This window comes from Poecilia reticulata, chromosome 1 (genome assembly GCF_904066995.2).
Source record: "Poecilia reticulata chromosome 1, P_reticulata-male-v2, whole genome shotgun sequence".
In the NCBI taxonomy this organism is placed as follows: Eukaryota; Metazoa; Chordata; class Actinopteri; order Cyprinodontiformes; family Poeciliidae; genus Poecilia; species Poecilia reticulata.
In genome coordinates, this window is record NC_088830.1 from 29,521,643 (window position 1) to 29,593,731 (window position 72,089).

General features: G+C 38.1%; 3 protein-coding genes across 3 annotated transcripts; all 3 read right to left on the minus strand.

The window, feature by feature from the left end:
• Positions 1–7,974: 7,974 nt before the first annotated feature.
• On the minus strand, positions 7,975–26,824 carry LOC103471480 (perforin-1-like). The gene is made up of 10 exons (XM_081610917.1): positions 26,718–26,824; positions 24,651–24,910; positions 24,436–24,515; positions 18,603–18,648; positions 18,198–18,343; positions 17,974–18,112; positions 17,779–17,859; positions 13,918–14,414; positions 13,740–13,833; positions 7,975–9,999 (listed from the first exon to the last, which is right to left on the minus strand). Exons 2-10 carry the CDS (start codon positions 24,906–24,908, stop codon positions 9,772–9,774), a joined length of 1,569 nt encoding a protein of 522 aa, XP_081467043.1. The 5' UTR covers positions 24,909–24,910; positions 26,718–26,824; the 3' UTR covers positions 7,975–9,771.
• A 12,272-nt stretch (positions 26,825–39,096) lies between these two features.
• On the minus strand, positions 39,097–50,056 carry LOC103471490 (perforin-1-like). Its single transcript, XM_008420522.3, has 10 exons — positions 49,969–50,056; positions 47,858–48,117; positions 47,700–47,779; positions 44,934–44,979; positions 44,527–44,672; positions 44,303–44,441; positions 44,134–44,214; positions 40,860–41,356; positions 40,686–40,779; positions 39,097–39,571 (listed from the first exon to the last, which is right to left on the minus strand). The coding sequence occupies exons 2-10, from the start codon at positions 48,113–48,115 to the stop codon at positions 39,344–39,346; spliced, it is 1,569 nt and encodes a 522-aa protein (XP_008418744.1). The 5' UTR covers positions 48,116–48,117; positions 49,969–50,056; the 3' UTR covers positions 39,097–39,343.
• An 8,791-nt stretch (positions 50,057–58,847) lies between these two features.
• LOC103471441 (perforin-1-like) lies at positions 58,848–71,742 on the minus strand. Its single transcript, XM_008420451.3, has 10 exons — positions 71,641–71,742; positions 67,964–68,226; positions 67,743–67,822; positions 63,390–63,435; positions 62,981–63,123; positions 62,757–62,895; positions 62,586–62,666; positions 61,810–62,300; positions 61,633–61,726; positions 58,848–59,316 (listed from the first exon to the last, which is right to left on the minus strand). The coding sequence occupies exons 2-10, from the start codon at positions 68,222–68,224 to the stop codon at positions 59,089–59,091; spliced, it is 1,563 nt and encodes a 520-aa protein (XP_008418673.2). The 5' UTR covers positions 68,225–68,226; positions 71,641–71,742; the 3' UTR covers positions 58,848–59,088.
• Positions 71,743–72,089: the final 347 nt, after the last annotated feature.

Below are 72,089 nucleotides of genomic sequence, written 5' to 3' on the forward strand. Positions count from 1 at the left end.
GAAATTTATTTATGCCGATTTATGTTTTCGCATCCACCTGAATAATATGTAGTTGCGACCCTGGCCATGTGCATTAGTCTGATGCCCACTATCCTTGCTTGGTCATCCATCTGTATATAGCCCCCAAGATCCATCTTCTCTTGATAGGGAGCACACAACACACAAGCAGGAGAACAATTAGTATTGTTACTAGAGTTAACCCTATCTTGATTACAAAAGATTGGGTCAAGGTAGAGACCTTTCCATGAAGGTCATGGAATGGCCTCCAGGCTTTCCAGGACCTCCATGCATGTTCTGTCCTGCATTATCTTTACTTCCACTTTCAGTTTACTAAGCCTGGTCATTACTATTTTAAATGTGTGTTTTAGTGGGGTATGCATAGGAATATATGTGCAGCATTGATTTGCGAACATATGGCAAAATCCTCCCACATTAGCCAAAATTCAATTGGCTAGACTTCTGTTTTGTCTTGCCATTCTGCTCGTTTCAAGGAGTTGCTCTCCTGGGGACATAAATCCTTCAGCAGTAAAATGTATCATTTTCTGTTGGATATAATAAACATAGTTAATCCATTCAACATTTTGCTAATTGTAACCCGAGGTAAGATGGATTCAAATTCTACAATAATTTTGTGTTGTGCTTTAAATGCGTCTGGAATTCCTCTTGCTTAACCTGTAAGATTCAGATATATTCCTTCATTTGACCCATAATCCTCCAGGCTTCCATGAAGCCCTGTTTTATTGTCATGCATTCCTACTAAATCGTTAACTCCTTCATAAACTAGGGTTGCTGGTACTTTCATTCTAACCAGAGCACAAAGGCCCACCCATTTTAGGAGTAAGGTATTGATTAAAATGTTATCACAACACATTGTCATAATGGCAGCTATTAGCTTGATGACATGCAGAACATATACAGGAGACCATCAAATCAGATAAATAAACTTTATTTTGAACAGAACAATGAGTGTAGTGTGTGATTCTTGTCCTGGAGCAACTTGATCAGGATCGTCTGAGTTCTAATGAATGAAGCTTACTGAGTTAATTGAGGTTTATCTGCCACAAGGAGAGGTTGGGTCACTGGAGTTTGGGTTGCTTGTGGGGGGAAAAAGATGTCCGGTCTGTGATTCTGTGAATTGAGGTTACAACCACTGGGGTGTGGTTGTAATATGTCCCCTGGTTCTCCGCTTTGCTGCATACTGAAGGTCTTGACCAAATAGTTTTGTGACACGTCCTGTAACGTAACTACGTCTCTCTCTCTTTATAGTAACACATATAAGACATAATTCATACAACTAATACAAGATTTGTCAAAAATATACAAAGTCAACAACTTGTAGAAATTTCACCAATTTTATTGTTATTAAAGGAAACACAATTTCTGGTTGCATATATTAAAGCATAGTTATTTCTTGTGATTAAATGTTACACAGAATCTTGAATGTTTTTTCATTGCATGATAAATACACATTTAGCTAGGTCTTTAACAAAACTAAACGATTAAGAATAAATTGTGAGTTTCTACCAGATTTAGTGAGTTAATGTTATGTGATGAAATTAAATGCTTACATTCCCAAAACTCACCAATCTCCTGTCACTAAGGAGATGGTGTATATTGGCTGCACTTTTCTCCAGTCAGATACGGGTCACAGGTCAGCGTGTATTTAATCTCAAAGCTTCCTGGAGTTGCGTTGCACGTGAAAGTGTGAGTTCCAGGGCTTAGGTACTTCTCGCACTTTCCGAGAAGGTCATCATACTTCCAATCTTCATCCCAAACCTCAATCGTCAGAGCCAGTCTTGTGTCAACCTTCATGAGAAAAGTTGAATGGAGGATCATTCAGATGCATATTTTGACGTTCATAGTCAAATTATTTAGGTGATATAGAAAATAAAACTGTTTTCCATGCATCTCAACAGTTGATAAATGCAGTGTAATGTTAGCCAAAACACAACAGCACAAGATATGGAATACATCAGCTAGGCTGTTTGTTTACCCCATTGTTTTAAAAGGGGTGGGGGCTGGTGTGTGTGTGTCGTCCTCCCCCACCCTCATGTTTTTTTTGCCAATTTGAAGGGTAGAACTTCAACTCAGTGGGAACTTTAATGTTTTTGGTTGTTTATTCAATGCTCAACTCTGTGTTTTTGTGTTTAATAATGTAAAGCACCATGAAATGCCTTGCTGCTGAAATGTGCTAAACAAATAAAATTTTATTTGATTTTGATTTGAATATATGTGTAAAGTGGTTTCTGTTGAAATATTTTCAGATTTTTTTCTATTTTCACTTTATTTGTACTCGATCATAAACACCATGATTAGCATGGTCTAATCAAGTAAAACCAAATTCTTTTTCATGCAGGTGCTGACCCAGTATCCCAAAACATAAAGAGTCTACAGCCTGGCTTGGATCTACAAATGGAATTGATTGTATACTTTGATTTGTCTTGCTTGATTTGATTTATTTATTTCAACAAGGTTTTTTAAAAAGAAAAAACAAGCAATCAATAGGACAGAGAAAACAACTGGACAAAACGTTTTTACTTTGACATTCAAGATTAATTTTGTACATTTGTTGTTTGATCAGCCAAGTTTCTATGTTTGTGATTAATTTGTAAAAGCAATAAGAGAGGATCAGCACTTCCTGACTCATCAACAGGTTAAGCAGAGTAGTGAGTGTGGGAGCCGCATGTCCACAGACACCCAGGTTGGTTCTGAGAGAACCGAAACAAGAACGAGTCGGGCCTAAAGGCAGGAGCTCTTTTCTTGTTATTGTGGTTGCTGTCTGATGCGAGCAACAAGTTGAAGGGCAAATTAGTTCATGATCAATAATCAATAATCATCTAGTTGCAATGGATGCATTTCTGATATCAAATTATATTTGACCCAATATGAAATGTTTGCCAACAAATAATTTTGGTGGCACCAAAGAATAGATCAGCTTTCTTTCTAGACTGATGCATAAAAATCCAATTCTCCTCACTGCTGGTAATTGAATGCTTATTTTTTTGCAAAAATAGATGCTGGTATTAACTCTATAAGTTCTGCTGCATCAGCAGCGTAAATGGATCAGTTTGTCTGTTGTTGAGTTTTTCAGCTAATCTGTAATAACTTTTACTGACCTCGCCCAAATTAAACTCAGCGTCCCACCTCAGATTATCGGATTCGATCATTTTGGTTCTGCGTTGTATGGAACCATAGTACATCTTGGCATAGCTGTGAACAATAAGAGGAACTTGGTGTGCTCATCAAGTTCCATAAAGTCTTTGCATCAACCCACCGATCAGTTGGTCCAAATACATTACCCACAAAGTAAAAAAAGGTTGCCTAATAACATTTAAAGATTTTTAGCAACACAGAACAACAATATCCACAAGAACTAGGATTAAATATATTTTAACAGGTCAGTATATTAACAAATATTACAATATTGCAAAGTTTGTGTCATCTTTATGAATTGTTGTCATCTTGCTTCTTATCTTCCATACTGCATGTGTGTCTTACAGAACTGTCTACAGTCCATTAGTACTAAAGGGCTGATAGTCCATAGAAATATTGATGGGCCCCACAAAATCTTCACCAAAGAACAAGAAAATTACCCAACATTCCCAGATTTGTCACACATTTCAATAACATGCCATAAAGTTTCTTAATTTAACAACTTGTTTGAACTAACTTTTATTCTCATATAATTACTCTCTATGGTGTTTATACATGTCTAAATAAATGTCTAAACTCTGTCCATATAAACATAAATCTGTTCTCACCACTGACAGAATTAACACAAATCTCAATGGATTATAATCTTTACTAGATTAAACTGCAATAAAAACTAGCCTGTTAAACTAAGGAAATGAGTATGAACATGAACTGCTTTCTTTTAAAGTGCTTCCATAAAAAGATACATGGATGTGGATCGACTTCAATAGTTTGGGTTGTTGTCCGAGAGTCTCTATATTCTGGAGGAGCAGATCTTGAGGACTTTAAAGGTCAGGTGACACAACCGGTCATAAATGTAGATTCTCCTGGGCTACCTCCTCCTTCTTGGGCGTTCTCCAGGTGCTCCTTCTTCTCTTTGACCATCATTAGATTCAGCAGCATCTGAATCAACTTCCTCTTCTTGAGGATGTACCTCCTACACTCATTCCTCCAAGACCTCATTTGGCTCAGTTAGATCTTTAGGTCTAACTCAGCCACTGCATTTAGAGTTGAATCAGCTGGTCTTACTGCAGTCCATACGTAGTAGTCATCCTCATTGGAACTTTGCATATCTGCAGGTTGGACATCTTGTTCGTTTGTGTGGTTTCTTGTTCTTCTTATTTTGTTTTATTGTTTTTAGATTTCTCTTTAGGATTTGAACTGCTTACAGGTCCTTCTCAAAAAATTTGCATATTGTGATAAAAATTTAACTGTTATATATTTTAGATTCATTGCACACCAACTGAAATATTTCAGGTCTTTTATTGTTTTCATACTGATGATTTTGGCATACAGCTCATGAAAACCCAAAATCCCTGTCTCAAAAAATTAGCATATTTCATCCGACCAATTAAATAAATGTGTTTTAATACCAAAAAAGTCAACCTTTAGACTTTAGATTTTTAGACTGTGGGAGGAAGCCAGAGGACCTGGAGAAATTGTTTTATCATCCAGCCCTTGTCATGATGACTCTGCTGTAAGCACGCAACAACTACGGATAACAGCACGTTTTCTGTTTTATTCAACAGAAAAAAAGTTTCTGCAGGAGGTCAACATCAACATCAAGTCTGGCCCAGATCCTCACTGGAAGACAGGGAGATGATTAATGGGCATGATAAAAATAACTGGTTAGGTGTAGGAAGGAGTCTGGGTCTTAAAATATGAAGCGGGGAAGACAAACGGAGCATCCACAGTTCCGGGGGTTGGCTGCTTGCTGGTGGACTATGTGAGTAGTAATTTGTCTTTTTTTCTAGGTTCCTCGGCCAGAGGAGATGGACAGTTGGAGGGTGGACAGGCAGGTGAGGACTCACTGGAGGTGAGCTACAGATGTTCTGAATGGGAGCAGCGAGGAGGACAAGAGAGAGATGCCGAGGGAGGACATCCACTGACCGGAGAATCAGCATGGAAGGTGAGCACTGAGAACCTACGAGGAAGGAGGAGATCGAAGGTTAGAGTGAGGGAAATGCATGTCACCTTGAAGCTCCACCTGCCCGGCACACTCTGAAGAGGACGAGAAAGACGAGGAAGAGGAGGAGAATGAGGAGGAGGAGGGAGCAGACATCCAACAAGCAGCACACCGGTCTGCGGATATGACAGCCATATTCTAAAGTATTATAAAGTTTTTCAGTTGAAACATGTATTATGCTGTTTATGTTCTGCTGTGAATAGAAATATCGGTTCATGTGTTTGGAGCATCTTTTAATTTAAGTTTTCTGGAGGTCAGGTTGTAGAAACAGTTGACTTGATGATATCTCAATTTTTTTTGTCTATTCAGTGTAAAAAGTTTTCCTTTAGTGCCAACTTAATCAGCTTTCTGTTGCATGTTGCTTCAGGGTCTGGGCACGGCTCTAAAGATCCATTTCTCTGAAAAGGAGATCCAGAACTTATCAGAACACAGCCCATCGAAGGGCTTCCAGTTCTGTCAGCAAGAAATAGTGGCTGAACGTCTTTGGTAAGTTCCCATAACAACAGTGGTCCCCAAAGTCTGTCCTCGAGGGTCGGCATCCTGCATGTTTTAGGTCTCTCCCTGGTTTAGCGCACCTGGATCAAATGATGGCTCATTAGAAGGTCTAAGAAGAACATTGACATGCTGAAAACGTTGTTACTACCACCAGGGAGAGAACTAAAAGATGCAGGATGCCGGCCCTCCAGGACCGACTTTGGGGACCACTGCTTTGCTGTGTAGCTGAACGGTCCAGTTGGAGCATGCTCAGTGTAATCTTTCTCTGCAGTTACAGAATGTCCAGTATATATCAGCTACACAACTGAAATGTTTTTCTAGCAAAAGTTTGCTAGAAAAATATCTGAAAATTTGAGAATAATCAAAAAAAAAATTTCTTTTAATTTTCTACATTAATTTTCAACTTTTAGATCTCAGAAACTTCTGTTTTGATGAGAAAATATTTGCGATTATTCTTAAAATTTCTGAGTTTTTGCTAGAACTGTACTCCTTTTTTCTAGTGATGGGTAGATGAGGCATCATGTCGCATTTCGACCCATAGCAAAAACTGTGTTGATACCGTGCTGATACTGTGTCACTGAATACTGACACCTGCTGGACATAAAAAATCCCTACAGGCAACGTTGGCATAGTTGCCTACCCTACGTTGCCTGATGACGTTTGATGATGTCTAGGCCAGTGGTTCCCAACCCCCGGGTACCAGTCCATGGACCAATTGGCACTGGGCCGCACAAGAAACAATTAAATATTTCCGCTTTATGTATTATTTGAGTCTGGAGGATCTTTATTTGAAAATCCTTAACCAGATTCTCTCTATTACTTGGCGCCAACATTAAGCCCACAAGCAGCAAAATGAGTAAGAAACAGATCAGATGTCTTTGGAAAGTTTCTTTGCAAAGGGGAAAAGGCCCAGAGAAGAGACAGGAGAATGGATTTATCCCGGACCGGTAGGTGAGTCCCACATTACAAGCCGCTCTGCGTAACATGCGGCGACCGGCTGCTAAAGAGGCAATGAAGCTTCAAACCTCTTCGCCACATAGAGACCAAGCACCCTGTGCATATAAGCAACACTTCGGGTGTCATTGTCTCGAATTACTCCCAGAAGGAACAGTCTCATTGCATAGAAACAGGCTCAGGGCTCCTGTTAGTCACGTTAAAATGAGTTAAAATTTTCACAAAAGTAAAATGTTCATTTTTGTTGCACATCTGTATCTTATTTTGAAGGGATATGTAAACATTACCATAGCGACTAGAGTCAGAGAGCGTTTGGGCAGTGGTCGAGAGGAGATGAGTAGAGCTTGTGAGTCTTAAGTCTGGTTTAGATGGCAAAATTTAAGAATTGTCGGCCATTCTCCAAACCTCTGTGACCACAGAGCTGATAAAAGTACAATAGGTTTGATCGGTTCGTATGTCCAGCCACAAGGTAGGAGCAACACACCACATACAAACCAATTCCACTCACGAACATTCCAATTCCAGAGGATAATCCAGTAAAACCCCCAAAATAGCATACGGGAATTTAGAATAACCAAACATGGATGACGATGTAGAAGCAATAGTGATACTTTGTGGACTCGTTTTAATAGATAAAAGACTTAACAAAAAGAAAGGTGGTGAATAAAAAGCGATGGGATTTGCTATGTTTTTTCATAGTTAACATTTTTAACTGAATAAACATAATAAACATATATAATAATGACCTTCACATATAATAATAAACATTTCCACATATCATCTCTGATATCCACCAGACTCTAAGTTGCACGATATGTCAGCTGTTTGGGATACCCCTCTGTTCTTACGTCACCGCGCTTTCTGATTGGCTACCTGTCACATTCAACAGGTTGTATTCTCATTCCCTGTCAGGGAAAATCCCACAGGCTGCGATAAAAGGGCAGAGACAACCCAAATTGGGCACATTCAGGCATTAGCTGGAACACCAACATGCAGAAGTTTTATCTGACGGATCACCCCCCGGGGAGCAGCAAAATTTCCAAGTCTTTCCAGATTTCCAAATTTCCAGAAAAAAATGAAGTAAACAATACATTTATATGAAATAATTTATAAAAACCAATTGAGTAATTTGTAGAATGGCTGTGCCTGAGTTTATCCAAGGTGTATCTGGGACTTCATTCTCATGCCTGGCCCTATAATGCCTCAGTATTGAGGAGGTGGATTTATTTAAATAAGACAGTTCTGTAAAACATATGCAACACAACCTGCAGAACATAACATAAAAGTAAACTAAGAGTCAATTTCAGCTGAATTTGGATTCAGGTAGATCAAGTAGAAACTGAAAAGAACTGGATGAAACAAGGAAATGAAAACAAATACTTTATTTTCCGATATAAGATCAAAATGGTCCCACACTGCGGAAACCTTTCATTTGTCTTGAGGCTGCTCCACAGTTGATGCTGTACCATAAAAGATCAAGAATTCATTTGGCAAATGCATTTTACAGATTGACAAATTCGCTTCCTTATAAACACAGTTTGGCACGTTAATGTCATTTCAAAACAGTTCCTGTATCGGTCACATGACTTGCTGAAACCAATTCGCGTACCGACACGGGGTTTGGTCTATGGGTATGACACATGCACCGACGCATCGGTGTTGTCGGACCCATCACTACTTTTTCCTATCTTTAGTGGCTCTAAAGAGCTTAATTCTCTTAATTTGGAGATTTTTCTTTGGTAAAATTGCATAGTTTTCTAATATTTCGATAATATTCTTGTGATTAAACAAAATCTAACACTCCATCATGCAATTGATTGATATAAAAAACACTTTTTGAAATTATTATCTCTCATTAGTAATTTCTTTTTTACAAAAGAGAGCAAGAAAAAAAATCGATTAACATTGGACCGAGTAAAAAAAAATATTTTATTTTGCCGAGCCCGACTGCAGTGTCATTAGAGAAATTTACACTCATTTCTACCATAAGCCAAGGTTTGGTTTATTCTTACTTTTTTTTTATTTAAGTCTCTTGGACTCTGATAGCTGCTTTGGCTTCACACATTCAGAGTGAGGTTGGTACAGTGGACTCCATCATTGCTTCTCCAGAATCCCAAAGTATGGTTTTATGCTACAGAAGTTGAATTTGAAGAGCTGGTTTGTGCACACAATGTCTGCTTTTTGAAGGACTTGCAGACTGTTTGACTTTAGACTTTAGGTACACAGTTATTTTACAGATAACATATGACACTATTGACATAGGAGTAAACAGCGAGAGAAGCTGGATGTTTTTAAAAATAAAGATTTGTTTCCTCAAAGGTAGAACTGAGAGGACTGGAAGCTGCTGTGGTTTGTGCTACCTATTCCAAAGACTTAGAGAGATGGAGTTACAATTATCCTACTAATTTATTTAGAAAAAATGCATTCCAATAAACAATCATAATGATGTGTGCAGTATTAGGTCAAGAAATAACAGGAAAACCTTTTTGCTTCATAAATCATTGCAGGCCAGAACGGAATGAGGATTTTTTCCCCCCTTCCCGTCTTCCAAAAGGATTAAGGTCAAGGTCTTCTAAAGGAAAACTGTGAAACTGTGGTGCCTGGACCTTTTATGTAATAAATAGTAATATGAGATATCTTCACTGTTTCAAACATGACTACATGTTGAAAGATCATTTCAATTAATACATTTAATCAGCGCCTCTTGATTTTAACCATAAAACTGCAAGGAAATGATGATCAGGTTGAAAAATATGTCCCCTGGTTCTCCGCTTTGCTGCATACAGAAGGTCTTGACCAAATAGTTTTGTGACACGTCCTATAACGTAACTACGTCTCTCTCTCTTTTATAGTAACACATATAAGACATAATTCATACAACTAATACAAGATGTATCGAAAATATACAAAGTCAACAACTTGTAGCAATTTCACAAATTTTATTGTCATTAAAGGAAACACAATTTCTGTTTGCATATATCAAAGCATAGTTATTTCTTGTGATTAAATGTTACACAGAATCTTGAATTTTTTTTATTTTATGATAAATACACATTTATCTAGGTCTTTAATGAAGTTGAGCGATTAAGTTTAAATTGTGAGTTTCTACCAGATTTAGTGAGTTAATGTTATGTGATGAAATGAAATGCTTTCATTCCCAAAACTCACAAATCTCCTGTCACTAAGGGAGATGGTTTATAATGGCTGCACTTTTCTCCAGTGACATACGGCCCACAGGTCAACGTGTATTTAGCCTCAACGTTTCCATACTGTCCTTTGCACGTGAAAGTGTGACTACCAGGGATCAGGTACCTCCCGCACTGTACGAGAAGGTCGTCAGATTTCCTGTCTTCATCCCAAACCTCAATCTTCAATTCCAGGTTTGTGTCAACCTTCATAAGAAAATTTGAATGGAGGATCATTCAGATGCATATTTTGACGTTCATAGTCAAATTATTTAGGTGATATAGAAAATAAAACTGTTTTCCACACATCTCAAAAGTTGATAAATGCAGTGTAATGTTAGCCGAAACACAACAGCACAAGATATGAAATACATCAGCTAGGCCAAGGGTCCCCAAACTATGGCCCGCAGGCCGGATCCGGCCCGCCTCCACATTTGGTCCGGCCCCCTGAACAATACCAGAGAGCACTCAGATCTTTTTTCATATACGTATTTTCCGGTTTATATGTGGATTTTTCTTCAACCACCAGGGGGCTCTTTAGCAGGAAGTGTGTCCTGTAAACTGAGGGTGTTTTGTTTTGCATGGCGCATTGCTGCCATCTGTTGGACTTTTAGGGAACTGCTTGACTTTTATGTTATTTAATCAGTACGGTTGTTTGCTAGCGGTAGAGCAGATGACAGTGGTGGGAAGTAACTTAAGTTACAATTTTTGTGTATCTGTACTTTACTTAAGTAGATTTAATAATGAATACTTTCTACTTTTACTCCACTACATTTTACAGTAAGTATCTTTACTTTCTACATCACTACATTTCTACAAAAGTGTCGCGTTACTCGTTACATCCAAGTCGCGTTACGCTTTTTGTCTGTTAAAATGTGAAGTTCAGGGACTTAAGGTGGTGCTGTAAAATCCAAGCAATAATGTGACTTATGTGTCTGTTGTCATCCATCACCTCCCCCTTTACTTGCACCCGGAGCTCCAAGACATGCGCAGTGGTTTCCTCTTAGCTGGAGAAGAAGTCTCTCTAATCGTCAGTAATATAATAAATTGATATGGCGACATATAAAATCAGCAGCGTTTCGGTTTCACAGACGGTGGGGACTTCGTCCAACTTTTAGCGTCACTTTGAAGGAAAGCTTAAAGAAAGGTAAGATCTGTGGACGTGATGCTATCAAAGCTAGCTGTACAGACTGAGACACACATGTTGCATCTGCGATGAAAAAAAGTTGTCACTCATGTTCTTAATTATTGTGTGGAGGTGTTGACTGAGGTGTCGCAAATATGGGACAACGCTGTGACCAAAGTCTGCATTGATATGACATTCAGGAACGATCCGATTCTTCCGGACGGATCTTTACTGATTAAATTTATTTCAGCTCTAAGTATTTAATATCTAGGTGTTTTATGGGAATGTGGATCTTTCAGATCAATTTCTCGGGTACGTGGTCTTGACTACAACACTGCTACGTGGCTCCTTGGTTGCCTGTCCTCTCCCACCCACCTTCTTTCCATCCCCTTTCTGTTGGATTTCTTTAAAAATAAATGCCACTAGTGGCAATAAAAGTGAAGTTTATGCTATGTTAGGACAGGAGACAAGATGTTTCCATCCCTGAAATTATGATGCATAGAATCACATATCTAAGTCTAAACTATGTTACAGAGCATAAACATAATAAAAACATGCTTTATCTGTGGCATTGTTCATTAAATGGCACATTTCTAATGTATTAAAATTAAATACGATCGGTTCACTTAATGATATTGTATTAGGGATTAGGTAATGCATTCAGCAAGTACTTTTATTTTTAATACTTAAGTATTTTTAAAAGCCAGTCCTTTTTTCCTTTTACTTAAGTACAAATGTTAATGTGCTAGTTTTACTTTTACTTGAGTACATTTTTGTCTGTGTATTTGTAATTTTACTTAAGTACATTTTTGAGTACTTTCTCCACCACTGGCAGATGAACACGTGTCTGTTATGAACGCCACATTTAAGGTCGAGTTCTTCGAAGCAATGCCTGTAAGGAGCAGCTTATACTTCAAAACGAGCCTTTATGTTAACATATGATAAAATAAGTAACTTGTTTATTGAATTAGTTTTGGAAATACTTGTGGGCGATTTGATTATGTGCTACGTCATTGCTAACTAACAGGTTGCTAAGATTTCTCAGGTTGTTACGTAGCATTGCCGCTCATAGCATTCTGAGGTAGTTGTTGTATCAGTTGTACTTCTAATGTATGTATCTAAATGTAAAACACTTAATCTGTAAGCTGCTCTGAGCTCATCCTGAGTTGTTTGTGTTTTGACAGTTTCACTTCATTCTACATGGAAATAAAGGAAGAACTAATTAATCCTGACTCGTGTGAAAGGACTTTGGCTGATGGTTAGTTTTGGTACAAGACACCATAGCGAGACCATTACAAAGTGAATCATTGAAAATAAAAGAAAGCGTCCATTAAAACGGAATTAGATTTTAATAGGGAATTGAAATTTGAGAATGTTGTTGATCAGTTAAATAGCATTGAGGGGAAATGCTATTTAACAGTTTTTTTAATAATTATGAGAATTTGAGGTGTAGATATTAGGATCCAGTAGATGGCAGTAGTGCAACAATAATGGATGTAAGCTGCTGTTGAAATCTAAAGAAGAAGAAGAAGAAGAACAACGTGCCCATTTTCATTTAACACATGCTAGTAGCAGACACGAAGTATCAGCACTTTTACTGTTATAGTTACTGTTCAATTAAATTTAAACTTGGCAACGTTTCTTTTTCAATGTAATAAATGTCATATTCAATTGACCCGTTATGACTAAAATGTGGGGTGTCCGCCCCCCTCTGCTGCTGCATCACTGTGGAAAACCTGGAGCGGCAGATATCTGAGGCTTATATGTGTATGTTTACTGGTTAAAAAAAACAAAAAAACTTTGGGGTTGTGGTTTATAGTCCGGTGCGGCTCATAGTTCGGAAAATACGGGCTATAATCCTTCCTGGATTTTTTCTGTGAAGAACCCAGAGAGAGTTATTTGATTGTGCTTTCTGGAAAACAATATATTTTTACATTTAGGCACTCCTGCAATCGTCTCACTTTTTCTGTTACAAACTGACTCCGGCCCCCCACCAGTGAAGGGAAAAGTTATGTGGCACTCACAGCAAAAAGTTTGGGGACCACTGAGCCAGGCTGTGTCTGTTTACACAATATATGTGTAAAGTGGTATCTATTCAAATATTTTCAGATTTTTTTTCTATTTTTACTTTTATTTGTACTCGATCATAAACACCATGATTAGCATGGTCTATTCAAGTAAAACCAAATTCTTTTTCATGTAGGTGCTGACCCAGTATCCCAAAACATAAAGAGTCAACATCCTGGCTTGGATCTAGAAATGGAATTGATTGTATACTTTGATTTATCTTGTTTGATTTGATTTATTTATTTCAATCAAGTTTTTAAAAACAAAAAATAAGCAATCAGTAGGACAGAGAAAACAATTGGACAAAAAGTCAACAGGTTAAGCAGAGCAGTGAGTGTGGGAGCCGCATGTCCACAGACACCCAGGTTGGTTCTGAGAGAACCGAAACAAGAACGAGTCGGGCCTAAAGGGAGGTTCTCTTTTCTTGTTATTGTGGTTGCTGTCTGATGCAAGCCACAAGTTGAAGGACAGATTAGTTCATGATCAATAATTTAACATCATCTAGCTGAAATGGAAACTACAACACATTTCTGATATTAAATTATATTTGACCCAATATGAAATGTTTGCTAACAAATAGTTTTGGTGGCACCAAAGAATAAATTCTCCTCACTGCTGGTAAATTAATGTTTATTTTTGCAAAAATAGATGCTGGTATTAACTCTTTAAATTCTGCTGCATCAGCAGCGTAAATGGATCAGTTTGTCTGTTGTTGAGCTTTTTCAGCTAATCTGTGATGATAACATTTACTGACCTTGCCCAAATTAAACTCAGCGTTCCACTGGGGATTATTGGATTCGATCACTTTGGTCCTGCGTTGTATGGAACCATAGTACATCTTGGCATAGCTGTGAACAAAAGAGGAGCCATTTAAATGGTGTGCTCATCAGGTTCCATAAGGTCTTTGTTTTTTTACCTTTGCATCAACCCACCCGTCAGTTTTTCCAAAAACATCTCCATATAGTTTCCAACCTTGAACAATGCTCACTGTTAGAGTTCCCCATGAGGCGTGCAGAGGGCAGCAGTTAGATGCCACATTAGGGGTTTTGCCCTCACAGTGTGGTTCTTTGAGTGATTTTTTCACAGCATTGTCCTTCAAATACTGCTCAATAGCATCTTTCACTGCTGCCTTTTGAAGCTCGTTTGGCACGAGCTCATAGAGAGGTCGAAGGGAGTATGAAACAACATCTGGATATTTTTTCAGGCTCTTTAGCCAGTTCATGTAGCCCATGGAATCATTTTGGAAAATTGAAAACTCCCCCAACCAACCATTTCCTCCTGATACCTCTGTGAAGTGTTGGTAGAGACCAGAGCTGAAGTTAGTGGCAACGTCCTGGTTTTTTAGGACACGAATGCAAGACTTTGGGACACTAGAGATTTTCATCATCCCCAAGCCAACAGCAACACCCATAGATAAACATGTCTTGATCTGAGTGAAAGAACAAAAAAAACATTTTTCAAAAAGCTGCTTTACACCATATATTTGCATAAAGACTCAAACACAAGCAGAGAGGAATATAGTCATGTAGAAATTCTTGGAAATTAAAATGGACAAACACAAACAAACAAACAAACAAAAAAAAGTCACACCTAGAAATACTTAAAGTAGGTTGTTGAAAGTGATAAACTTCATATTTTTATTAAGGAGGAGGCATGGCTTCAATATTTAAGAACTCCATGAACTGTAGTAAAATCTCTTTGGGTAATTTCACGTCTTGAGTATCTTGGAATTGAGGTAAAAGGCCACAAACGAACTTTGACACTAACTTTGTACAGAACTCCAACATACGTGGAAAATTCTTTACGGAATGAATGAGCTTCTATCTCTCATATGCATTGATTATGATTGTTTAATAATTGTCGGTGATTTCAACATTCATGTTGACAACCCCCAAGACGGACGGGCAAAAGAGAGTTTTGTTTTAACACAACATGTCAATCAAGCAACACACACTCAAGGACACACACTGGGCCTGGTTATCACTAAGGTTGTGAATATTTCCAATGTCTCTGTAACTAATATTGCCCTGTCGGATCACTTTGCTGTTATCTTTGACAGTTCTTTATCCGTTAACCCACTTCTACAAAAAGCTACTATCACAAAACGTACTTTCACAGAAAACACAGCAGAAACATTTAATCAAATTTACTCTTCTTCCTCGTCCTTAAGCTATAATGACGTAGATAAATTGGTAGATGATTTTCAGTGCAAACTTTCAGATATCATTGATTACATTTCCCCCATTAAAGTGAAGGTTGTGACTGGTAGGAAGAAATCTCCATAGAGATGGCGTAAAACTCAACTGCACGTTTATTGTGACATCTACAAAGAGAGACTACGTAACTATCACACAACACTAAAACATTCAAGAGAGGCTTTCTTTGCAGATGTCATAAACAAAAACACTAACAACGCTCAAGCTTTATTTGCAACTGTTGACAGGCTCACAAACCCTCCTCTAATGTTGCCGCCTGAATTTTAATCTAATGCCACCTGCAACAAGTTTTCCAGCTTCTTCTCAAAGAAAATTCAAAAGATCAGAGGATTAATCTGCACATCCACTCCAAAGCCAGTACCAATGCTGTGCCCAAACAAAACAAATGCAGGAAAAATGACCCAATTTCAACTAATTAATTATAAAACCCCAGAGGAAATTATAAGTCAATTAAGCTCCAGTTTCTGCTGTCTGGATGCCCTACACACACATTTCTTTAAGAAAGTCCTGCCTGTCATTGCTAATGATCTGATCCAAATAGTAAACTCATCGCTCTCATCAGGTGTTTTCCTCCAGGCTTTGAAAACAACAGTTATCAAACCACTGATTAAAAAAAGAAAAATCTAAACAAATCAGTACTGCAGAATTACAGGCCAAACTCCAACCTCCCAATCATCAGCAAAGCTATTGAAAAAGCAGTTTTTAAACAATTAAATAACTTCCTAACAATAACAAACTGCTTTGACTCCTTCCAGTCCGGTTTTTGTGCTCACCACAGCACGGAGACGGCCCTTGTAAAAGTGTTCAATGATATCCACATAAATACAGACTGTGGGAGAACCACAGTGCTGGTTCTGTTGGACCTCAGTGCAGCTTTCAACACTGTTGACCATGACATTTTACTAAATCGACTGGAGAGTTGGGTCGGAGTCTCCGGTCCAGTGCTCAACTGGTTTGAATCCTACATAAAGAACAGGGATTTCTTTGTTTCAATCGGAAACTTCTCGTCAGAGAGGTCAAAGGTCACATGTGGTGAACCCCAAGGTTCAATCCTAGGACCCCTACTTTTCAATATGTATATGCTCCCACTGGCTAAGGTTATAACAGGACATAGGATTAGCTACCACAATTATGCGGATGATACACAGCTGTACATCACGATGTCACCAGGTGACTCTGAACCCATCCAATCACTGAATAGATGCTTAGAACAGATCAATGTGTGGATGTGCCAAACCTTTCTCCAGCTGAACAGAAACAAAACTGAAGTTATTATCTTTGGACCTAAAGAGGAGCAAACTAGAATCAATGCGCAGCTTCAGTTATTGCAACTAAACACCAGCGATCAGCCCGAAACCTGGGAGTAGTGATGACCTCTGACCTGAACCTTCAGAGCCACATTAAGACAGTCACAAAGTCGGCCTTCTATCACCAGAAGATCATCTCCAGGATTATAGGACTTATGTCTCAGCACGATGTAGAGAAACTCATCCATGCGTTTATCTTTAGCCGCATTGATTACTGCAATAGCGTCTTCACAGGTCTGATTAATAAATCAATCAAATAGCTGCAGTTGATCCAGAAGCTGCTGCTGCTGTTCTCACTAAAACCAGGAAGATAGAGCACATAACACCAGTTTTAAAGTCCCTACACTGTCTCCCTGTAGCTCAGAGAATTGACTTTAAAATACTGATGTTAGTTTATAAATCACTGAACGGTTTAGCACCACGATACATTAAAGATCTGTTATTGTTGTACCAACCGTCTAGACCCCTCAGATCTTCTGGTTCTGGTTTGCTCTGCATCCCCAGAACCAGAACCAAACGAGGAGAAGCAGCATTCAGCTTCTAAGCACCACAAATTTGGAACAAACTTCCAGAAAACTGTAAAACAGCTGAAACACTGGGTGCCTTTAATAGGTAAAAAGTAGTGCAAAAAAATCTGTGTAGGACGGCGAAGTCCTAGCGCAAATATTTGCGTGACAGGTGGACGGAGCCTGGTGCTGAAGGGTTGGAGACCTTGTCCTATTAGGCGTTGGGGCCTGGATAATACCCGTGTTTAATGGACGGCGGAGTCCGGCGACGACAAACGCTTAAATTCCGTAACAAAATTATGTTTTTATCTTTTTTTTTCTTTTTCCAAAATATCTTTCTCTTTTTTACTGTTTATTCACTGTCACATGCTGTTTTTATTTTGTTTTTTAATTATGAAAAGCACCTTGAAATGCCTTGCTGCTGAAATGTGCTATCCAAATAAAATTTGATTGATTGATTGATATTTATGAAGCTTAATGTATTTAGTAATAATAACAGTGATAATGAAAGTAGTTTTAAATTATTACCGGTACTATGACGAAAATCATCTGTGCCTCATTGTGCAAACCAAAACAAATAAAAACATTAATATTTTACTGTACTGTTGGGTACCTGTATGGACAACACAGTAGAAACAATTCACAATGTGAAAAATATATTTTTTCTGCCATACGGGGTGGAAAGTAATTGGTTATATCAAACCATACCTGCTTACTTTCAACTATAGGCATTATCACATGTTTTGTTCTGTGCTTTTTAATACCTCACTTGAGGTTAACCCATTCATGGAGGACAAACAGCTTCGTGAAGATATCAGTCGTCTCAGTCGCCCTCCAAGATTAACCTAAAACAGGTTTAAAGTGGTTTAAAATAGTTTGCTGCAGAAAAATGTCTGTAACTAATTCACAATGTGTGTGTGTGTGTGTGTGTGTGTGTGTGTGTGTGAGAAAGTTCTCACCTTTCTGAAGTAGTGTGTGCCATAGGTGTTTACGAGCTTTCTATACTCGTTCTTAGTGGAGTTGTTGTAGTGACTTGGCAGGAGGTCTAACCGCTTTTTGAATTTAAAGCTTAAGGGAGGTGTGTTTGATAATATAAAACTAGACACCAAGACAAAATAAGACAATTATTTCAATAACCATGACCTGTCAGAAGACAATGAAAAACGTCAAATTTCCATCCTACCCATAAGTGTTGCAGGTGACACTGTGTATGCTGAAAGTGTAGCGATCCTCTTTGATCCTTTGTGAAGCGAACTTGTAGGCTTTGGAGCGGGTTGCTCCCATATCTAACTTGCCAAACTCCGGACTTTTAAGAACATCCAAGCCAAACTGATGGGATTCAGACAACACATGTAGTTTATAAGGTGTTAAATAAGAAGCCATATTTTTCTATCACTATTCTAATCACGTCAGTTCTAACTGAATGCAAACTAAAAAGATGATAAAATTCTTGGAAGAGCACATATTAACTGAAATGAAATGGTGAAAGAAAGAAAATCAACCAGCAAGGTTTCTATCAGAGTTGTTATCAAAACTCAGGGCTGCATTGAAAATATTCTGAAATGTTCAGCTTTGAGATGTTTCTTACCGTCCAATTACTGGCATCTTGGGATGTGTAAGCCTGAACCAGAGAGCTGTTGGGACATTTTAAAGGAAGAAATTATTATAAAACATCTATACAGTTCATTTTTCATTAGGTAATAAAGCGTTCTAGCTTTGTAAAATTGTTGATTTAACTTTTGTCATTTTAATTCCTAAGACATATTAGGCAGGTATTTATCAGCTACAGTTATATTCAATAAATTAGAAAATGCTTCCATATGTAGCTCGGTTTTCAGATTAAAAGTACTTTTTAAAATAACTTCTGAGTATTTAAAAACACACTTGTCATTAAACCCACACTGTTTTTATTGGTTTGCTGTGTTATTCCAATTTTCAATGTTAGATTTGCATTACTTGTAAGTTCAAAATCCTCATAATTAACAGAAATAAATGCTTTTAAAAATCATATGTGTGTAATTATTCTTTATAATATGTTTCACATAGTGATAAAACTTCTGAAACAAATGGACTTTTCAATAATATTCTAAGTTAGTGAATGGGTATTTATTTGCCTATTTTTTCCCTTGGTAATTTTAATCAACATTTCTATTTTGTTCATAATTTTCCTAATTAATTATTTATAGTTATTCACAGTCAAACTGATTCTCATTGTTGCAGGATGGTCCTCGAGCACATGTCCCTTTGTGTGTGTGAATAAATGTGTGTGTGTTTTAGGATTTCTCACCTTGTAAGTCCCCAGAAGAAGTGCTGTCTTTAACTAAGTTTAAGACTAAGCAGTGACTTGAATTTAGGTCGGGTTTAGGGTCAGAGTCAGGTTTTTATATGTACGGACTAAAGATGTTAAGTTGTCTTGCCGCAACAGACAATGAACCTCTCTCTCCTTCTCTTCAAACACAGAAATGGTTTGACTAGAGAGAACATTTTTGACTTACAGTTTACAACCTGTTCTTCAACCTCATACATCAGGAATTGAGCCTGGAGAAAGGATAATTCTCCACACACTAAAATATTTGAAATTCAATAAGAAAATTGCATTTCTTTTAACTCAGAAATTAAAGTTCATAAAGTTGATTCAACAACAAGACAAGTTGTTTAAACATTGTTTTTGAAGTTCTGTTAGTGCATTAATCTGGAATTGTGAGTTTTAACTTAATACTGGAATTTAAACCAAATAATAATTTCACAAAATCCAAGAAAAAAACTGCCTTCACCTAATTAAAAAAAACATACATTTCTGTATTATTTCACTCACCTTATCAAATTAAAGTAACCACATATTTTTACACTAGAATAATTCAAACTCTTGTTTCAACTTGATTAGAACAAATGTTATGATTTGCTAATGAAATTAATAAAGATCACAATAAATTCTGCTCAAAACCTTTTAGCAGAGAATAACAACTTTTTAAAATAAACATTTGCCATAATAACAGCAAAGTCAGATCAATGTAACACACGTCCATCTCAGGATACAAAAACATGCCTCTAAGCATTCTGGGAAATAGTTCCCATTCCTGTGTTTTTCTTCTTTCTGTGTTTTTAGTGCTAACCTATAAACTCTGTTTTTTCTATTCTTTTAGGTTTGACAAAATTAATAAAATGCTAACATGGCTTACTACAGTAAGTTTATCTTTCACAAACTCGCACATTTAGGTTAAAACTCTATAACAAAATTTATATAGTTTTACATTTTTAAAACATTTAAAACTAGACTATTTTTAAATGTAGTAGTTAGTAGACACAACTAAATGTGGCAAAACTGTTTTACAGCATATTAGGCTGCCCTGCTCTGCAGAACATGGTCAGTGCGAGAAGTAAATACACAACCTCAAACAACCTTAAGCCACAGGCTCCCAAACTGTGGGGCGCGCGCCATTGCAGCCATCTGGATGAAAAAAACAAAACAAAAAAAAAAACAAAAAAAAACAATGAACGCTGTTTGCGCTGGGTTTTTACCTTAGAACGGCCAACTCTCTGTTATTTCTCTGTCAATTTGATACAGTAGGGGCTTCCGCACTTCCCATATCTGTGCCCTCTGTCACTTTGATCAGCAGTTAAAACTGTTTAATCCGTTGTCAACATGTCGTAACCTGTTTTTCCGAGCCGCCTTTAAACGCAACATGAGCGCTACGACGCTCTCGCTGGGTTTACACAGTGGTGGAGAAAGTACTCAAAAAATGTACTTAAGTAAAAGTACAAATACACAGACAAAAATGTACTCAAGTAAAAGTCAAAGTACCACATTAACATTTTACTTAAGTAAAAGTAAAAAAGTACTGGTTTTTAAAAATACTTAAGTATTAAAAGTCAAAGTACTTGCTGAATGCATTACCTAATCACTAATATGATTAAGTGTACCAATCATATGATCATATGCCACAGATAAAACATGTTTTTATTGCGTTTATTCTGTAACATAGTTTAGACTTAGATATATGATTCTATGCATCATAATTTCAGGGATGGAAACATCTCATCTCCTGTCCTAACATAACATGAACTTCACTTTTTTTTGCCACACATTTATTTTGAAAGAAATCCAACTGGCAGAGGAGGACATGGAACCAAGGAGCCACGTAGCAGAGTTGTAGTCTGGACCACCATATTACCAAGACCAAATCAAAACCAGCACCCTGTGCTACATGACAATAAAATTAAGTGCACCTATCAAAATTACTTCTCAAATTGATCTGAAAGATTCACTTTCCCACCTACATATTAAATGCTTAGAGCTTAAATACATTTAACCAGTATCAATTCAAACTCTTCTTCATTCTGTTTTGCTTTCATCTCTGTGCCACAATACACAGAGGTCTCCTGCCATCCCTAAAGAAATAACGCCCTGTGCGGTTGCCTATATTGCCAATGTCAGAAATAATAATTGTCTGCACTATTAAACATAGCAATTAACAACGCTCAACTATGAACACTGTCCAAGGCCCAATAAGCAAGAAGTAACCAAGCAGGAGGAGCACCGTGACTGTTCTCATCCTCCCTCCTACTGCAATGTCCGCCACCATGACAGGTGACGAAAACAAAGAGCAATGAGCATGCTCTGCGTTCTTACGTTCTTGTTTTATTTATTCACCAATTAAATATAAAAATATTTTAATGAAATAAAATGGCTACTGCAGTGTACGCAGAGCATTACAAGAACAGCTCTCAGTGAGGCTTCAGCACTATAGGACTTAGTCAAGATCCGTCCAGAAGAATCGGGTCGTCCATGAATGCCATATTACAATATTGCACTTTGGTCACAGCGTTGTCCCATATATGCGACATGTCAGTCATCGCAGATGCAACATGTGTCTCAGTCAATACAATTAGCTTTGCTAGCATCACGTCCACGGAGCTTACCTTTCTTTAAGCTTTCCTTCCAAGTGACGTTAAAAATTGGACAGTCCCCACCGTCTGTGAAAGCGAAGCGCTGCTGATTTTACATGTCGCCATATCTTATGATTTATGCAGCGCTTCCGTACTATTATATTACTGACACTCAGAGAAAACCACTGCGCATGTCTTGGAGCTCCGCGTGCGAGTAAAGGGGGAGCCGATGGGTGACAACAGACACTAAGTCACGTTATTGCTCGGATTTTACGGAGCCACCTTAAGTACCTGAACTTCACATTTTAACCGGGAAAAAAAAAACACAATGCGACTTGGATGTAACGAGTAACGCGACAGTTTTGTAGAAATGTAGTGAAGTAGAAAGTACAGATACTTACTGTAAAATGTAGTGGAGTAAAAGTAGAAAGTATCCATTATTAAATCTACTTAAGTAAAGTACAGATACACGAAAATTGTACTTAAGTACAGTAACGACGTACTTGTACTTCGTTACTTCCCACCACTGGGTTTACATCTATGCAGCAGTGAAGGAGACCTGCTGCTGTTGTGCAGAGCTACGCAGGTGCATTAGAGTCATGACAGCAAACCAGCAAAACCCAAAGAACTTTTAACAGTTTTCCCCCCAAACTAACAGACTGAGTTGAGTAAAGCTGTTGGATGAAGGTAATGTTAGCTAAAAGATGATTAGCTAGCTAATATCAATACAGCACCTGGACCTGAAGCCCCGCTAACACTCACAACACGTAAACACCTCAAACAGACCTAAAATTAAGCTTACAGAAGAGAACACTAAAATAAAGAACAGGAATAACTATTACAATTAGAGGAAAATTAGAACCCAACCAGAACCCAGGAAACCCAAAATATAATGAAAAAGTGAGGATTAGGAGCCTAAAATAGCAGAGAAAAGAAAGGATTCTAGGAAAACAAACATTTGGAATAATTACATAATAAATTAGAAAAGAGCACCGCTCAATCAAAATCTACACAAAAAATATGGATACTTCTTTTGATAAGAATTAAATTCCCCAAGCTAAATGAATCAGGACTCGAACTATAAAAACTAATTATAAGAAAGGCCAACATCAAAAACAAAAAAAGCAAACCAATAAAAACATAAAAACCCTAAGAACCATAAAAAACCTAAAAAAAAATTTTGGAAAACTAAACCTGAACAGACAGAACCCCAAATAACATAACTATATAACCAGGTCTGAACCTTCACCAATCCTTAACCCTTAACCTAACCACACCCTCCTTCTTGCCTAAACCTAACCAACCCCCCCCCATTTTATCGCCCCCCCTTTTCCCCCCTTCTCTTTTCTTCGCGCCCCTTCCTGCCACATCCTTAAACCTTCACCAATTCTTAACCCTTACCCTAACCATACCCTTTTTCTGACCTAACCCTAAAACTCCCCTCCCCACCACCACCAATTTCCTTTTCTTTTTTCCCCCCTCCTCCGGTGACTAAACACTCCAAAATTTCCTCCTCCTATGATTATGAACACCAACATAACAGAACACCACAAGCTCCATCTGGGCCCAACTCAGATGAAGCAACTGCACCCACTGGAATATGCTAGTCATATTCTACGCAGCACACTCAGCACATACAAACCAAGAGGTGACGCCCTGGAGCACACCGTATACACCATGCACCAACCATAAAAGATAGTCCCTGTTGCTCAAGGTGGTCCCTGATCTCGAGGGAGAGTGCATACCCTTTGAGGTACCTAAATGTGGGCAGGGAACCAATCGTGGTGGGCCCGCAACCTCAAAGAGTGAACCCACAAATTAAGCTTGTTAACAAGTAGCTTGTAGGCTACTGTTGTTGTCTATGTTCAGCTATGATTCATTTTGCCCCCCAAAAAGTTGATTCCCCCCCTTGTTCGTCTGGAGTCGGGACTGAGTATAACGGGGAGTCTCTAAGAATCCACCTCCCCGTCGCTCACACACATCGTTCGACCAGACAGTTATTTGTAATCTATAGGGGGGCCCAGAAATAGTTTGGAAACACCTTGAGGGGCCCAGGAGAAAAAGTTTGGGAACCACTGCCTTAAGCTGACAGACTAGACATGCTCTATGATTTGTCCCAAGTTTGGGATTTTGTCTTACAACTTAACTCTGCTTCAAACTTAACCAATTTTTTTGCTTTGGTCTTCATGATGTTGTGTGTGACCTTAACTGTGAACTTAACTGAGAATAAAGATAAATTTTATTGATTTTTTAAAAGATTTTACATTATTTTAGGTGACCTATGAAGCTAACTGGTTGCAGTTAAATATATTAATAAGTATCAGAATATCAGTAAAAATGCACACCACATTTTTCATGTATAGCTTCCACTTCAGAATTATCCACTATGTGTTGGTCTACCACATAAAGGCCCAATAAACAGACACGGTTGATTGGAACATGTAATTGTACCATGTAAATAAAATTCAGTAAATGTTAGTTTAATCATGTGATTCAACTTTTACAGTGTTCACAATCCGGTTTAAATACTCTACCTAAGAGAGGTGTGAAGTCTGCTGTGGATGTCAGGACTGCATTGACTGACGTAACTCCAGTCCACAACAGAAGATGGAAGCTTAAAATGAAGAAAAATCACGTTATTGTTGATCCCTCAAGTCAGATGTGCAGCTGTTTATTTATGCATCTTAAAGGTAATTTCATTTATATAGCACATTTTCAGCAACAAGGCATTACAAGGTACTTAAATTACTTTTTGGAGGGCATCGTTTTGAAGAGGGTTAGTGCAGAGTTTACAGGTTTTGCTGGGGCTCAGGTAAGTCTTCACATCAATCACATCAGCTTTTCTCTGCTGTGTGACTACATCAAAACCTTCCCCCACCAGGTTGTGGCCTGGTACAAAAGGAGCAACAAGACACTCTCCTTCGGTCCCGATCCGACAGGACAGAACAGAGGAGTGAACAAGGAGGACGCTCAGGAGAAGAAGAGCTGAAGTTGAATCGGGCAGCATAGCTGTAGTCAGAAGCAAAAAGATAGAGAAAAGACATTAAATAGATTTTTACATAATGCATGGCATTTTCCTTATTTTTATGAGTTGTTTATACAACATCATCTAAGAAAATTAGTTAACACTTTATTTGAAGTGGTGTGCATAAGACTGACATGACACAACACCTGACATGAACACTTTTAATGTGAAGTTGACATTATTCAATATGTCTTTGTTATGACAACCTGATATTAACCAATTCATTACCAAAATTTAGTAATGTAATAAAACAGAAAGATACATTACATTTTAAATTTTAAAAATGAACAACTATTATGACATTTTTTTTGAAAGTTGATGATTCCTGTCCATCAAATAAAGTGTTACCGAAGGGGTTATGCTAACACATGCAAAACTTTAAAATAACTGAACAGAGATACGTATGTAAAATGTGCATAAAAGTTCAAATGCATGTATGAATTAAATGCAAAATTGTTTAAATAAATATTTAAATGTATTTAATTCATGGGTAAACATCTGTTTACAGCGACATTCATTTTAAGATTATAGCACCATTACCCATTGAATTTGGAGGATCTGGGGTGCTGTGGTGGCGCAGCGGCAAAGCACAACCCATGTAGTGAGGCATTAGTCCTCATGCTGGTGATCACAGGTTCAATTCCCAGCATAGCGACATTTGCTGCATGTCTTCCCCCTATCTCATTACCCTCTTTCCTGTCAAGCTTTCAAATAAAGGCTGCTAGAGCCAATAAAAAATAGAAATTTGGAGGGTTTGGCTGACAGATAAAATAAATTCAGGATATGCTGCTAACACAGGACTTTAATCTGAACAGAATTAAAGTCAGGCTTATTGGTTAAATATTGTTTAAGCATATTGTGATTATTACATACCCATGTATTAAATACATCTAAATATTTATTGAAACAGTTACGCATTTAAATCATACATGCATTTCAACTTTTATGTACATTTTTACATTGTGTATCTCTGTTCAGTTATTTTTTATTTTTGCATGTGTTAGAGGAAGCAAATATCACATTTTTGAGTTAGAGCGTATTTGTTCATGGGAGCAGCAGTTATTGATGGTGAAACATTAGTAAAGAGTTCTAGATAACACTAAAGGTTCAGCCAGTAGATATTTGTGAAAAAAATACATTGAAGCTGATTCATTATTCTGATTTGATCCCCATTTTCTTATTCAATATATTCCTTTTTGTGGCATGTAACCCAGTAGTTACTGGCATGTAATTACTGGGTTACATGCCCGTAGTTAAATAAGTTATTCACATAATAATTCAGCTGTTAAGTTTGGCTATTTAGTTGATAAATTATCAGACTCGATTAGAAATAAGCATATCAGTGATCATTCCTTGTGTGTAAAGTTTATTCATTCCCACATTAGATACTGAGCTTGGCTTTATTAATTAATAATAAATTATGAATTACAATTTGTAGTAATTAAATAAGACAAACATCGAAGTGAGTTGTGATTCCCAATAATTTTGATGTCACCTTATGAGGTAGCTACAACATTTTTGGTTTCCAGAATTCTGATCCCCAGCAATGAACAATCAACAAATTAAACTTTGGAGATCCACAGATCTTTGATTTCAAGGAACAGCCACACACCTCCACCACATTAATATAGGCAAAGTGAAATTAAATTCATAATAAAATTGCCTTCTTTAAACATTTTTTAGAACTCAATAAACACACAATATTTGTATTTGCTGGAGTGTATTCTAAACAAAGATGCTCTTTTTCCCAGTTAATTTTGTTTTCCCTTTGCATATTAAAAAAAGTCTTACCTGTTCCAAAGCAGATTGAAAAGAAGTTGAAACAAGCAATGTTTCCAAGTGTGCTGAGCTGAGAACTGTGGTTTATAAAGCAGCAGCTCTGGAGAGATAAGGATTCATACAGAACATTGTGTAAAGGTCAATTGAATGTAGTTACTTTGTTTCTTGTAACTACAGGTAATGTTTCAAGTTTTTATTTTTGGCAGCGTTACATATAAAGTATCTATGCTAACAGAACAAACAGTTCTAATGAACCTTTTTCTTCCGGTAGAACATGAAGTTCCACCGGAACTGCAATGAAGGAAAAGTTTAATACCAAGCAGAAACATGCATGAAAAAAAGCAACTTAAATTTAGCTTCAGTCAATAGGGAAACATGTTAATGACAATTAAAATTTATTTAAGTATTTTACTGATGTCATATTATTTGTATTAATATAAGATCATAAATTTGCTTAGTGTAGCTGCAGCACAGAAAAACTACTACATAGTTTCTACTTCGTTACAACTTGACAACTGATGCTATAAGCGGTACAAAAACAGTTACGTAGCACACAGCTCTAATTCTGTAAAACTTCTGCGCCTGAACAAAAATAACTAGACATAATGTTTCAAAGTTGACATTAACATTTGAGAAAATATTATTAAAGTTTACAATGTAGAGCTAGTGGCTATACTTACGTTTAAACTGATGCATTAAATTCATCATCAGTTTATTTTTATCATTAGTTAACTTGAACTACATTTGATGGGTTTTCCTCTGTCTTACCATCCATCCAACACCATGAAATATTTATTTTTATTTTGGCTTCTGACTACAGCTATGCTGCCCAATTCAACTTCAGCTCTTCTTCTCATAAGCGTCCTCCTTGTTCACTCCTCTGTTCTGTCCTGTCAGATCGGGACCCAAACAGAGTGTGATGCTGCTCCTCAGGGCCGTGCAGAGACCACTAAAGGGGCAGATGCTCGACAACAAAAAAAGGACACATCTAACCGCATTCTAGGACAGAATATGAACAAAGCCACACAGCTTTCAGAGTTTAATAAACAATGATAAATTACAAAAATGTGAGATATACAATCAAAGCTAACGAACATCTCTATATAGGGCATAACACTATGGATATGTAAGATATTTTATTAGTAATTTCTTTCTGCAGGTCTATTTTGTTATAGGAAAGTATTGCAATATTCAAACCCGCAATTTAGCAAGATATGTAAATCAGAGCTAGACCACCAGACATATTTTGTCTTTACAGAATTACACTATTAAAAATATAAACAAGGGCACAATGCAACCTTTTAGTTTACTGTAATCTATAATAAAGAGCTGCCTGTTTGCTGCACTTGCAGTGGAGATGAAGACGGTCCATTCAGGAAAGCAGAGCTGCATCCAACTTTAATGTGGAACTGCAGAAAAAAAAAAAGAAAAAGAAGCAAATATTCAATTGTTAATGTTTGCCACCATGAGAAAAGCCTACTGAGTTTTGCTTAAAAAAAAATTTAAATCACACATTTTTGACTCATGAAGTTAACTTTTTTATTTGCAAAACAACGGAGCCCTCCAGGGTACATGGGGATTTTTTTTCTTTTGCGTTCGCTCGCAATAATCTACTGATCAGTTCATGCGGCGTAATTGATACTGTAAGCCTTTATGGTTGCCGCCGTACTTTCTGCTTTAATACAATGTTATGTAAGGGATTTCCATGAATGTTAATATCTCTGTGAAATATCTGACGTTTTATATCTTTTTCTTTAGTATAGAAAGGCACAACAAACCTATGATATAAACAGAAATTTTCTGTAAGAAGGAAATAAATAAAAATGCATCTAAAGTATTTGGACTATTTCTGAGTCATCTTACAGTTTTGATTGTGTCTCTGTTGTGTTCGTGTCTGAATGGTTTAAAGAGCTGCTTTCAGTGCCATTCCATCTTAGCCTTAACAGATATAAACATGCAGTAAACAAATCGATTTTCAGTTTTTTGCACCAAAGCGTTAATAATAATAAACACGTATTATTATTAGCAAACTAATGGTGGTAGAGGGCAGCACTGGGTTAACTCGGGGAATCTCATCTCTCCGTGTATCAATCAACTCCAAACCTCTTCTTTGTTATGTCACAATTATCGATTTATTTAATTTTGATTATCATGCTCCAAACTTAGCGAGGACTGACCACCTCGCTCACCCGCTTCCTCAGACACACAGAGCCAGCAGCCAGTAACCTTCCCATTCATACTTGATGACGTCACGCCCACATCGACACGTCCACCACCAGGTGTCAAAGCCGCAGCTTCTGTCATATCAATAATTATTTAATTCATATGGCTCTTATGGAGCCTCAGTGAGAACGTGTTTATTATTATTAACTCTTTGGTGCAAAAAACTAATGGAAAATCGATTTAATTACTGCATGTTTAGGTCTGTTAAGGTTCAGATGGAACGGCAGCTCTTTAAACCATTCAGACGAACACAATAGACACAATCAGATGACTTATTACCCCGCGATAATGACTCAATAGTCCATGGGAAAACCGTACATAAGCTTGTATTAAAGCAGAAATTACGGCGGCCACCGTAAGAAAGGCATACAGTATTCAATTATGCCGCATGAACTGATGAGCAGATTATTGCGAGGGAACGCAAAGGTTTTGCGAGGGGAGGGTTCCGTATATATGCGCTTGTCAGAAATCTTTTCTTGCTATTCTAAGGTTTTGTTTGTGACTAAAAGTTTTGCTTGTGATTCTCACATGACGTCGTGAGCAGGGCCCAAAATCGCAACAAAAGATTTTTGATGTGCGCAAATAAATATATATATATATATATATATATATATATATATATATATATATATATATATATATATATATATATATATATATATATATATATCAGTGCAATAAACAGCTATGCCTTACCAGTAATCAGATACCTTGCCGGAATAATTAGCTGGCCAATGGAAGAGATGAAGGCCACGGATGTTAAGACTAGGAAGCTACTAACCATGCATGGAGGATTCCACCCCAAATCCAGCACCCTGAGACTGTACACGAGCCGTAAGGAAGGAGGCAGAGGACTAGTGAGTGTGAGAGCCACTGTCCAGGATGAAACATCCAAGATCCATAAATACATCAAGGACAAAGCCTCAACGGACGATGTGCTCAGCGAATGTCTCAGGCAATGGGGAACAGAAGACAAGGTGCTGGAAGTACCATCATGGGAGGACAAGCCCCTACATGGGATGTACCACCGACAAATAACTGAAGTGGCTGATGTCAGGAAAACCTACCAATGGCTGGAGAAAGCTGGACTCAAGGACAGCACAGAGGCTCTCATCCTGGCCGCCCAGGAACAGGCCCTAAACACCAGAGCAATAGAGGCTCAGATATACCACACCAGACAAGACCCAAGGTGTAGGTTGTGCAAGGAGGCCCCTGAGACAGTCCAGCACATAATAGCAGGGTGCAAGATGCTGGCAGGGAAAGCGTACATGGAACGACATAACCAAGTGGCGGGCATAGTGTACAGGAACATCTGTGCAGAATATGGACTGGAAGCCCTGAGATCAAAGTGGGGAACACCCCCAAAAGTGGTGGAGAATGACCGAGCTAAGATCCTGTGGGACTTCCAGATCCAGACAGACAAGATGGTAATGGCGAACCAACCGGACATTGTGGTGGTGGATAAAGAACAGAGGAAAGCTGTTGTGGTGGATGTAGCAATACCAAGTGACTACAACATCAGGAAAAAGGAGCATGAGAAATTGGAGAAATACCAGGGCCTCAGGGAGGAACTGGAAAAGACCTGGAAGGTGAAGACCACAGTGGTGCCTGTGGTCATCGGGGCCCTCGGGGCAGTCACCCCCAAACTGGAGCAGTGGCTCAAACAGATCCCAGGAACAACATCAGACATCTCAGTCCAGAAATGTGCAATTCTAGGCACAGCCAAGATACTGCGCAGAACCCTCAAGCTCCCAGGCCTCTGGTAGAGGACCCGAGCTCAGAGGATGAAACAGACCACCCGCGGAGGGTGAGAAGGGATCTATCTATCTATCTATCTATCTATCTATCTATCTATCTATCTATCTATCTATCTATCTATCTATCTATCTATCTATCTATCTATATATATATATATATATATATATATATATATATATATATATATATATATATATATAAAATAACCAAACTGAATATTTGGTTACTTTTTTAAGCCCCTCTGTCATTTGACAGGTTATAATTAACACCTTTGACTGGTGCACATGGAGACATTACAGACTTTATGCAAAGAGTTTATCGCAGAGGCAACTAAAGTCAATCAATAAATTTTTTTTTTCTGAATATCATCTCACTCTGAACTAAATGCGTCTTTCTCACCGAGAGCTGACAGCGTGTTGAAGAGTTATGGACCGGACACCTTGGTTAGGAAGCTCACTGCAAATCTTTAGTTAAAAGATTTGCTCCAGTCTTAAACTCCACTCTCCAGTAACTCCAGTCTCCAGTACAGAACAGAGAAAACTAAAGAGAATGCAACGTTGTTTTAATTCATTTATGGTCTAAACAGAGGATCCAGCAGTTTATTTTGAGGAAATAAATAAAGGTGCAGAAGTTAATTAGATCCATGCGCTGTGCGCCGCACAACCAATGCAGACACGGCTCCGCCGCTGCGAAGAATTAAACTTAACTCGCCCTGCAGTTTTAACAAATGGAGGTGAAGACGTTACTCTCCCGCACCCAGAAGGAGAGCGATGCTCAGAAGGAGCACGGCAGATGAAACATCTGTCCGTTTTAGAGAAGCGAAACCATGCAAAATAAAAATAAAAAATCCTGGCAATAAACGCACACTGAACCGCGCCCAGGATTATAAAAAAAAGAAAAGAAAAGAAAAGAAAAAAAATCTCGGAAAGATCAATTGTTCGGTTTGGTTTAGACAGATCCAACTGTCGATGAACCAGCGCAGATTTCTCTGCAGATGCGACCAGGAAGAATTTGTGAAGATGTGCGTTCAGACCACAGCGGGTGAAGTGCTGGTAATTTAAGTGGAGTCGTTCAATTTCATTTGTTATAAATTATTGGAGCCACAGTCAATGATTTGTGTCACTACGGAGAAAAAGTTAGATGCATTTATCTGCTTAATGTGTGATGGGATCTAGATTCAATTAGGTGAATATTAGCCAAACCACATAAACATGCGGATAAAAAGTCTGTTAATATGTTTTGACAGGTAATTTGACATGTAAAAATAGTTTGGGTTGGACCAGAATTAATTTGCCTAATGGAGGCTAACGACCTAAGAAATCTTAGCAGCCTGCTAGTTACCAATGACAAAGCACATAATCAAATCGCCCACAGGTATTTCCAAAACTAATTCCATAAACAAGTTACTTTTTTTATCATATGTTAACATAAAGGCTCGTTTTGAAGTATAAGCTGCTACTTACAGGCATTGCTTCAAAGAACTCGAACTGGAATGCGGCGTTCATAACAGACACGTGTGTTCATCTGCTCTACCACTAGCAAACAACCGTACTGATTAAATAACATAAAAGTCAAGCAGTTCCCTAAAAGTCCAACAGATGGCAGAAATGCGCCATGCAAAACAAAACACCCTCAGTTTACAGGACACACTTCCTGCTAAAGAGCCCCCTGGTGGTTGAAAAATCCACATATAAACCGGAAAATACGGTATATGAAAAAAAATCTGAATGCTCTCTTGTATTGCTCAGGGGGCCGGACCAAATGTGGAGGCGGGCCAGATCCGGCCTGCGGGCCGTAGTTTGGGGACCCCTGTCTTATAGCAACAGGAGCACAAGTTCAGTTTTTCTTAACAAGAAAAGTCTTGGCCACCCAAACACCTTCAAAAGAGAATGTTTTCCAATTGGAAAACTAATCACTAACCCAACAACTTTCATTAAAATGGCTAATATGTCAATTTCAAATAAATATGGATGTTCTGAAAAAGAAGGTTGCTGCTGTTGCATCGGAGTTTCCCCCATTGTGAGATAATAAAACATTATATGCTATTCTATTATTGTAAAATGGCTACATTTCAGTTGTCTAATTAAACAGGTATGAATTATTAATTGTAGAGGACATAAAAATAAATAATAAACCTGAAGAAAACGATAGCGGTATTTTATCCACAGCTGTATGTCTGTATCGGTCTAAAACTTACAAGTAATTACGCTTTGTCTTTAATTTACACAACTATTCCAGTTATTTATAATTCTTTGTCTGGATGCTAAAAACGGGGTTAGTATATATATATATATATATATATATATATATATATATATATATATATATAATTAAAAAAAATTCCCTTCTCACCCTCCGCGGGTGGTCAGTTATTTGTCGGTGGTACATCCCAGGCTTGTCCTCCCATGATGGTACTTCCAGCACCTTGTCTTCTGTTCCCCATTGCCTGAGACATTCGCTGAGCACATCGTCCGTTGAGGCTTTGTCCTTGATGTATTTATGGATCTTGGATGTTTCATCCTGGACAGTGGCTCTCACACTCACTAGTCCTCTGCCTCCCTCCTTACGGCTCGTGTACAGTCTCAGCGTGCTGGATTTGGGGTGGAATCCTCCATGCATGGTTAGTAGCTTCCTAGTCTTAACATCCGTGGCCTTCATCTCTTCCATTGGCCAGCTAATTATTCCGGCAGGGTATCTGATTACTGGTAAGGCATAGCTGTTTATTGCACGGATCTTGTTCTTGCCATTGAGCTGGCTTCTCAGGACTTGCCTTATTCGTTGGAGGTATTTGGCTGTGGCTCCTTTCCTTGTGACCTCATCGAGGTTGCCATTTGCTTGTAGTATTCCCAGGTACTTGTAGCTGTGCTCTATGTCTGCTATTGTTCCTTCTGGGAGTGAGACCCCTTCTGTGTGGGCGACCTTCCCTCTCTTTGTAACCATCCGACCACACTTCTCTAGTCCGAATGACATCCCAATGTCAGTGCTGTAGATCCTGGTGGTGTGGATCAGTGAGTCGATGTCTCGCTCGCTCTTGGCGTACAGCTTGATGTCATCCATGTAGAGGAGGTGACTGATCGTGGCCCCATTCTTGAGTCGGTATCCGTAGCCAGTCTTGTTGATGATTTGGCTGAGAGGGTTCAGGCCTATGCAGAACAGCAGTGGGGACAGAGCATCTCCTTGGTATATGTCACATTTGATGGACACTTGTCCAAGTGGTTTGCAGTTGGCTTCAAGGGTGGTTTTCCACAACCCCATCGAGTTTGCAATGAAGGCTCTTAGAGTCCTATTGATGTTGTACATCTCTAAGCATTCAATGATCCAAGTGTGTGGCATTGAGTCATAGGCTTTCTTGTAATCAATCCAAGCGGTACACAGGTTGGTGTGTCGGATTTTGCAGTCTCGGGCGACTGTGTGGTCTACAAGGAGTTGGTGTTTGGCTCCTCTGCTATTTATGCCTATGCCCTTCTGTGCCTTGCTCATGTATTTATCCATGTGCCCGCTTATCTTAGCCGCTATGATGCCTGACATGAGCTTCCATGTTGTAGAGAGACAGGTTATTGGCCGATAGTTGGATGGAACTGAACCCTTTGAGGGATCCTTCTGTATCAGGATTGTGCGCCCTTCAGTTAACCATTCAGGGTGAGTCCCATTTTGTAGCAGCTGGTTCAGTTGAGCTGCCAGTCGCTCATGGAGGGCAGTGAGTTTCTTAAGCCAGTAGGCATGGATCATGTCAGGTCCTGGTGCTGTCCAGTTTTTCATACCCGAGACTCTGTCTTGGACATCTGCCACAGTGATGGTTACCGGGGCTTGTTCAGGGAGGTTGCTGTGGTCCTCTCGTAGAGAGGTAAGCCACTGTGCAATGCTGTTGTGGGACGCCTCCCTTTCCCATATGCCTTTCCAGTATTGTTCAGTCTCCAGCCTGCTCTTTTGTTATTACCCTGCCATTGAGAGTACACTTTAGCTGGTTGGGTGGCGAAGAGCCGGTTAATCCTCCTGGCTTCATTCTCTCTTGTGTATCTCTTTAGGCGGCTGGCCAAGGCTTGGAGCCTTTGTTTGGCAGTTTCGAGTGCTTCAGGTATGGGCATCTGGCTGTACTTCTTGGGTACTGATCTTTTCATTGCACCCCTTTGGAGCTCTGACAGTTGACTCACTTCCCTCCTTGTTATCTTGATCTTAGCCTCTAACCGTCTTTTCCATGGTGGGTATTGGGTCTTATGGTTGCTCTTATAACCAAGCATCTCAAGGATCACTGATGCTGAGTTGTATATCAGCTCATTGGTTTCTGTTATGGTGTTGGTAGGGATCGTTCTCAATGCTGCATTCACATCTTCAATGAGACTTTCTGATGGTACTTCACTCAGCCGTTGTAATTGGCGTCGGGCTCGTCTGGTGTTCATTCGGGTCATGATTCTCTCTCTCAGGTCAGTTGCTGCCTCCTTCAGCTCAGACGGTTCGTTCATTACTGGGGCTACATACCCAGTCTCTGAGCGGGGAGTTGTAGTTGACTCCCTTCTGACCTGGCATCCTGGCTCCTTCCCATAGCACTTGTGTCGTACCTCGTCAATCTCAAGTTGTGACAGCAGTTGCCGTTTGCGGATGTTGGAACACTGAGCTACTAGTTTTTTGGCAGTTAGTGTTGACTGGGGATGTCGAGCTAACCATTCCTCCCACAGTCTTTGCATGTAGCCCGTCTGACTAGGATTACTTGAGTAGTAGCATTCCAACAGATCCATGTTTTCACCTCTCGCCCATTTCTGTCTTGTTCCAGTAGCCCATTTTTCATCAGGGTGCTCTGGTTCCCCAGCACCTGACGCAGACCTTGTTTGGCCGGGCGACGTCTGAGCCGGCATGTCATGCTTATTTGTGTCTCTCATGGTATGAGGTAGGCTATATAGTTCCAAGGGTCTTGCCTAAGGACCCACACTGACAGCTCAATGTCACCGTTGTAACTTTTTGCCCCTGCCCCCAGCCTGGCCTCGAACCCGGGTTTGAGGCCACCAGTCTCCCGGGTGGAAGACTGGTGACTTACCTATTGAACTATACAGTCAGCTATATATCTATATATATATATATATATATATATATATATATATATATATATATATATATATATATATATATATATATATATATATATATAATGTTACATGTCTGTTTTAAATCATTCCTTCTGTATATGTAACTTCCACATTAGTAACTCTGTTATTTATCTACATTTATGTGCTACAAGCTATAACATCTGATTACTTTTCTCATGGAACATAGGAAGAGGAACATGGCTGACACAAAGGTGAACCATACCATACCATACCATACCAACTTTATTTATAAAGCACTTTAAAACAACCACAGCTGATACAAAGTGCTGTACATTAAAACACAGCATAATAAAAAAAAATAAATAAATAAATAAATAAAAATAAAAATAAAAAAATAAAAAACTCTTACAGTTTAAAAACAAAAACATACACTCTAAAACTAGATCCCACAGGAGTTAAAAGCCAAGTAAAATAAATGGGTTTTAAGACGAACTTTAAAAGTGGACAGTGAAGGGGCCTCTCTGACCTGTAAAGGCAAGTCATTCCATAACTTAGGACCAATGACAGAGAAAGCCCTGTCCCCTCTGAGCTTCCTCCTGGATCTTGGTACCTCCAAGAGCAGCTGATCTGCTGACCTGAGTGACCGATAGGGTACGTAGGGGTGAAGAAGCTCAGAGAGGTAAGCCGGGGCAAGATTATGCAGTGATTTAAAAACAAACAAAAGAATTTTAAAATGAATCCTAAAATATACAGGCAGCCAGTGAAGTGAAGCCAGGACAGGGGTCACATGCTCCCTCTTCCGAGTTCCTGTCAAAAGTCTTGCAGCTGCATTATGAACCAGCTGCAGACGTGAGAGCAGCGACTGACTGACTCCCAGATAAAGTGCATTACAGTAATCCAGTCGAGTCGAGATAAAAGCGTGGATCACTGTTTCAAAATGTTGCCTGGAAAGAAAAGATTTCACTGATGCCAATCGCCTTAAATGATAAAAGCTGGACTTAACCACGGCTCTGATTTGGCTGTCCAATTTAAAATCACTGTCCACCTTAAAACCAAGGTCCGTAATAACATGTTTAAAATATACCTCCAAAGGTCCAAGGTCAACAGAGGAGGACTCACAGGAGCCACTGGGTCCAAACACAATCACCTCTGTTTTGTTTTCATTACAATTTAAAAAGTTCAAGGCCAACCAAGATTTAATATCACCAAGACATGCCAGGAGATGTTTGATGGAGTGGACATCCTTCTGCTTCATGGGCAAATAAATCTGACAATCATCAGCATAACAATGAAAAGAAATCCCATGTTTCCTAAGGATAGAACCCAAAGGCAATAAATAAAGAGAGAAAAGCAGTGGGCCCAGAATTGAGCCCTGCGGGACACCATAAGTCATTGAAACAGCAGATGATTCAGAGTCACTAATTTTCACTGAAAATGTTCTCTCCTCTAGGTAAGACTGGAACCATTTAAGAACAGTGCCATCAATACCAACAATATGGTGTAATCGCGATAATAAAATATTGTGGTCTACTGTATCAAAGGCAGCAGTTAAGTCAAGTAAAATCAGAACAACATGGTTACCAGAATCACATGCAAGAAGGATGTCATTAAAAACTCTTATTAAAGCAGATTCTGTGCTATGAAGAGTTTTAAAACCTGACTGGAAAACCTCCAGAATGCCATTGTCATCTAAAAACTGTTTCAGCTGACAGTACACAATTTTTTCTAAAACCTTAGAAAGAAAAGGCAGCTTCGAAATAGGCCGATAATTAGCCAGAACAGTAGGATCAAGGCCAGGTTTTTTAAGCAGTGGCTGCACTACTGCATGTTTAAAACTAGAGGGCACCACGATGAAGAGAACCATCAGAACTGGATCTCCTTTAGGAGGAAGCAGCTACCAGCTGAGTTGGCAGAGCTCCATGGAGAGTTGAGGCAAACAGAAGAAAAATAAATGTTGTGTCTCAACGAACAAAGTCTTTTTATTATACTCACTCACTCCACACATTATTCTACAAACTTTAGTTTATATGGCATCAAGGTCCTTATACAATCCTCCAAAAATATGAAGAGCCAGAGTGAAAATAACTTATAAATACGTAATTGACACTTAACATTGCAGATTACCAATGAAGATATCTAAACGTAAATACATTATTCAGAAAACTAAACATTTTGATATTATTGTCATGGTTGCTATTAACAAGAACCCAAAATACAAAGCATGTTTGTTCATTTCTACTTTATACATCCTTCTATCCACTCACTATTCATCTGCCTGGAGAATCTTCAATGTAAGAAAGTGAGAAAAGATGTCCAAAACCTTAATTAGTGATAAATAAGACTGAGTTTAAACTTTTAATTCTCAGTGACCAAAATGTGAAAACATGAAGGTTTGATTAAAACTAGAACCAGTCAGATTAGAAAGAACACAACTTTATTTGTCCTCAGTATAACTTGAACATCTTTTGTATCATAATCAAACGTATTGAGAAGTAAAAAACAGCAGATTAATGCAATTCCACTTTGTTAGAACATCAGCCACATTTTTTAGTTAGAAATGTTTCATCAGCACATTGAACTCATGTGATTTCTGCCCCAAAAGGGTGAAGGTCTGTGGACGTCCTGAAGGTAAACACCAACGACAGTCAGGAAGACGGACACTGATGAGACATCCTACAACTGAGATGCAGCATGAACAACCATGATGTTCTGCAAGAGCAGTTTACCAACATCTGAAAACACATTGGAATATATTATGAAGGAATTCTGACATTTTTAAGTTATTTGCAGCACCCTGACTAACCATCCATCCATTTTCTTGCACCCTTTTTCCCTCAGTGGGGTCGGGAGGGGTGCTGGTGCCCATCTCCAGCCAACGTTTCGGGCGAGAGGCGGGGTACACCCTGGACAGGTCGCCAGTCTGTCGCAGACCCTGACTAACATTAGCTCATTTATATTTGGCACTATTATAAGTTTCATAGCAGTTTGATACAAAAATCATTGTTAGCTCGTCTGAGCCATCTGCTTTCCTCCCGCTGCCAGATGGAGATAAGCTGTCCTCATCAGAAAAATCAGGCTGTAAAAAAGTAGCTCAGCTCTTTCTTCTTTTGTATCAGACAAACAACTCGCGTTAGGTTGCAAGCAAAGCATATGGCGCATGGAGGCGGGGCGCTCTACCAACCCACCACCAGGAAGCGGCACCCGGCTGTCGGGCCGGTGGAAAGGTCCTTTTCTGCATACAGAAGGTCTTGACCAAATAGTTTTGTGACACGTCCTGTAACGTAACTACGTTTCTCTTTAATAGTAACACATATAAGACATAATTCAAACAACTAATACAAAATTTGTCGAAAATATACAAAGTCAACAACTTGTAGAAATTTCACAAATTTTATTGTCATTAAAGGAAACACAATTTCTGGTTGGATATATTAAAGCATAGTTATTTCTTGTGATTAAATGTTACACAGAATCTTGAATTATTTTTCATTATATGATAAATACACATTTAACTAGGCCTTTAACAAAATTAAACTATTAAAAATAAATTCTGAGTTTCTATCAGATTTAGTGTTAATGTTATGTGATGAAATGAAATGCTTTTATTCCCAAAACCCACTAATCTCCTGTCACTAAGGGAGATGGTTTATAAACGATGCATTTTTCTCCAGTCAGATACGGGTCACAGGTCAACGTGAATTTAAACAGAAGGTGTCCAAGATATGATGAGCACGTGAAAGTGTAACTGCCAGGCATCAGGTACATCACGCACTGTACGAGAAGGTCGTCAGATTTTGATGAGTCTTCATCCCAAACCTCAATCAGCAATTGGTGGCTTGTGTCAACCTTCATGAGAAAATTTGAATGGAGGATCATTCAGATGCATATTTTCTCATTCAAAGCCAAATTATTTAGGTAATATAGAAAATAAAACTGTTTTCCACGCATCTCAAAAGCTGATAAATGTAATGTAATGTTAGCCAAAACACAACAGCACAAGATTTGAAATACATCAGCCAGGCTGTGTCTGTTTACACAATATATATTTAAAGTGGTTTCTGTTCAAATATTTTCAGATTTTTTTCTGCTTTTACTTTTATTTGTACTTGATCATAAACACCATGATTAGCATGGTCTATTCAAGTAAAACCAAATTCTTCTTTTTCATGCAGGTGCTGACCCAGTATCCCAAAACATAAAGAGTCTACAACCTGGCTTGGATCTAGAAATGGAGTTGATTGTCCATTTCCCACGTTTGCCTACACAATATTCTGTTTGTCTGCATTATATATCATTGTATACTTTGATTTATCTTGTTTGATTTGATTTATTTATTTCAACCAGGTTTTTAAAAACAAAAAATAAGCAATCAGTAGGACAGAGAAAACAATTGGACAAAAAGTTTTACTTTGACATTCAAGGTTCATTTTGTACATTTGTTGTTCGGTCAGCCAAGTTTTTATGCTCATGATTGATTTGTAAAAGCAATAAGAGAGGGTCAGCACTTCCTGACTCATCAACAGGTTAAGCAGAGCAGTGAGTGTGGGAGCCGCATGTCCACAGACACCCAGGTTGGTTCTGAGAGAACCGAAACAAGAACGAGTCGGGCCTAAAGGGAGGTTCTCTTTTTTTGTTATTGTGGCTGCTGTCTGATGCAAGTAACAAGTTGAAGGACAGATTAGTTCATGATCAATAATTTAACATCATCTAGCTGAAATGGAAACTACAACACATTTCTGATATTAAATTATATTTGACCCAATATCAAATGTTTGCTAACAAATAGTTTTGGTGGCACCAAAGAATAAATTCTCCTCACTGCTGGTAAATTAATGTTTATTGTTGCAAAAATAGATGCTGGTATTAACTCTTTAAATTCTGCTGCATCAGCAGCGTAAATGGATCAGTTTGTCTGTTGTTGAGCTTTTTCAGCTAATCTGTGATGATAACATTTACTGACCTTGCCCAAATTAAACTCAGCGTTCCACTGAGGATCATCGGATTGAATCATTTTGGTCCTGCGTTGCACGGGACCATAGCGCAGCTTAGCATAGCTGTGAACAAAACAGGAGCCATATAGAAGGTGTGCTCATCAGGTTCCATAAGGTCTTTGTTTTTTACCTTTGCAACCCACCTGTCAGTAACTCCAACGACATCTCCGTATAGTTTCCAGGCTTGAACAATGGTCACTGATAGATTTCCCCATGAGGTGTGCAGAGGGCAGCAGTTAGAGGCCACATTAGGAGTTTTGTCGTCACATTGTGGCTCTTCGGGTGGTTTCTTAACACCAGTGTCCTTCAAGTACTGCCAAATAGCAGCTTTCACTGCTGCCTTTTGAAGCTCATTTGGCATGAGCCTATAGAGAGGTCGAAGGGAGTATGAAACAACATCTGGATGTTCTTTCAGGCTCTTTAGCCAGTTCATGTAGCCCATGGAATCATTTTGGAAAATTGAAAACTTCCCCAACCAACCATTTCCTCCTGATACCTCTGTGAAGTGTTGGTGGAGACCAGATCTGAAGTTAGTGGCAGAGTCCTTGTTTTTTAGGACACCAATGCAAGAATCTGGGACACTAGAGATTTTCATCTTCCCCAAGCCAACAGCTACACCCATAGATAAACATGTCTCGATCTGGGTGAAAGAACAGAAAAAGATTTTTCAAAAAGCTGCTTTACACCAGATATTTGCATAAAGAGCCAGGCACAAGAAGAGAGGAATATATTCATGTAGAAATTCTTGGAAATTAAAATGGACAAACATAAATAAATAAATAATATCACTCCTAGAAATTGTTGGAAGTGATAAACTTCATATTTATGAAGCTTAATGTATTTAGTAATAATAATAGTGGTAATGAAAGTAGTTTTAAATTATTGCCGGTACTATGACAAAAATCATCTGTTCCTCATTGTGAGAACCAAAACAAATAAAAACATTAATATTTTTCTGTACTGTTGCGTACCTGTATGGATAACACATAAAGTAGAAACACTTCACAATTCGAAAAATATATATATATTCTGCCATTCAGGGTGGAAAGCAATTAGTTACATTTACATCTATTTATGTAATTACAATTTGTGTAATTTGTCCTTTAAAATTGTTTACAAAACCTGAACTTTACTTTTACTTGAATTTGTTTTGATTAAATTTACTCACTTACATTTGAAGTCATATCCATTGATGAGTAAAAATGTTGGAAAATATTGTCCCATTAAAAATACACATATTTTGTGTTTTTTTTTTCATTTATAAATGTGCTCATTTACATTATATCATGACAAAAACATGTTTTCATTTCCTTTGTGATGAGCTGGATTTTGTTTTTCTCATCATATAGTAACTAAGGAAACATTTTAATGAGATACTAGGTGCAAATGAGTATCATTAACAACGACAACTGTAGTTTTATTTGAGTAGACTAGATTATTAATACATTATTACGTATAAAAACTGTTAAACAATTTTATATAGTAGAATGTGCAGTAACTTTTCATCTTCAGTCACTGTTTTATTTTTTTGAACATATTAGTTATTGTTTTCTGCACTTTTATCAGGTCTTGATTTTGCTTGGATTAAATATTCAGTGACAGTTGTTTTCCTGGTTTTTATCCATCCATCCATATTCTTCCGCTTATCCGGGATCGGGTCGTGGGGGTAGCAGCTTAAGAAGAGAGGCCCAGACTTCCCTCTCCCCAGCCACTTCTTCCAGCTCCTCCAGGGTAATCCCAAGGCATTCCCAGGCCAGCTGAGAGACACAGTCCCTCCAACGTGTCCTGGGTCTTCCCCGTGCTCAGAACACCTCACCAGGGAGGCGTTTAGGAGGGAGCCTTACCAGATGCCCAAGCCACCTTCACTGGCTATCCCCATACTCTTGGAGAACCACTGACAGGGATCCCTGAGGGACACGGTCGAACGCCTTCTCCAAGTCTACAAAACACATGTAGACTGGTTGGGCAAACTCCCATGCACCCTCCAGGACCCTGCTGAGGGTGTAGAGCTGGTCCAGTGTTCCACGACCAGGACGAAAACCACACTGCTCTTCCTGAATGCAAGGTTTGACTATCCGATGGACCCTCCTGTCCTGGACCCCTGAATAGACCATACCAGGGAGGCTTAAGAGTGTGACCCCTCTGTAATTGGAGCACACCCTCCAGTTCCCCTTTTTGAACAGGGGGACCACCACTCCAGTCTGTCAATCCAGGGGAACTGCCCCCGATGTCCATGCGATGCTACAGAGTCGCGTGAGCCAACACAACCATACAACATCCAGAGCCTTAAGGAACTCCAGGCGGATCTCATCCACCCTGGGGGCCCTGCCACCGAGGAGCTTTTTTGACCACCTCGGCGACCTCGTCCCCAGAGACTGGAGAGCATGACTCAGAGTCCCCAGGCTCAGCTTCCTCAACAGAAGGCATGTTGGTGGGATTGAGGAGGTCTTTGAAGTACTCTGCCCACTGGCCCACAGCGTCCCGAGTCGAGGTCAGCAGGACACCATCCCCACTATAAACAGTGTTGGTGCTGCACTGCTTCCCCCTCCTGAGACGCCAGATGGTGGACCAGAATCGCCTCTAAGCCGTACGGAAGTCTTTTTCCATGACCTCTCCAAACTCACTGTCATTGCCCACTTGAGCATTGAAGTCCCCCAGTAGAACAACGGAGTCTCCAGGAGGGGCACTGCTGGAGAGTACCCCCTCCAAGTACTCCAAGAGTCCCAGTTTTTATTTTATTTTAAAATGATAAGCGATTTATTGTTTGTCCTGTCCCAGTGAAAGCAACATTTTTGATGTCTCTGTGGACCACTTGTGCAAATGTCCCAGTCCATAAATCAAACGCACCAATACGATCAGCAAGAGCCGTGATTTATAACATGCCTACTATGCACAATTGTTTAATACAATTGACATTTCCGGTCATAAGTTACTAAGCAGCTGTTTTAGAACTGTGCCTTGCTGTTTTAATTGAGCAAATTAACACGTAACACAACTTGCTTTTAATTGGGACATTTTGTAATTAGCAGACAGACGTTATAGCGGAGAAAGGTTTGAAGGCTGCTGAGAAACCTACAAGCGCCAGGAGGGCAGTGGAGGGGAGAGAGAGAGAGAGAAAGAGAGAGAGAGAGAGAGAGATGGCTGGAGGGGTACAGGTTCTATCACACAGCACCAACAGTTCAGAAACAATAAGAAATGAGAGAAAATAGCAATTTATAAACAAATTAACTCATGTTTCAAATTGCCTATTGCATTTTGACTCAAATTGCAGCCGTTCTGACTGACGGCCTTATTGCAGCCGCTCTCCGGGTACTACGTACCAACCCAAAATCTTTTACCAGTAAGTAGTACCAAATCGTACCGGCTTACTTTCTACCCTAGGCATTATCACATGTTTTGTTTTGTGCATTTTGTTACCTCATTTGACTTTAACCCATTCATGGAGGCCAAGCAGCTTCGTAAAGTTATCAGTCGTCTCAGTCGTCCTCCAAGATTAACCTAAAACAGGTATAAAGTGGATTAAAATGGTTTTCTGCAGAAAAATGTCTGTAACTAATTTACAATGTGAGTGTGTGAAAGTTCTCACCTGTCTCGCGTAGTGTGTGCCATAGATGTCTATCAGCTTTCTAAACTCATTCTTAGTAGAGGAGTTGTAGTGAGTTGGCAGGAGGTCTAACCGTTTTTTGAATTTTAAGGTTAAGGGAGGTGTGATTGATACCATAAAACTAGACACCAAGACAAAATGAGACAATTATTTCAATAACCATGACCTGTCAGTACACAATGAAAAACGTCAAATTTCCATCCTACTCATAATGGCTGCAGGTGACACTGTGTGTGCTGAAAGTGTAGCGATCCTCTTTGCTCCTTTTTGAAGCGAACCTGTAGGCTTTGGAGCGGGTTGCTCCCATATCTAACTTTTCAAACTCCGGTCTTTCTAGAACATCCAAGCCAAACTGATGAAATACAGACAACACATGTAGTTTATAAAGTGTTAAATAAGAAGCCATGTTTTTCTATCACTATTCTAATCACTTCAGTTCTAACTGAATGCAAACTGAAATGATAATAAAATTCTTGGAAGAGCACATATTAATTGAAATTAAATTGTGAAAGAAAGAAAATCAACCAGCAAGGTTTCTATCAGGTTTGTGTTATCAAAACTCAGGGCGGCATTGAAAATATTCTGAAATGTTCAGCTTTGAGATGTTTCTTACCGTCCAATCACTGGCATCTTGGGATGTGTAAGCCCCAACCAGAGAGCTGTTGGGACATTTTAAAGGAAGAAATTATTATAAACATCTATACAGTTCATTTTTTATTAGGTAATAAAGCGTTCTAGCTTAGTGAAATTGTTGATTTAACTATTGGTATTTTAATACCTAAGCCTTATTAGGCAGGTATTAATAAGCTACAGTTATTTTCAATATATTAGAAAATGCTTCCATATGTGGCTCGGTTTTCAGACTAAAAGTTTTTTTTTAAATCACAACCTCTGAGTATTTAAAAACACACTTTTCATTAAACCTGCACTTCTGTATTATGAAATATTTTTATTGGTTTGCTGTGTTATTCTAATTTTCAATGTTAGATTTGCATTACTTGCAAGTTCAAAATCTTCATAATTAATAGAAATGAATGCTTTTAAAAATCACATGTGTGTAATTATTCTATATAATGTTTCACTTAGTGACAAAACTTCCGAAACAAATGGACTTTTCAATAATATTCTAAGTTAGTGAATGGGTATTTATTTGCCTATTTTTTCCTTTGGTAATTTTAATCAATATTTCTAGTTTGTTAATTTTCCTAATTATTTATAGTTATTCACAGTCAAACTGATACTAATTGTTGCAGGATGGTCCTTGAGCACATGTCCCTTTGTGTGTGTGAATATATGTGTGTGTGTTTTAGGATTTCTCACCTTGTAAGTCCCCAGAAGAAGTGCTGTCTTTAACTAAGTTTAAGTCTAAGCAGTGACTTGAATTTAGGTCGGGTTTAGGGTCAGAGTCAGGTTTTTATATGTACAGACTAAAGATGTTAAGTTGTCTTGCCTCAACAGACAAAGTGAAATGGACATGATGTGTGAACTATGCAATGAACCCCTCCCTCCAAACACAGAAATGCTTTGACTAGAGAGAACATTTTTGACTTACAGTTTACAACCTGTTGAGAATAAAGGATGATGTGTTTTTCTTTTATCTCTTCTAGCTAGTTGCAAAGCTAAAGCTAAAGGAAATGACATGTTATGAAACACCCTCTAAGCTAAGGTTAAAGGTTGTGACACAGTAGGGAACTCCCTCTTTACTGCTTAGCTAGATAGAGGCTAACTATTAGAATTACTGTTGCTTGAGGCCATTTTGTCCTGCTAGCTCCTAAAAATAGCATGAGAAATGGATCATCTGCATTTTGATATTAATAAATGGAATTCATGAATTCAACTCACTGACTCTTCTTCCACCTCATACATAAATAATTGAGCCTGGAGAAAGGATAATTCTCCACACACTGTAAAATATTTGAATGTGGCTTACAAGAGAAAGTCCATATGCTGCTTTAAAATGCAATTAAAGTCAATAAGAAAATTGTATTTCTTTTAAATCAGAAATTAAAGTTCATAAAGTTGATTCAACAAGAGACAAGTTGTTTAAACATTGTTTTTTAAGTTCTGTTAGCACATTAACTTTGAACTGTAAGTTTCAACTTAATACTGGAATTTAAACCAAATAATAATTTCACAATATGCAAGAAAAAAACTCCCTTCACCTAATTAAAAAACATACATTTCTGTAGTATTTCACTCACCTTATCAAATTAAAGTAACCACATATTTTTACACTAGAATAATTAAAACTAAAATGAAAACTTCAACTTGATTAGGGTTATGATTTGCTAATGAATTTAATAAAGATCACAATAAATTCTGCTCAACACCTTTTAGCAGAGAATAACAACTTTTTAAAATAAACATTTGCCATAATAACACAGCAAAGTCAGATCAATGTAACACACGTCCATCTCAGGATATGGTAACCCTTTATTTGAAGGGGGGTGAATAAGACTGACAGGACACTGTCATAAACACCTGTCATGAACATGAATGAGCCTTCATGAATATTTATGACTGTTGTCATAAAGCGTCATTCGGTAAATTATGACACTTTTAATACAAAGTTGACATTATTCAAAATGTCTTTATTATGACAACTTGACATTAACCAAGAAATCATTACTTCTATAAATGTGTTATAAAAGTATTACTGATTGCACTTTAAAAATTAGGTAACTTTATGTTATTAAAGGTAAAGTTTAAACAGTAATGATTACTGTTTAATCACTAGATGGAGCTGCACTAAAGGGAATTTCAACAAAACAGTCTAAGTCGGGTCGGCGAGGAGAGCCTTCCACGACTAGGGCGTGGCGCGGCCGGACGATGGTCACCCTTCTCCATTCGCGCACAGCATGTTCGTGGAGAACGTGGTGCTAAATGACTTGCAGACGACCTGATTATCAGGTCGGTAGGTAGATAGGTCAGTCAAACTTTATTAATAGATTACAAACCAGCGTTCTGACAACTATCCCAGCATGCACCGCGCGCTTCTTGTTCTATGGGCGAAAATGAAGTCGGCGGCTGCTTACGGTAGCTGCTAGACCTGTTGTGGCTCAATATTGGTCCATATATAAGGAGCACCAGATTATAAGGTGCACGGTGTGCTTTTGAGGAAATTGAAGGTTTTTAGGTGCACCTTATAGTGCAGAAAATACGGTATTAGAATATCAGTATAAATGCACACCACATTTTTCATGTATAGATTTCACTTCAGAATTATCCACTATGTGTTGGTCTATCACATAAAGGCCCAATAAACAGACACGGTTTATTGGAACATGTAATTGTAACTTGTAAATAAAATTCGGTTATTGTTAGTTTAATCATGTGATTCAACTTTTACAGTGTTCACAATACGGTTTAAATACTCTACGTAAGAGAGGTGTAAAGTCCGCTGTGGATGTCATCACTGCATTGACTGCTGGTACTCCAGTCCAAAACAGAAGTTGGAAGCTAAAATGAAGAAAAATCACGTTATTGTTCATCCCTCAAGTCAGATGTGCAGCTGTTTATTTATGCATTTTTAATTACTTTTTGGAGGGCATGGTTTTGAAAAGGGTTGTTGCAGACAACACAAGTTTTGCTGGGCCTCAGGTAAGTCTTCACATCAATCACATCAGCTTTTCTGTGCTGTCTCACTATATCAAAACCTGGCCCCACCAGGTCGTGGCCTGGTACAAAAGGAGCAGCATCACACTCTGTTTGGGTCCCGATCCGACAGGACAGAACAGAGGAGTGAACAAGGAGGACGCTTATGAGAAGAAGAGCTGAAGTTGAATCGGGCAGCATAGCTGTAGTCAGAAGATAAAAGATAGAGAAAAACGGAATTAAACAGTTTTTTTACATAATGCATGGCATTTTCCTTATTTTTATGACTTATTTATACAACATCTGACATGTTGTTAGTTAACACTGTATTTAGACTGACATGAAACTGTCATAAACATGACATAACACCTGTCATGAACATTATTCATTCTTCATAAATATTTATGATGGTTGTCATTAAGTGTCATTCGCTCAATGATGACACTTTTAGTGCGAAATTGACATTATTCAAGATGTCTTTGTTATGACAACCTGATATTAACCAATTAATTATCAAAATTTAGTAATGTAATAAAACACAAAGATACATTATTATAGGTGACCTAAAATATATTTAAAATTTATATAATTAACAACTATTATGACATTTTTATGACAGTTGATGATTCCTGTCCATCAAATAAAGTGTTACCGAAGGGGTTATGCTAAAACATGCAAAAAAATTTTAAATAACTGAACAGAGATACGTATGTAAAATGTGCATAAAATTTCAAATGCATGTATGAATTAAATGCAAAATTGTTTCAATAAATATTTAAATGTATTTAATACATGAGTAAACATCTGTTTACAGCGACATTCATTTTAACATTATAGCACTATTACCCATTGAATTTGGAGGATCTGGGGTGCTGTGGTGGCTCAGGGGCAAAGCACAACCCATGTATTGAGGCCTTAGTCCTCATGCTGGTGATCACAGGTTCGATTCCCAGCCTGGCGACATTTGCTGCATGTCTTCCCCCTATCTCATTACCCTCTTTCCTGTCAAGCTTTCAAATAAAGGCTGCTAGAGCCAATAAAAAATAGAAATTTGGAGGGTTTGGCTGACAGATAAAATAAATTCAGGATATGCTGCTAACACAGGACTTTAATCTGAACAGAATTAAAGTCAGGCTTATTGGTTAAATATTGTTTAAGCATATTGTGATTATTACATACCCATGTATTAAATACATCTAAATATTTATTGAAACAGTTACACATTTAAATCATACATGCATTTCAACTTTTATGTACATTTTTACATTGTGTATCTCTGTTCAGTTATTTTTTATTTTTGCATGTGTTAGAGGAAGCAAATATCACATTTTTGAGTTAGAGCGTATTTGTTCATAGGAGCAGCAGTTATTGATGGTGAAACATTAGTAAAGAGTTCTAGATAACACAAAAGTTTCAGCCAGTAGATATTTGTGGAAAAAAAACAAACACAAACATTGAAGCTCATTCATTAATATGATTTGATTCCCATTTTCTTATTCTATATATTTCTTTTGTATTATCAGTTGTTAGGTTACATGCCAGTAGAAATAAGTTATTTACAAAATAATTCAGCTGTAAATTTTGCCTATTTAGTTAATAAATTCTGAGACTCGATTAGAAATAAGCATATCAGTGATCATTCCTTGTGTGTAAAGTTTCTCCGTTCCTTCATTAGAGACTGAGCTTGGCTTCACTAATTAATAATAAATTATGAATTACAATTTGTAGCAATTAAATAAGACAAATGTTGAAGCAAGTTGTGATTCCCAATAATTTTGATGGCACCTTGTGAGGTTGCTACAATATTTTTGGTTTCCAGAATTCTGATCCCAAGCAATGAACAATCAACAAATGCAGCTTTGGAGATCCACAGATCTTTGATGTCAAGAAACAGCCACACATCTCCACCACATTAATATAGACAAAGTGAAATTAAATTCATAATAAAATTGTCTTCTTTAAACATTTTTTTAGAACTCAATGAACACAAAACATTTTTATTTGCTGCAGTGTATTCTAAACAAAGATACTATTTGCATATTAAAAAGTCTTACCTGTTCCAAAGCAGATTGAAAAGAAGTTGAAACAAGCAATGTTTCCAAGTGTGCTGAGCTGAGAACTGTGGTTTATAAAGCAGCAGCTCTGGAGAGATAAGGATTCATACAGAACATTGTGTAAAGGTCAATTGAATGTAGTTACTTTGTTTCTTGTTGTAACTGCAGGTAATGTTTCAGGTTTTTATTTTGGCAGCGTTACATATAAAGTATCTATGCTAACAGAACAAACAGTTCTAATGAACCTTTTTGTTCCGGTAGAACATGAAGTTCCACCGGAACTGCAATGAAGGAAAAGTTTAATACCAAGCAGAAACATGCATGAAAAAAAGCAACTTAAATTTAGCTTCAGTCAATAGGGAAACATGTTAATGACAATTGAAATGTATTTAAGAAACATAAAGGTCCAATGTTTATTGGACCTTATTGGTATTAATATGACATCATAAATTTGGTTAGTGTAGCTGCAGCACAGAAAAACTGTTACATAGTTTCTACTTCGTTACAACTTGACAACTGAGGCTATAAGCGGTACAAAAACAGTTACGTAGCACACAGCTCTAATTCTGTAAAACATCTGCGCCTGAACAAAAATAACTAGACATAATGTTTCAAAGTTGACAATAACATTTGAGAAAATATTAAAGTTTACAAAGTATGTTAAAGCTGGTGGCTATACTTACATTTAAACTGATGCATTAAATTCATCATCAGTTTATTTATCTCATTAGTTAACTTGAACTACATTTGATGGGTTTTCCCTGTCTTGCCATCCGTCCAACACCATAAAATATTTATTTTTATTTTAGCTTCTGACTACAGCTATGCTGCCTGATTCAACTTCAGCTCTTCTTCTCATAAGCGTCCTCCTTGTTCACTCCTCTGTTCTGTCCAGTCGTATCGGGACCCAAACAGAGTGTGATGCTGCTCCTTTTGTACCAGGCCACAACTTGGTGGGGGAAGGTTTTGATGTAGTCACACTGCAGAGAAAAGGAACTGATGTGATTGATGCGAAGACTTACCTGAGCCCCAGCAAAACCTGTAAACTCTGCACCAACCCTCTTCAAAACCACGCCCTCCAAAAAGTAATTAAAAATGCATAAATAAACAGCTGTACATCTGACTTGAGGGATCAACAATAATGCGACTTTTCTTCATTTTAAGCTTCCATCTTCTGTTGTGGACTGGAGTTACGTCAGTCAATGCAGTCCTGACATTCACAGCAGACTTCACACCTCTGTTAGGTAGAGTATTTAAACCGGATTATAAACACTGTAAAAGTTGAATCACATAGTTAAACTAACAATTACCAGATATTTTTTACATGTTACAATTACATGTTCTAATCAGCAGTGTCTGTTTATTGGACCTTTATGTGGTAGACCAACACATAGTGGATAATTCTGAAGTGGAAGCTAAATATGAAAAATATGGTGTACATTTATACTGATATTCTGATGAACATCACTATCTGATGAACATTCTTCATTTGCCAAACATACGCATCACATCAGTTTTGTGATAAGTTTTACATTGCCCAGTCATCTCCTGCTACCTGCAGATAGCTATATATATATATATATATATATATATATATATATATATATATATATATATATATATATATATATATATATATATATATATATATATATATATAGCTGACTGTATAGCTCAATGGGTAAGTCACCAGTCTTCCACCCGGGAGACCCACGACATGCCGGCTCAGACGTCGCCCGGTCAAACAAGGTCTGCGTCAGGTGCTGGGGAACCAGAGCACCCTGATGAAAAGTGGGCTACTGGAACAAGACGGAAATGGACGAGAGATGAAAACATGGATCTGTTGGAATGCTACTACTCAAGTAACCCTAGTCAGAGGAGTTATATGCAAAGACTGTGGGAGGAATGGTTAGCTCGACATCCCCAGTCAACACTAACTGCCAAACAACTAGTAGCTCAGTGTTCCAACATCCGCAAACGGCAACTGCTGTCACAACTGGAGATTGAGGAGGTACGACACAAATGTTACAACAAGGGGGAGGAGCCAGGACGCCAGGTCAGAGGGGAGTTAACTACAACTACCCTCCTAGAAACTGGTTATGTAGCCCCAGTAATGAACGTACCGTCAAAGCTGAATGAAGCAGCAAGTGACCTGAGAGAGAGAATCATGGCTGTAATGAACACCAGACAACCCCGACGCCAACTACAACGGCTGAGTGAAGTACCATCAGAAAGTCTAATTGAAAATGTGAATGCAGCATTGAGAACGATCCCTACGATCACCATAACAGGAACCAATGAGCTAATATACAACTCGGCATCAGTGATCCTTGAGATGCTTGGCTATAAGAGCAACCATGAGACTCAATACCCACCATGGAAAAGACCGTTAGAGGCTAAGATCAAGATAACAAGGAGGGAAGTGAGCCAACTGTCTGAGCTCCAAAGGGGTGCAATGAAAAGATCAGTACCCAAGAAGTACAGCCAGATGCCCATACCTGAAGCACTCGAAACTGCCAAACAAAGGCTCCAAGCCTTGGCCAGCCGCCTAAAGAGATACACAAGAGAAAATGAAGCCAGGAGAATCAACCGGCTCTTCGTCACTCAACCAGCTAAAGTGTACTCTCAATGGAAAGGTAATAACAGAGCAGACCCACCCAGGCTGGAGACTGAACAATACTGGAAAGGCATATGGGAAAGGGAGGTGTCCCACAACAGCAATGCACAGTGGCTAACGTCTGTACGAGAGGACCACAGCAACCTCCCTGAACAAGCCCCGGTAACCATCACTGTGGCAGATGTCCAAGAAAGAGTCTCGGGTATGAAAAACTGGACAGCACCAGGACCTGACATGATCCATGCCTACAGGCTAAAGAAACTCACCGCCAACCACGAGCGACTGGTAGCTCAAATGAACCAGCTGCTTCAAAATGGGACTCACCCTGAATGGTTAACTGAAGGGCGCACAATCCTGATACAGAAGGATCCCTCAAAGGGTTCAGTTCCATCCAACTATCGGCCAATAACCTGTCTCTCTACAACATGGAAGCTCATGTCAGGCATCATAGCGGCTAAGATAAGCAGGCACATGGATAAATATATGAGCACGGCACAGAAGGGAATTGGCATAAATAGCAGAGGAGCCAAACACCAACTCCTGGTAGACCACACAGTCGCCCGAGACTGCAAAACCCGACACACCAACCTGTGCACCGCTTGGATTGATTACAAGAAAGCACATGGATCATTGAATGCTTAGAGATGTACAACATCAATAGGACTCTAAGAACCTTCATTGCAAACTCGATGGGGTTGTAGAAAACCACCCTTGAAGCCAACTGCAAGCCACTTGCACAAGTGTCCATCAAATGTGACATATACCAAGGAAATGCTCTGTCCCCACTGCTGTTCTGCATATGCCTGAACCCCCTCAGCCAAATCATCAACAAGACTGGCTATGGATACCGACTCAAGAATGGGGCCACAATCAGTCACCTCCTCTACATGGATGACATCAAGCTGTACGCTAAGAGCGAGTGAGACATCGACTCACTGATCCACACCACCAGGATCTACAGCACTGACATTGGGATGTCATTCAGACTAGACAAGTGTGGTCGGATGGTCACAAAGAGAGGGAAGGTCGTCCACACAGAAGGGGTCTCAGTCCCAGGAGGAACAATAGCAGACATTGAGGACAGTTACAAGTACCTGGGAATACCACAAGCAAATGGCAACCTCAATGAGGTCACAAGGAAAGGAGCCACAGCCAAATACCTCCAACGAATAAGGCAAGTCCTGAGAAGCCAGCTCAATGGCAAGAACAAGATCAGTGCAATAAACAGCTATGCCTTACCAGTAATCAGATACCTTGCCGGAATAATTAGCTGGCCAATGGAAGAGATAAAGGCCACGGATGTTAAGACTCGGAAGCTACTAACCATGCATGGAGGGTTCCACCCCAAATCCAGCACGCTGAGACTGTATACAAGCCATAAGGAAGGAGGCAGAGGACTAGTGAGTGTGAGAGCCACTGTCCATGAGGAAACATCCAAGATACATAAATACATCAAGGACAAAGCCTCAAAGGAGCTGTGCTCAGCAAATGTCTCAGGCAATGGGGAACAGAGGACGAGGTGCTGGAGGTACCGTGATGGGAGGACAAGCCCCTACATGGGATGTACCACCGACAAATAACTGAAGTGGCTGATATCAGGAAATCCTACCAATGGCTGGAAAAAGCTGGACTCAAGGACAACACAGAGGCTCTCATCCTGGCTGCACAGGAACAGGCCCTAAACACCAGAGCAATAAAGGCTCAGATCTACCACACCAGACAAGACCCAAGGTGTAGGTTGTGCAAGGAGGCCCCTGAGACAGTCCAGCACATAACAGCAGGGTGCAAGATGCTGGCAGGCAAAGCGTACATGGAACGACATAACCAAGTGGCGGGCATAGTGTACAGGAACATCTGTGCAGAATATGGACTGGAAGCCCCGAGATTGAAGTGGGAAACACCCCCAAAGGTGGTAGAAAACGACTGAGCTAAGATCCTGTGGGACTCCCAATATGGGAGGAGTTTGCCATATGTTTGCCAATCAATGCTGCACTTATATCCCTATGAATACCTCGCCAAAAGGAACATTTAGAACAGTAATGACTAAGTTGAGTAAACTGTTTGTTCAATGGTCTGAAGAGTTCAAGGGAATTGAAGCAGAACTTGGTTTGGAATAAAACGGACTCATGGGAAAGACACTGTTTGTATACACCACTACACATACTTATACAATTTATATACAGTTTATATACAATACAACACAGGTGGCCTACAAATTTTTTAATACACTAGGAACACGTGTGAGTATGAGTGAGAATGTGAGTATGAATGAGTGAGCATGAATATGACAGTATAAATGAGAATGTGAGCGTAAGAGAGTGCGTGGATGAGCACAAGCATAAAGCGACAATATTATGCCTACCAAGACTTAGGTTATTATGATTCAATACTTCAGTCACACAATCACTCTGGACTATATGTGCGTTATGGACATTTCTTCATAAGTTGTCATCAAGATTATGTATCAATCTTTATTTATTAACCATTATCATGAATATCTATGATTTGGGTCACTGTGGATCCATAATTGTATTACATTTGTGCCAATTTCATGTGATACTGGTGGTTGCCCATGGCGGGGGGTGACCATAATGTAGTTTTTTCCTGAAGTAACACAAATCAACAAAAGGCCAACAGGATTTTTCAATCTTATACAAATGGAAAAACAATCATGGCCAATTGTGTTTAATCAATGTAATGGAATGATTATATTAGTTAAAGTTAATCATGAAAACAATGTTTACCCCCACTATTCATTTTAATCCGCTGTTAAGTGACTTTTATATATTTCTAAAAAGATTGGTATACAGAATTATATTCACAGGAAGTCAAGTAAACTTAGTATAGCAATAAACCAAAACAACTGCTAAGGTTAATTAGGATTCCACTTGAAAGCGGAATAGGGGGACTATGTAAAAGCGGAAATACTAGTTAAGGAGTTGTTTTTGTGAAAGGATTTTTGGCATCTCGTTGGGTCAAACTGACCTGACACCCTCCCTTCCCTTGCGTGCGAAGCACAATGTTGGACCAAATATGACTTGGGAAGGATGCTGTTTGGACAGATAGGAGCAACAATTTCTGATGAATTGGCTAATTCGGCAATTCTGAAATGGAGCAGGTGTTGAGGTCAAGAGGTCCCGAATATTTTCAAAGAAGTCCAATACACATTCAATGTAGGGGGTTGCCAGGATCCTTACGTAAATGAAGGTGTGCGATGCCATTGGCTGAAACTTTCCAACTTACACCAGTGAAGATGAGATTGTATAAAAAAGGGTGAAGTTAAGAGTACGGGGAGATTTTTGGTTTTTATACTGATGAAACTGTGAAGAGGAAATCCGTGGAAGAGTGAAATAAATCTCCAAGCCCACCTGTGGCCAAAGCAGAAAAATCTGTCTCTTTACCTATATTTATATTTAAAAGTTCAACCACCTTTCAATTATTCAACAGGAGAAAAAAGTTGCAATATATGAAATAAAGTGGTATGAGAATAAAGTCAAAATATTTCCAGACTAAAATCTAAATATTTCCAGAATAAAGTTAAAATATTTACATTATAAAGTTATAACATTATTAGAAGAAAATCAAAGTAATATATGAAGAAAATCATAGTAATACAGGCATAAAGTCAAAAATATTATGAGAATAAAATTGTCATATTTTGACTTTATTCTTGTAATAGTATGACTTATTTCTCGTAATTATATTTTTTAGCCTGGTCCTAATACTCTGTTGCAGTATCATGATTGATTTTATTGTTTTATCATCCAGCCTTTGTCATTATGACTCTGGTGCAAGCAACAACTACACATTACACGGAAAGCATGGTTAAATGTTTTATTCAACATGAAAAAAGTTTCTGCAGGAAGTCAACATCAAGTCTGGACCGGAACCTCACTGGAAGACAGTAAGATGATTCTGAATGAGAGCAGCTAGGAGGACAAGAGACAGATGCCGAGGGAGAACATCCACTGACCGGAGAATCAGCATGGAAGCTGAGGACTGTTGAGGAAAATTTAATATTCTTAGTGTTTAATATAGCTATTTTTAATTTAGGTAGGTTTGTGTTAAAGATGTAACCTAAATAACTATGGGTAAGTATTTTCTGAACTTATATAAAACAGGCAAGAGTTGGGACCTACAGGGGAGACTGTTGGTTGTTAGAGAAACAGGGTCGTAAATTTAACTCTCCTACACAGGATATTTTTCTTAGTTATTAACAGCATGTGTTGATTAGGAATAGTTTAATTTGTAGTTTTCTATTAACAATTACTATTAGTGTCTAACTTAGGCTAAACTATAATATTAAACATATAATCAAACCTAAGGGAACATTACTTAAGAAATGTTCAGAACAAATGTGTTTCTATTGAAAAATGCTCAGGAATACTCTATAAGTGTTGTAATTCTTTAAATCTGTACTTTGATTTGAGAGGACGGAGAAGTTCTGAATTACTTGGTTCCAGGTTCGTAATGGTAAGGTTGAATTTATTGCAAAGACCTGTGTTTGGATGGCTGCTTGGCGAGGCAATAAAACAAGATAATCTTTTGGTGAACTCTGGTTAAAAACAATAATATTTTGTTCAATTGGAGAACTTGAGAAACTCCAGGCTTTAAAACATACATGATAAACTCTTGTTCGAAATAACCTTTGATCTCGCTTGTCTACAGAGAGAGAAGTCTCTGTTCTGAAAGGAAACAGAACTGATGGTTGTGATAAAATTGCTTCGAACTTTTCAACTGAGTAACTTGAAGCTGGGACTATCCATACGTGGAGGGTACACGCCTTAATTGCATAAATGCATAAATTTAAAAAACCAAGAAAACCCCCTTTAAGATAAAACTATGCACCCCCAGGGGAATGACTCAGATTGCTTTGGCAACAACGCATGAGCACTCTCCAAAGACGAGTCAAGAAAACCTGAACTCAAGTTGTCTTGAGTTCAGGTTTCTGGCAAAAGTTTTCTAGAAAAAAATCTGAATATTTGAGATTAATCAAAGAAATGTTCTTTCTTCTAATTTTCTACTTTAATTTTCAACTTTTGGATCTCAGAAATTTCTGTTTTTTCTAGAAAATGTTTGAGATTATTCTTAAAATTTCTGAGTTTTTGCTAGAAATATACTCACTTTTTCTATTTTTACTGGCCCTAATATGATGTTGTATTTTTTTCTTATTAATTTGAAGATGTTTCTTCTTGGAAAATTGCATAGAATTCTAATATTTTGATAATATTCTTGTAAATAAACAAAATCTCTGTAGCCTGGCCCTAACACTCCGTCATGTAATTGATTTATATAAAAGCCACTTTTTGATATTATTCCGTCTCATTTGTAATTTATTTTTTTAGAAAAGAGAGCAAGAAGAAAAAAATGGATTAACATTGGACCGAGTACAAATTTTTTATTTTATTTTGCACAGCCCAACTGCAGGGTCATTAAAGAAATTTACACGCATTTCTACTATCAGCCAACATTATTTTTTCTTATTTTATTTAAACCTCTTGGACTCTGATAGCTGCTTTGGCTTCACACACCATCATTATTTAATTATTTTGGATTCTGCAGAATCCCAAAGTTTGTATTTTTTTGCTACAGAAGTTGAACTTGAAGAGCTGGTTTGTGCACACATTGTCTGCTTTTTGAATTACTTGCAGCAGACTGTTTGACTTTAGATCAGTTTTGAACATTTTAGGACAGTTATTTTACAGATAATGTAGGACACAAGTGACATAGGAGCAAACAGTGGGAGAAGCATTCCACTATAAGAGATTTGAAAGCAACTTCAAACAGCTGGAAAACCGTTTTGCTTTCCTAAATTATTGCAGGCCAGAAGGAAAATATTGATTTTTTCCCTTTTTGTCTTCCAAAAGGATTAAGGTCAAGGTCTTCTAAAGGAAAACTGTGAAACTGTGGTGCCTGGACTTTTTATGTAAGAAATAATAATAATAAAGAAACATTGAACATTCTGGCTCATGAGATGTCTTCACTGTTTCAAACATGACTACATGATGAAAGATAATTTGAATTAATAAATTTAATCAGCACCTCTTGATTTTAACCATAAAACTGCAAGGAAACGATGATCAGGTTGAAAAATATGTCCCCTGGTTCTCCGCTTTGCTGCATACAGAAGGTCTTGACCAAATAGTTTTGTGACACGTCCTGTAACGTAACTACGTCTCTCTCTCTCTTTTATAGTAACACATATAAGACATAATTCATTCAACTAATACAAGATTTGTCAAAAATATACAAAGTCAACAACTTGTAGCAATTTCAAAAAGTTTATTGTCATTAAAGGGAACACAATTTCTGTTTGCATATTAGCATAGTAGTTTATTGTGATTAAATGTTACACAGAATCTTGAATTTTTTTCATTGTATGATAAATACACATTTAGCTAGGTCTTTAACAAAGTTAAGCGATTAATTATAAATTGTGAGTTTCTACCAGATTTAGTGAGTTAATGTTATGTGATGAAATGAAATGCTTTCATTCCCAAAACTCACCAATCATCTGTCTCTAAAGGAGATGGTTTATAATGGCTGCACTTTTCTCCAGTCACATACGGCTCACAGGTCATCGTGTATTTAACCTGAACGTTTCCATACAATCCTGAGCACTTGAAAGTGTGAGTGCCAGGGCTCAGGAACCTCCGGCACTGTACGAGAAGGTCGTCATATTTCACGTCATCATCCCAAACCTCAATCAGCAGAGGCAGGCTTGTGTCAACCTTCAATAGAAAATTTGAATGGAGGATCATTCAGTTGCATATTTTCTCATTCAAAGTCAAATTATTTAGCTGATATAGAAAATAAAACTTTTCTACGCATCTCAAAAGTTGATAAATGCAGTGTAATGTTAGCCAAAACACAACAGCACAAGATATGAAATACATCAGCTAGGCTGTGTCTGTTTACACAATATATGTTTAAAGTGGTTTCTGTTCAAATATTTTCAGATTTTTTTCTGCTTTTACTTTAATTTGTACTCGATCATAAACACCATGAAATGTGCATGGTCTAATCATGTAAAACCAAATTCTTTTTTCATGCAGGTGCTGACCCAGTATCCCAAAACATAAAGAGTCTACAGCCTGGCTTGGATCTAGAAATGGAGTTGATTGTCTATTCCCCACGTTTAGAAAATGCTGTTTGTTTGCATTACATATCATTGTATACTTTGATTTGTCTTATTTGATTTGATTTATTTATTTCAAACAAGTTTTTAAAAACTAAAAATAAGCAATCAGTGGGTCAGAGAAAACAATTGGACAAAAAGTTTTTACTTTGACATTCAAGGTTCATTTTGTACATTTGTTGTTTGGTCAGCCAAGTTTTTATGCTCATGATTGATTTGTAAAAGCAATAAGAGAGGGTCAGCACTTCCTGACTCATCAACAGGTTAAGCAGAGCAGTGAGTGTGGGAGCCGCATGTCCACAGTCACCCAGGTTGGTTCTGAGAGAACCGAAACAAGAACGAGTCGGGCCTAAAGGGAGGTTCTCTTTTCTTGTTATTGTGGCTGCTGTCTGATGCAAGTAACAAGTTGAAGGACAGATTAGTTCATGATCAATAATTTAACATCATCTAGTTGAAATGGAAACTACAACACATTTCTGATATTAAATGATATTTGACCCAATTTGAAATGTTTGCTAACAAATAGTTTTGGTGGCACCAAAGAATAGATCAGCTTTCTTTCTAGACCAGGGGTCTCAAACTCAATTTACCCAGGGGCCACTTAAGGCAGAGTCTGGGTCAGGTTGGGCCACATAAAGGATTTCACAAAAAACATTTAAAAAATATCCTCAAATGTCATCAACATTTAATTATTTCTTCAATACATGAGCTGCAGGCTTTGGCTTTGACAAAGACTTCATGAGGGTGTGACAAAATTTAGGGTGGTTCATACTGTAGCCTGAAGTGTCCCAATTCAGATTTTTTTTGTCAAATCGGATTCTTTTTTGCCGGGCCGTTCACACTGCCACTTATACACAGATTGCAGTATGTGTTCTGCAGTCTGAACGGGCAGACAACCTGAGTGTCCCGCATGCGCACTAGATGGCGCAATAGCATTGGCGTTCTCAGTGTTCTGCCAACTGCCATAAAAAGAAGTGCTCAGTGTTTGCAGAAGTAAACATGGAGGCTAACGGTGGAGCTTAGCTTACATATTTGAAGTTGTTGTCTAACCGGAGCAGCATATAGTCAGCATTATAGTCCGTCTTAGTTGTTTTTCTTCCCACTTGCGTGCATCAGGACTCAGGATTTGTTGAGTATCAGAGACGTTCAGTTCGGATGAATGTGGTCTGGACGTTTGAATTGGATACGCATCGGATATGGGTCGCATTCGAAAACAATCCAACCTGTACTTTTCAGACTGTCATGAAAATATCTGATACAGGTCGCATTACGTAAGTGTGAACGCACCCTAGGTTTATTCCACATGGCGTCGCTCTTGTTCTACGTTTCACATTAGTCTTTAGCCAGCTAACAAAGTATGGAGAGCATCACGACGCGTGACGTCATTACCGCTTCTACTTGTCACAACAGCGCGGCGGATGACTAGCAGCCCGGTAGCAGTTGCCTTTCTTTGCGTCTGATCGTGGCATTTGTTAATTGTAGAAAGTACCGGAATGGCAACTGCAGGGAAGGGCAACTGGTACCGGACTGTTCCATCATCCGTCACACTATTGTTACAAGCGTAGTGTGCATGAAGTCAGTGTAGCCTAGCACCGAATGTCAGGCTTAACGAGGAACGGCAAGCGGGAATTCCTTCAGAGGTCGGCTCAGCCTGAGGGCCGCACTAATATTATACTTTCATACCACGGTGGGGGCCACAAGACATTGTCCTGCGGGTCGCAAGAATGAGACCTCTGTTGTAGACCATAAAAACCCAATTCTCCTCACTGCCAATAATTTAATGTTTATTTTTTGCAAAAATAGGTGCTGGTATTAACTCTCTAAATTCTTCTGCATCAGCAGCGTGAATAGATTAGTTTGTCTGTTGTTGAGCCTTTTCAGCTAATTTGTGATGATAACGTTTACTGACCATGCCCAATTTAAACTCAGTGTTCCACCTCGGATTACTGTGATCCAATATTTTGGTCCTGCCTTGAAATGAACCATAGTACATCTTGGCATAGCTGTGAAGAAAAGAGGAGCCATTTAAAATGTGTGCTCATCAGGTTACATAAGAAATTTGTTTTTTACCTTTGTATCAACCCACCTTTCACCTGGTCCAATGTCATCTCCGAATAGATCCCAGCCTCGAACAATGGTCACTGATAGAGTTCCCCTTGAGGCGTGCTGAGGGCAGCAGTTAGAAGCCACATTAGGAGTCATGTCACAATGTGGCTCTTTGGGTAAGTTCCACAAAGCATTGTCCTCCAAATAATGTTCAATAGCAGCTTTCATCTCTTCCTGTTGCTTGCTTGGAATGAGCTTATAGAGAGGTTGAAGGGAGTATGAAACAACATCTGGATGTTCTTTCAGGCTCTTTAGCCAGTTCATGTAGCCCATGGAATCATTTTGGAAAATTGAAAACTCCCCCAACCAATCATTTCCTCCTGACACTTCTGTGAAGTGTTGGTGGAGACCAGATCTGTAGCCAGTGGCAGAATCCTGGTTTTTTAGGACACGAATGCAAGACTTCTGGACACTAGAGAGTTGCTCCTTCCCCAAGCCAACAGCAACACCCATAGATAAACAGGAGTGGATCTGGGTGAAAGAACAGCACAGAGATTTTTCAAAAAAGCTACTTTACAGCAGACATTTGCATAAACAGCCAGGTACAAGCACAGTAGAATATGTTCATGTAGAAATCCTCTGGAAATTAAAATGGTCAAAACAAAATTGCACTTAAAAACTTAAAAATTCTTAAAGTAGTTGTTGAAAGTGATGAACTTCATATTTGTGCTGCTTCATGTATTTGGTAAAGATAAATTTTAATCATGGAAGTATCACATATGGTTGTGTAAAAATCTGTTTTGTGCATTTTGTTACCTGAGTTGAGGTTAACCCATTCATGGAGGACAAACAGCTTCGTGAAGATGTCACTCGTCTCAGTCGACCTCCAAGATTAACCTAAAACAGGTTTAAAGTTCTTTAAAATGCTTCCCTGCAGAAAAATGTCTGTAACTAATTCACAATGTGTAAGTGTGTGAAAGTTCTCACCATTCTGAAGTAGTGTGTGCCATAGGTCTGTATGAACTTTCTATACTCATTCTTAGTGGAGTAGTTGTAGTGACTTGGCAGGAGGTCTAACTGCTGTTTGAACTCTAAGCTTAAGGGAGGTGTGGTTGATAATATAAAACTAGACACCAAGACAAAATGAGACAATTATTTCAAAAACCATGACCTGTCAGAACACAATGAAAAACATGAAATTTCCATCCTACCCATAATGGTTGCAGGTGACACTGTGTATGCTGAAAGTGTAGCGATCCTCTTTGATCTTTTTTGAAAGGAACTTGTAGATATTGGAGCCGGTTCCTCCCACATCAAAGTTGTCAAACAAAAACTTTTCAATTTCCAAGCCAGCCTGATGAAATTCAGACAACACATGTAGTTTATAAGGTGTTTAACAAGAAGCCATATTTTTCTATCACTATTCTAATCACTTACTTCAGTTCTAACTGAATGCAAACTTAAAAGCTAATAAAATTCTTGGAAGAGCACATATTAACTGAAATGACATGGTGAAAGAAAGAAAATCAAACAGCAAGGTTTTTTTTATCAGGGTTGTTATCAAAACTCAGGGCTGCATTGAAAATATTCTGAAATGTTCAGCTTTGAGATGTTTCTTACCGCCCAATCATTGGCATCTTGGGATGTGTAAGCCTGAACCAGAGAGCTGTTGGGACATTTTAAAGGATGTAATTATTATTAAACATCTATACAGTTCATTTTTAATAAGGTAGTTATGTTTTCTAGCTTAGTGAAATTGTTGATTTAACAATTGTTATTTAACACCTAGGAATTATTAGACAGGTATTCAAAAATTACAGTTTTATTCAATAAATTAGAAAATCCTTCCAGATGTGGCTCGGTTTTTAGATTAAAAGTACTTTGAAAATAACATCTAAACAGATATTAAACACACTTTTCATTAAACCTGCGTTTCTGTATTAGAAAAATTTTGTATTTCTTTGCTGTTTCTTCTGCCCTCACTGTTTCCATGTAACAGTAGTGCAGATATATAAACTGTTAAATGGTGGACAAGCGTATGTTCCTCTAATTGACGTTGCTTTCAATGTCAAAAGAGTGAAATTACAAATAAAGATGAAAAACATGATTTAGAATACAAGCGTAGTGAAATCATGCAAATACGAAGGGCATAAATACTTAATGCTGTATAAATATCACAATCAGCCTTACAAACATCAGTCTTTTTCAACATAAAGGCCCACAGAGATGCCCAATATTGTCTCAAATATAATAAAATAACACGAAATATAACAAGCAGTGTTTTCTGTAAACAACAAAACAGGATGAAGAATGATTAACTGAGGACTGATGAACTGCCTGTGTCAGCCATTACACATGTGTTCCTGAACTCATTCTACTGTTCAATAACAAACTTGACATGAAAACACCACCACCTGCTGGCTGGGAAGAATTACTGCTAGCACAGCTGTGTTATTCCAGTGAGGTCACATATCTTTTTTTGTGTGTGTTTTACTTTTAAGGTAGCGTTACCACCCACAGCTGAAGACGCCCACTTCGGCAGCACAGATGCAGCGTACAAACCAGGAAATCAGGAATAAAAATGGTTGCTATTCAGTTGAAGGAGAGAGGGGCCAGAAAGACTAAGAGTGCAAGGGAAGCAGCTAGAACGAGCAGGAGCTATTAGGTTGGCAGGTGTTAAGAAAATAAATTTTAAATATGTTAGTTTTAAAACTTAACCACATGTACAATGAAATTAACAGCGTTTTAAAATAAGAAAATTCGGTTCTAAATTGCCTCCATGGTCCAGTGGGCATCTCATTTGTAGGTGTTTATATTAAATATAACACAATACGTTGAATTAAAATAGTTTAGTTTTAGTTTTCTATAATTTAAAACAGTTCTTAACCTCTCTGTGGACTGAGCAGGCATTCATAGGGGGGTCGTGGCTGTTAGTGTGAGTTTAACCTTTTGACTATCTTGATAAGATTTAAACAGCTGGTGTAAAACTGAATGCAACATAGAATCTGTTAAACACATAATCTAATTTGTAATCTCTCCTAGTTGTTAACATGTCTTGATTGAAATAGAATAATCATAGTTTTCAGATTAATAACTTGTTTTGCCCTATTGACCTTTATGTTACCTGTAGATCTTTTGATCTGCCCTTTGTCTGTGTGGGAAAGAATCAGAAGAAGTTCCAGCTTTCACACTGATATGTGATGAGCCATAAAACAGCAGGAGTTCAGGCCAGTAGAGGAGAAGCTCTGCCTCCACTTTGTTTAGATAAAAGTGACAACTGGTCAGGGGCGGATCTACTGGGGTGGCACGGGGTGGCAGTTGCCAACCCAAATGAGAGCCTTGGCACCCTTGTTGCCACCTCATCTGGCGTCTATGAATTCAATAAATAGTTATGGGAAATCGGACATTAAGCGCTTGAATCTTTTTTCCGACAACATTGAATGCAACACAACGTAACCTGACACCTACTGCTGAGTAGCGGGAAGTGCTTGAGAAAGACAGAGAGCGAGGCAGCAGCATTGATATGGATGGATATAAATGACTGCACTGGACATTACGTGACTTATCGTGCGCCACACATGCGCCATGCTGTCCATTGAGTCAACATTATAGGTGGTCAGGAAAATACCACAGTCACGAAAAGTATCTGAAAAATGGATGCAATATTTCGCGGTTAATTCAACCCTATGAATTAGATAACAAGGGCTTCAGATTTAACAGGTGAGGAAAAAGTTTTAACTTAAAGAAAACACTGAACAAGTGAGTAGTGGGTCAGTTATGCTAGCCTAACTTTTGCTAGCCTTCTATTGACTTTGATAACCTTAACATGTGCTGCGCAGTTCGGTGTGTTTTGGTTCCGTTAGCACTAAAACAGGTCAGCCCGCACACCAAGTCATCAGTAGAGCAGCTGTTTAAATCAGCTAATCAACCACCGCTGTGCTCAGGCGAAAACTTATTAATAATATAGACATCAAGCCTGACAGCATAATGTAACAGACTGAATGTTCTGTTTTGGTGTTTTTGCTACTTTTTTGTGTGGGAAATGTTTGTTTTTTGGTGTTGATTCCCCTGACTGGTAATCTCTGCTTTACCTGCTCGATTGAGCTGTTGTCTGTCGGTTGCCATGGCAACGGGTCCAGGTACAGCCGACACACAGAGCAAGAAAAGGCAGAATAGAAGTGGTGTTTGGTTCTCCACCTGTTTATCAGCTTTATTGTACCTTTATTGTGGCGCACTGTCTGCAGCCGCTGCAATTCCTAAAAGTCAAACAAGCGACAAAAACTGAACTAATCATCAAACTACGGCTCCTACAGCATATTTAAAATAAAACGATTGACCAATATAAGAGAAATTTGCCCCTTTTTGCATCTTGACAGAACTAACAGAAACAAAATTGTTAATAGATTTGTATCACGGACAATTTATTAAACATCAGTTTTCTCCTCTGATAACAAATGATGGCGCTATGAATATTTTTGTGACAGATTTCTGCTCATCCTGCATTGGGATAAAATGTTTTTCTGGACATAACTCAATGAATCACATAGCGACTAATAGACGCTGTCCAATCTAGTAATACATATCAATTAGCAGGAGTATGAAAGACATAAAAATAATTAACTATACAATGTTAAGAAATTATATTTAATCCTCAGTGCTACATGAAGCTCATTTTGAAACAATGCAAGTTAAAAACAATAATTTGCAACAAGTAAATTAAGTCCAATGTTAGGTCTGTGTAAGCTAAATGTCAGAATGAGACATTTTATATATATTTACTGGCATATGCTGCCCCCCTCTTGCCACCCCATAAATACTTTTCTACATCCACCCCTGCAACTGATGTTTGATCTTGAAAACAAATAGCACGGAGTTTCTAACTTTAAAGAGGGTCCGAGACAGCTGCTGGTTGGATGAGCAAAGATATGCCTTATTTGAATAAATTAAAGTGAAGAATACGCCTTTACTATAAAAGTTTGTACACAGGAGTAACAAATCAGATTTTGCTCTTTGCAATTTCTCCAGACGTCTTTGCTTTTCTTTCATTCTTTCTTCTTTTCTATTTGTCTCAGGTAAATTAATGTCTGTTTTAGTGTGTTTTGAAGTGTCTGTGTTGTCAATGTGATTTTATACTTTTAAATGTTACAATAAACTCTGAAAATGTGTTGACTGTCATCTCTGTGTGGCTTTTGTTTCCACGCATGGAATCATTGAATCCAGGAGCACAAGAGAATATAACGAGCCAGAAGTTAATGATTTTATTCTCTTAAGGCAGAACTGGGGGTCGCTGTGGAGGACCAAGTGGCTGGATCGCTGTTGAGGATCGGAGGGCTGGATGATGTTAAGGATCGAGTGGCTGGATTGCTGCCAAGTTTCATCTGCTGGTGGCGAGAAGAAGACCGAGTGCCGGCGAGAGGGCCATGCCCCCGTCCCTTAGCTAAGACTCCGTTCCAACTTCCTTCCAGACCTTTTTTATTGACTCTGCTGCATAACGCTGCCCTGCACTTTTTTTAGTGACTTATCTTGTAATAAATTATTGTCAATCTTAACTGACTCATTTTAAAAACCCTCCTCACATTTGCTACTGTTTTAACTATATCAATATTACCACTCGGGTCCCACACCAATTTTCAATGTTAGGTTTGCATTACTTGTAAATTGAAAATCATCATAATTAGCAGAAATTAAGGCTTTAAAAATGTGTGTAATTATTCTATTGGTGACCTTTCAAGTGAACTGGTTGCACTTGAATATATTTATAAGCATCAGAGTATCAGCATAAATGCACATTACATTTTTCATATTTTGCTTGTACTTCAGAATTATGCTTTATGTGTTGATCTTTCTCATAAAGGTAAAATAAACATATACTTTTGATTGGAACACGTAATTGTAATGTTAATAAAAAATCATGTTAGTGTAATTAAGTGATTCAGTGTTTACAGTGTTCACGATGCGGTTTAAATACTCTACCTAGCAGAGGTGTGAAAACTGCTTTGGATTTCAGGATTGCATCGAGGGATGGCATGGAAGTCCACAACAGAAGATGGAAGCTTAAAATGAAGAAAAGTCACATTATTGTTAATCTCTCAAGTCAGACGTGCAGCTGTTCATTTATATATCTCAAAGGTAAAGTTAATTTCATTTATAGGGCACATTTTCAGCAACAAGGCAATACAAGATTCTTAAATTACTTTTTGGAGGGCATCGTTTTGAAGAGGGTTGGAGCAGAGAATACAGATGTTTCTAGTGGTCAAGTTATTCTTCACATCAATCACATGAGCACTTTTCCTCTCCAGTGTGGTTATATCAAAACTTTGCCCCAACAGATTGTGGCCTGGTACAAAAGGAGCAGCATCACACTCTTTTTGGGTTCCAGTCCGACAGGACAGAACAGAGGAGTGAACAAGGAGGACGCCTAGGAGAAGAAGAGCTGAAGTTGTATCGGGCAGCATAGCTGTAGTCAGAAACAAACAGATAGAAAAGGAATGAACTGTTTTTACATAATGCATGGCATTTTCCTTATTTTTATGACATGTTTATACATCATATACTGAAGTTATACAGTTTATTTGAAGGGGTGTGCATAAAACTGACATGACTTTGCCATAAACATTAATGAACATCATGAATATTTATGACAATTGTCATTAAATGTCATTCAGTAAATAATGACACTTTTCATGCAAAGTTGACATTATTCAAAATGTCTTTGTTATGGTAACTTGACATTAACCAATTATCAACATTTTGTAATGTAATACACAAAGATGATTGATAATTAACTATTATGACATATTTATGACAGATAACGATTCTTGGTTAATGTCAAGGTGTCATGTCCGTCAAATAAAGTGTTACCTAAAGGGTTATGCTAAAAAATAAAAAATAGCTGATCAGAGATACTTATGTATAAATGGACATTAAAATTCAAATACAGGTATGAATTAAATGCGGGATTGTTTTAAAAAAAAGTGTAATATATGGGTAAACGTCTGTTTACAGCGCCATTCATTTTAACAATTCATCACTATTACCCATTGAATTTAGAGGGTCTGGCTGCCAGATTAAATCAATTCAGGATATGCTGCTAACACAGGACTTCAATCTGAATGTAATACAATTCAGACTTAATGGTCAAATATTGTTTAAAAATATTGTGAATATTACTTATCCATGTATTAAATACATTTAAACATTTATTGAAACAATTGCACATTTACTTCATATATGCATTTGAACTTTTATGTACATTTTTACATATGTCTGCTCAGTTATTTTTTTAATTTTGCATGTGTTAGCTACTATCTAAGCTATCTAAGCTACTATCACACTTTTGAGTTAGAGCCTATTTGTTCTTGGGAGCAGCAGTTATTGATGGTGAAACATTTGTAAACAGTTCTCACGTTTGTGCGATCTAAACATTGTTTTTACTCCCCTTGACCTACGGGTCAAAAATGAACCGACCTAACAAAATCCCCAAAATAAAACGGTTTACTTGAATTTGCAATCCAAAATCTTTTTTGCATGATAGAGAAATCTGTTATTTATCAATTTAACTCAATTTAATTAATTTTTTATCATGTATTTTTTTTGTTACACAATACAGAAAGACAATCAACAGTATTACATTTTTATTTTCTTTTTACCACAGACCAACTGCCATAAGTTTTCTTTTACACAATAAGGGTTTATTATTGTAATTATATAAATGTGAAGTAATTACATCTAAATTAACTATACTGAAAGGGATAAAAAGTCAACAATCTGTAACTTTTTTGTCAACCGTCATTATTTTATATTGTTTAGGAAGTGAATTATGAAAATACATCTTTCATACAACATTCAAGACGCTGAACATAACATATTCAAAATCTTATGCTTAACATCCTGCAAAATTATATAAGATGTTCAACATCTTATGTAGGACAATATATGTGAACGTAAAATATAGGACCTGTTGGACAGTGAAACATCTACTCACTTTCAGCAAGGAATCAACTAGGGGTACTTTGATTTAGGGTACCTTTATATTTTCCATCCATCTCCAAATTCAAGATTCTGTGTAACATTTAATCACAATAAACTACTATGCTAATATGCAAACAGAAATTGTGTTCCCTTTAATGACAATAAACTTTTTGAAATTGCTACAAGTTGTTGACTTTGTATATTTTTGACAAATCTTGTATTAGTTGCACGAATTATGTCTTATATGTGTGATTAGTGAAGATTACTGGTGGTCAATAAACGATAAAATAAATGTAGCAACAGGAAAGAAACTAAAGTGGACACAGCAATAAACCTTCCATCCATTTTCTTTACACCCTTTTCCCTTAGTGGGGTCGGGAGGGGTGCTGGTGCCTATCTCCAGCTAACGTTCCTGGCAAGAGGCAGGTTACACCCTGGACAGGTCGCCAGTCTGTCGCAGACCTTTATATTCTGTATAGTGAATTTGTTTTTATTATGTCTGATGTTTTTTTCTGTTGTGTTTGGGAGCTGGTGTAATGTGAGGGGTTAGCTGCAGGTGCAGGTCAAATACAAGTTCAATTCATACATCAATCCAATTTATTTGATGTGTGTATGGGTGCATATGTGGGTGTGTAGGTGTGTATGTATTAGATAGTTTGTGTTTGACCTTTGGGTGTGTGTATGTATTAGAGACAGTTTCTGTGAGACCCTTTTACTTTTTTCAAGTTTTAATGGTTTTATAATTCTCGGGTCAAAAATGACCCATAAGACAATCTTTGTACCCTAGTGGTCTACAGACCACATGGAAACATAAACATAAACAAAGTATCACTTTTTCTAATGAAGCGGTCAATTTAGAAGTCATAAAATTTCAAGTTGAAAAAAGATAGTTTAAGGCAGTGGTTCCCAAACTTTTTCTCCTGCGCCCCCCCATTTATTCAAAACACTTTCAAAACAAGTTACCACACGTTAACAACGGATTAAACAGTTTTAACTGCTGATAAAAGTAACAGAGGGCACAGATATGGTAAGTGTGGAAGCCCCTACTGTATCATACTGACAGAGGAATAACAGAGAGTTGGCCATTCTAAGGTAAAAACTCAGTGCATACAGCGTTCGTTTTTTTTTCATCCAGACGGCTCCCCGCGCCCCCACTGCAATGGCACGGCGCCCCCCCTAAGGGACGCGACCCACACTTTGGGAGCCTCTAGTTTAAGGTATTCTTTCTACAACTAAAACATGGTAGTTGGTCACTTTAGACCGACAAGACAACATAAGGGCTAGATAACACAAAAAGGCTGAGCAAGTAGATATTTGTGGAAAAAAACCCCATTTAAGTTCATTCATTAATCTAATTTGATTCCCATTTCATTTTCCGATATATTCCTTTTGTCTCATCAGTAGTAGGAGGTTACATGCCAGTACTTAAAGGTTATTCACATAATTCAGCTGTAAAGTTGGGCTATTTAGTTAATACATTTTCAGACTTGACTAGAAATAAGCATGTCAGTGATCATTCCTTGTGTGAAGAGTTTCTTCATTCCTTCATTAAAAATTGAGCTTGGCTTTATTAATTAATAATAAAATATGGATTACAATTTGTAGTAATTACATAAGCCAAACGTCGAAGTGAGTTCTGATTCCCAACAATTTTGATGTCACCTTATGAGGTTGCTACAAAATTTTTGGTTTCCATAATTCTGATTCCCAGCAATTAAACAAATTCAGCTTTGGAGATCCACAGATCTTTGATTTCAAGAAACAGCCACACAGTTCCACCACATTAGTGTCTGTGAATATTCTTTACATTTTTTGGGTTTTTCTGCTGCAGTGTATTCTAAGCAAAGATATTCTTTTTCCCAGTTAATTGTATTTTCTTTTGTATATTAAAAAGTCTTACCTGTTCCAAAGCAGACTGAAAAGAAGTTGAAACAAGCAATATGTACGTGTGCTCAGCTGAGAACTGTGGTTTATAAAGCAGCAGCCATGGAGAGATAAGGATTCATACAGAACATTGTGTAACGGTCAACTAAATGTAGTTACTTTGTTTCTTGTAACTGCCGTGAAAATTCTAGGTTTTTATGTTGGCAGCGTTCTGTATAAAGTATCTACGTGAACGGAACAAACAGTTCTAATCAACACACAGTTCTAGAGAAGGTCAACTGCAATGAAGGAAAAGTTTAACAGTGAAGCAGAAAAACGCATAACAAGCAACTTAAATTTAGCTTCAATCAATAATGGAACAAGGAAACGGTGATTGAAATTTCTTAAAGTATTTTAATTCAGTAACTGTGTTGCACTTATAAAAAAGATAGGAGTTCTTCTTTAGTTTCAGCAACTAGATTTTCC

Bases quoted from the DNA above. Each gene is read 5' to 3' on its own strand.
- LOC103471480 (XM_081610917.1), bottom strand. From the start codon at position 24,908: ATGCTGCCCGATTCAACTTCAGCTCTTCTTCTCCTGAGCGTCCTCCTT. The intron at 18,649-24,435 runs GTAGAGTATTTA...ATGTCCCAACAG, and splicing joins AGACTTCACACCTCTCTTAG to CTCTCTGGTTCAGGCTTACA. The intron at 14,415-17,778 runs GTATTAAAAAGC...TCTTTCACTCAG, and splicing joins ATGGGTTAACCTCAAGTGAG to ATCAAGACATGTTTATCTAT.
- LOC103471441 (XM_008420451.3), bottom strand. From the start codon at position 68,224: ATGCTGCCCGATACAACTTCAGCTCTTCTTCTCCTAGGCGTCCTCCTT. The intron at 67,823-67,963 runs GTAATTTAAGAA...CTTCATTTTAAG, and splicing joins AAAACGATGCCCTCCAAAAA to CTTCCATCTTCTGTTGTGGA. The intron at 63,436-67,742 runs GTAGAGTATTTA...ATGTCCCAACAG, and splicing joins AGTTTTCACACCTCTGCTAG to CTCTCTGGTTCAGGCTTACA.
- LOC103471490 (XM_008420522.3), bottom strand. From the start codon at position 48,115: ATGCTGCCCGATTCAACTTCAGCTCTTCTTCTCATAAGCGTCCTCCTT. The intron at 44,442-44,526 runs GTAGGATGGAAA...CTTGGTGTCTAG, and splicing joins GTCACCTGCAGCCATTATGA to TTTTATGGTATCAATCACAC. The intron at 40,780-40,859 runs GTGGGTTGCAAA...TTTTGTTCACAG, and splicing joins GTCGTTGGAGTTACTGACAG to CTATGCTAAGCTGCGCTATG.